General features: G+C 35.6%; 5 protein-coding genes and 2 non-coding genes across 7 annotated transcripts; 4 read left to right on the plus strand and 3 right to left on the minus strand.

Moving 5' to 3' along the window:
• Positions 1-440: 440 nt before the first annotated feature.
• On the plus strand, positions 441-522 carry TRNAS-UGA (transfer RNA serine (anticodon UGA)). The gene has a single exon. It is a non-coding gene; the product is annotated as a tRNA-Ser (tRNA).
• Positions 523-24,132: 23,610 nt separating this feature from the next.
• On the plus strand, positions 24,133-24,466 carry LOC136233108 (uncharacterized). The gene has a single exon (XM_066022674.1). The coding sequence runs from the start codon at positions 24,133-24,135 to the stop codon at positions 24,343-24,345; it is 213 nt and encodes a 70-aa protein (XP_065878746.1). The 3' UTR covers positions 24,346-24,466.
• Positions 24,467-24,644: 178 nt separating this feature from the next.
• Positions 24,645-24,959, minus strand: LOC136233109 (uncharacterized). The gene has a single exon (XM_066022675.1). It carries the CDS (start codon positions 24,927-24,929, stop codon positions 24,723-24,725), a length of 207 nt encoding a protein of 68 aa, XP_065878747.1. The 5' UTR covers positions 24,930-24,959; the 3' UTR covers positions 24,645-24,722.
• A 3,642-nt stretch (positions 24,960-28,601) lies between these two features.
• Positions 28,602-28,675, minus strand: TRNAM-CAU (transfer RNA methionine (anticodon CAU)). The gene has a single exon. It is a non-coding gene; the product is annotated as a tRNA-Met (tRNA).
• A 12,553-nt stretch (positions 28,676-41,228) lies between these two features.
• On the plus strand, positions 41,229-41,730 carry LOC136234183 (uncharacterized). Its single transcript, XM_066023971.1, has one exon. It carries the CDS (start codon positions 41,381-41,383, stop codon positions 41,588-41,590), a length of 210 nt encoding a protein of 69 aa, XP_065880043.1. The 5' UTR covers positions 41,229-41,380; the 3' UTR covers positions 41,591-41,730.
• An 18,418-nt stretch (positions 41,731-60,148) lies between these two features.
• Positions 60,149-60,477, minus strand: LOC136234182 (uncharacterized). Its single transcript, XM_066023970.1, has one exon. The coding sequence runs from the start codon at positions 60,470-60,472 to the stop codon at positions 60,260-60,262; it is 213 nt and encodes a 70-aa protein (XP_065880042.1). The 5' UTR covers positions 60,473-60,477; the 3' UTR covers positions 60,149-60,259.
• A 1,021-nt stretch (positions 60,478-61,498) lies between these two features.
• LOC136234000 (uncharacterized) lies at positions 61,499-62,373 on the plus strand. Its single transcript, XM_066023745.1, has one exon. The coding sequence runs from the start codon at positions 62,085-62,087 to the stop codon at positions 62,292-62,294; it is 210 nt and encodes a 69-aa protein (XP_065879817.1). The 5' UTR covers positions 61,499-62,084; the 3' UTR covers positions 62,295-62,373.
• The last annotated feature ends 9,716 nt before the right edge of the window (positions 62,374-72,089 follow it).

Raw genomic sequence — 72,089 nt, forward strand, 5'->3', positions numbered from 1 at the left:
ATTTCTCTTGGCTGCCAATTTTAGGGGTAAAATTGTATCATTTTAAATGTTAGGGATAAAATTGCAACTGACTGCAAACGTTAGGGGTATTTGTGCACCTTATCCTTAATTTTGTTGATCCTTCTGTTTATTTTTTTTAAATTTTTAACCGCCATAAATATGTAGACAGAAAATAATAGAGTAACTGAACTATTTTGTATATCATTATGGTTGTTATTAAAACTAAGATATATTTGATTAAAAATATAAAAACAATAGATAAAATGATAAAAGATAATAACTTTTTTTAAAAGAAAAAAATAATAACCTTATAATGTAATTTTCATAAGAAAACTAAATATTATGTAAAAAGAACTAATAAATTATTTTCCCTTATTTGTGATTGGCTTTTTAAATATTATTTAGACATTAAGACTTACCGAGGAGAACGTGCACCATATGTCGATATGTCCGAGTGGTTAAGGAGACAGACTTGAAATCTGTTGGGCTACGCCCGCGCAGGTTCGAACCCTGCTGTCGACGTTTTATTGAAAATATTTTTTAGATAAAGGAAAGACGCAATACTAGTAAAGTCACAAGTTCATGGGCTTAGTTTGCACATTGTTATTGCTTTCGTTCATTTCTATTTTTTTTGATAGGAAAATTATACAGAAATTCATATTTTAAAAACTATTTACAATTATGAAAATCGCTTTTATGTACTTTATCATTATATAATTTTAAATTTTAAAATATCAGAATATCATAACTGTATTTCTATTTTTGTCAAATTTTCAGTTATTCAGTTGCAGGAAATAAAAACAGTTTTAAAAAAACCACCAAATATGACATTTAAATAAATTTGTTTATTCATATTTTAAAAACTATTTACAATTATGAAAATCGCTTTTATGTATTTTATCATTATATAATTTTAAATTTTAAAATATCATAATTGTATTTCTATTTTTGTCAAATTTTCAGTTATTCAGTTGCAGGAAATAAAAACAGTTTTAAAAAAACCACCAAATATGACATTTAAATAAATTTGTTTAAGAGTCTGACACAGTTATAAATAATTTGTTAATTATGATCATTGTGTAATTTACCCTTTTTTGATTGGGTTGACCGCCCATGCATGTTTCTTCAGGTGATATTTGATTGGGTCATTTACATAAAAAAATCATAAATAATAATATCTATATATTATATAATATAAAACTCTAACTATAGAGCGGATGTGTCACTTTCTCATTTTTTACTGATAAAAAATATAATATGTAATATATTAATTTTAATTATATTATTATATTTATCTATAAAAAAATTATTTTATCCGTACTATATCTAAGAGTTCTACAGAACTTAAATTAATCCCTAAAATCTCTCTAATTCTCTGCATATCTATATCTAAAAGTTCTACAAAATTTAAATTAATCCTTAAAATCTCTCTAATTCTCTGCATATCTATATATATAATATAAAACAGTAACGATGGAGCTGAGGTGTTACTTCCTCCTTTTTTACTGATAAAAAAATATAATATAAAATATAATATATTAATTTTAATTATATTATTATATTTATCTATAAAAAGATTATTTTATCCGTACTATATCTAAAAGTTCTACAGAACTTAAATTAATCCCTAAAATCTCTCTAATTCTCTGCATATCTATATCTAAAAGTTCTACAAAATTTAAATTAATCCCTAAAATCTCTCTAATTCCCTGCATATCTATATATAATATAAAACAGTAACGATGGAGCTGATGTGTCACTTCATCCTTTTTTACTGATAAAATATATAATATAATATATTAATTTTAATTATATTATTATATTTATATATAAAAAGATTATTTTATCCGTATTATATCTAAGAGTTCTACAGAATTTAAATTAATCCATAAAATCTCTCTAATTCTTTGCATATCTATATATATAATATAAAACAGTAACGATGGAGCTGATGTGTCACTTCCTCATTTTTTACTGATAAAAAATATATAATATAATATATAATATATTAAGTTTAATTATATTATTATATTTATCTATAAAAATATTATTTAAAGTAAATGTGAAAATAAAATAATAATATTTAATTTATATAGCACCTTTATATAATTAATTGTAATTATTAGATTATATTTTTATTAATATTTATATGTTAAGATGAATCCGTGCATCGCACGGGTTAAAAACTAATTATTATTATTGTTTCATCAATTTTGATAGCTTAATTGTTAATATATCAAAAGTATTAATTTTTATTTTATAAATATCAGATTAATTTTTTAAAAAGATTAACTGCTAAAATAGACAGCTGAATCTTTAACTGTCAATATCTTTTAGCATGATATAATTAAAATTAGTATTTGATAAAACTGTATTTAAATTTTAAAATTTGAATTTCCTTGTAAATCTCTCTATTTGATTAGGAGTGGGTATGGTTCAGTTAACCGGTCCATTAACTGAATCTATTGCTTTTAAGGTATTGGAACCGAAACCGCTCTATATGTAATTTTCGATTAAGTTTTTTTTTTTTTTTTGAAACTTTCGATTAAGTTTTTCGGTTAGTGGTTTTTAATCATTATCTCAATGAGTAAATAAAAACACTGATTAACCATAATTTTATCCATTGCATTCAACAAACACACGAAAAAAAAATTTGAGTCGGTCATTTTTCAAAATCATTTTTAGAATTTGCAGGAAACCAACAAAAAAATGTCATCCCTCTTCTTTTTCCTTTCTCTTCCCATTTTTTGGCCAAAGATTTCTATTTTGTTGATATATTTTGAGAAGGACGAAGAAAGTTTGTCTTCCTTCTTTCTCTTCCCATCAGGTTAGGTTTCTGTATTTTTTTATCATTGTTTTTTCTTTTTAGTCTGTGTTTATATATTTTATTGGATCTCTTTATCCGTCTGAATTGTATCTGCTTTCTACTATTTTTTCGTTTATATTTTTTCCGATTTAGCAAGAGCGGAAACAGTTTATCTTATCTGTGAATCAATAAATCTACGATGTTGCAACAAAAGAAATGACTCAGATCTAAATGTTTGAAATGACCTAAATGGTAAAATTTAGATTGCATCTACTTTTCTGCAGATTTCAATTTATGAGAAATATATGTTTCATTGTTGTTTTGTTTTTTTTTTTATATCTTTATGACATTTTTTGCTCTATGTAGTCATTTTAGACTTTTTATATATCTTGTAAGGTTTTATTCATTACCATTGTTTTCTTGTTATACTTATTGTATTTTAATCTAATTTCATTATAAGCATTTCATAAAAAAATATTTTTTTTTATATAAACCTAAATATAGTTAATAAAAAAAACAGTTTTTTTTTTGAAAGAATGCAGAACCTTTATTAAAGAATAGGAGAAGCGTCTAGAATCAGACAGCTTCTTACGAATACAGGACATGATAAATGTATAAAAGAATTAGCATAGGAACGTGCATTCCGTGCCATTAGGTGGGCTGCAACGTTCGCTAACAAACAACAACAACAACAACAACAACAACAACAAAGCCTTAGTCCCGAAATCATTCGGGGTCGGCTAACATGAACCATCATATAAAACCGTGAAATCAAGTCGTGTCAGATAAGATGAACCATCATATAAAACCCCGAAATCATTCGGGGTCGGCTCCCATTCAACACAAATTCTCTCCCTCCACTCCGTTCTATCTACTACCATATTTTCCTCAATTCCCAGTAAACTCATATCACTCTCGATCACCCTCCTCCAAGTTTGCTTAGGTCTTCCCCTACCCCTCACCACTACATCCCTTTGCCACTCTTCGGTTCTCCTAACCGGCGCATCAAGCGCTCTACGTCTCACATGGCCAAACCACCTTAGTCGGTTTTCTCTCATTTTATTCTCAATAGATGTGACCCCTACTTTTATCCTAATTATTTCGTTACTCACCCGATCCTTCTCATATGACCACACATCAATCTCAACATACGCATCTCCGCCACCGACATCTTATGGATGTGGCAGTGTTTCACTGCCCAACAATCCGTACCATATAACAATGCTGGTCTAATTGCCATCCGGTAGAATTTCCCCTTCAATCTATTATGCATGCCGGGGTCACAAAGGAAACCCGTAGCACTCTTCCACTTCGACCAACCAGCTTTAATACTATGAGCAACATCTCCATCTACTTCTCCATCCGTTTGGATAATAGATCCTAAATACCGGAAGCAATCCGAGGCCTGAACTACTCTCCCATCTAGGGTGATTGTCCCTGCCTCCCTACTCCTATGGCCGCTAAACTTACACTCCAAATATTTCGTCTTACTTCGGCTCAACTTAAAGCCTCTAGATTCTAGAGTTTGTCTCCATAGTTCCAACTTCCTCTCCACTCCTTCTTTCGTCTCATCAACCAACACAATATCATCTGCAAACAGAATGCACCATGGTATACCATCTTAAAGTGAACTTGTTAGTTCATCAATAACGATGGCAAAAAGAAATGGGCTTAGTGTGGAACCTTGATGCACTCCAATCGTAATAGGAAACTCTTCAGTCTTCCCAACACTAGTACGTAGACTCGTGCATGCTCCCTCATACATGTCCTTTATGATGTCAATATATTTCCGCGAAATGCCTTTCCTTATCAAAGCCCACCAAAGCACTTCCCTTGGTACCTTATCATATGCTTTCTCCAAGTCAATGAAAACCATATGCAAGTCTTTCTTCTTATTTCGATAGTGCTCCATTAATTGTCTCATTAGATGGATGGCTTCTATAGTTGATCTTCTCGGCATAAAGCCAAACTGGTTTTCCGAGATCTTCACCGTCCTCCTTAGCCTTTGTTCGATCACTCGCTCCCAAAGTTTCATAGTGTGACTCATTAATTTGATTCCCCGATAGTTGGCACAATCTTGGACATCGCCTTTGTTCTTATACAGAGGGATCAAGATACTTTTCCTCCATTCTGATGGCATCTTATTGTTTCTCCAAATTTTGTTGAAGAACGTCGTCAACCATTTGATTCCTCTTTCTCCCAAACATCTCCAAATCTCAATAGGGATGCCATCAGGTCCTACTGCTTTCTTCAACTTCATCTTACTTAATGCCCTTTTGACTTCACCTTTTTGAATTCTCCGTAGGTATTCATGATTTATCATATCGTGATGAATACTTATATCTCCCACATCTTGTCTGCGATCTCCATTAAATAAGTCATCAAAATAGGACCTCCATCGTTCCTTGATATCGTTATCTCCAACTAGGACTTATTGGTCCACATCCTTCACACATTTAACTTTTTCGAGATCTCGCGTCTTCCTATCTCTCATCCGAGCAATTCTATATATGTCTCTTTCCCCTTCTTTCGTATCCAATCTGGTATACAGATCCCGATTCACCTTTGCTCTAGCATCTCGTATGACCTTCTTTACTTCCTTTTTAGCCTCTTTGTATTTTTTATAGTTCTCGTCACTCCTACATTTCCCCAATATTTTATAGGATTCTCGCTTACTCTTTACTGCTTGTCGTACTTCTTCTGTCCACCAAGATGTGTCCTTACCCGGTGGCATGCTACCTTTAGATTCCCCTAGAACTTCCTTCGCTACTTCCCTTATACTATGCTCCATCTTAGTCCATATTGAATCTATATCTAAATCCATATTACAAGTCCAAACATCTTTTTTGGTCATCTCATCCACAAATTTTTGTTGATTCTCTCCTTGCAATTTCCACCACTTAATCTTAGTCTCTACTTGTGGTGTTTGTTTTCTTATACATTTCCTACTTCGAAAATCAAGCACCACTACTCTATGTTGGGTTGTCGTACTCTCACCAGGGATCACCTTACAATCAATATAACTCTTTCTCCAAGCACTCCTTACTAAGAAGAAGTCAATTTGGCTCGCATTACTGCCACTCCGATAAGTCACTAAGTGAGATGTTCTCTTCATAAACCATGTGTTCATGATACTCAAGTCATAGGCTGATGCGAATTCCAAAATATCATTTCCTGCTTCATTCTTATCTCCAAAACCATATCCTCCATGAACACTCTCAAACCCATCTCGCCTAGAACCCACTGTTGGTCCCTTGTAAGGTTGCAAATATAGTTCCAAGGGGGGGGTTAGGAACTATTTTACCTTTTTAAAATAATTTGGGCAGATTTCTTTTCTTTAAGAAAAGTTTATAAAACAGCAGCACTTAACACTCAGCAAGACACTGGCTTAGTCAACTAGTGACTAGGACAGCTTCGTTGCTTAGGTCAGGAAATAGCACTTAGAGTCTATTCCTGAACCTGCTCGTTTGTAGCGCACAACTCAGCTTGACCTCTTTTACTTGGTCAGTTTTAGTTTGTTTTAAGCAAGCAATATAAATAAGGAGTTAAGGTTTAAGAAAACTTCACTCAGCAGATTTATCCAGGTTCGGCTTCTTCTAAGCCTACGTCCTGTCCCCGGAACACTTCCGAGATTTCAAATCCTCTACTGAGCTCTTTAAAGGTAGAGCCTCAAACCTTTTACAATATCAACAATTGAGTATGACAAGAGTACCTTCCTCTATACTTCTACTCAATCCTAATCTCTCCGCTGAGTACTTAAAACCGAGTACTCAGCCTCTCCTTTCTACTTCTAGAAATGATAAAGATTTTTGTCCTAAACAACAATTGCTAGAACACCTTAGATGATTGAAAAACAACCACTCTAGACTTTTACACAGATATGAAAATGTAGTGTAAGAATTTTGCTTTGCTTCTTGCTTGCAGAACTTGTAGAGATTTGGACAGCGTAATGGCTTGATCAAGTTCTGCCCATTGTGAAGCTTGTGATGGCACTATTTATAGAGACGTCTGGTCATTCGGTCATTTCGAATTTCGAAATAACCGTTGGAGGGAAACTGCTATATGTCGTTGTCATCCTGACTTGCACAGAGCTCTCGGCCAATCATAATCGTGTATCTTCTGTCCTCGGTCAGCACAGCAGATGGTCTCTCCTTTTATGGTAAAGTCAACTGGACAGCATACTGTGTCGTCTGAACTTTGCCAAAAGAGGAAACACTTTGTCTGGAAGTTTTCCTTTGCCAGCTGCTGTCTTGTACGCTTTGTCGAGACTACTCAGCAGCTTCATCTTGAAGTTGTTCCCGAAGGTCTTCTAGATCCTTCCGATTGCTGAGTTGCGTTTTGAACAAAAACGGCAGCGTCTTGACATACGCGGGCCGAGTGTACTGAGTTGTTTGACTTGGGCCTTGGCTTCCGTATTGGGCTTGGGCCTTCCAATCTTATGACTTATAACATTTATACTCAACATTGAACAAACACATTAGTAGAATAAATCAACGCATTTAAACTTAGTGTGTTTAGAATATGTATTCTAATTTATACTTAAACAATTTTGTCAAATCAAAATTATGTGGAAAGGTGTTTCAACACCCACGTGTCCATTGAGATCACCCCCCAATACCATTTTTTCATCCCTAGGAACCTGTTGCACCACTTTCTCTAAGTCCTCCCAAAAAGCTTGTCTTATAGAGACATCTAATCCTATTTGTGGCGCATATGCACTAATGACATTCACAACCTCATCCCCTATCACTAGCTTGACACTCATAATTCTATCGCTCTTCGTAGACACCGCTACTACATCATCAGTATACTCCCTATCAATAAGAATACCTACTCCCTTTCTACCCTTATCCTTTCATGAGTACCAAAGCTTATAACCCCAAGGAGCTATCTCTCTAGCCTTGGCTCCAACCCACTTGGTTTCTTGTAGGCACATTATATTTCTTCTCCTCCTCTTCATAACATCTACAATTTCAGCTAATCTTCCTGTCAAAGAACCTATGTTCCATGTCCCAAAGTGTAACCTACTACCCTTACCCCTACCCCTACCCCTACCCCTACCCCTACCATTACCGTGGACTAGCTTATTTACCCGCAACCCTTGCATATTTGACACCACCCCCGGGTCCTGGGGTGGCGCGCCGCTTCGGGGCGACGACCTAACAACCCTTGCACATTTATCACTACACCCGGGTCTAGGAAGTGCAGCGCGTCGCTGAGTGGGGAATGCCCTAACGGTATTTATAGTATGGTTCATGTCATAAGATGTGGCTAAGTTTTACGCTGGCCGCCACAAACCTACCGCAACCCTCCTCCTTTGTCCGAGCTTGGGACCGGCTGTAAAGGCCACCAAGTGACCCTCACAGGCGGAGTTCTACAATGTTCGCTAACCTTGAAACAAAATTAACCGAAAAACTCGGGTGAGACCTAATCAGAAACTTCACATTATTATTAACCTGACCAAACTCTGTTAGATTTTTCCGTTGAGAGGAGATAGAATCCACTACGATCTTAGCATCGGATTCGAAAATAACAGATCTGAAATCAAGAGAGCTGGCCCATTCAATGCTTGCCTTTAATGCGATAGCTTCTGCTACTTTGACAGGTACAATTCCTTGAAAAATCATGCTAAGTCCCTGAATAAAATCACCATTTTATCTCTTAGGATTGCACCAATACTGAAGGCGTCATCTTCAAAGAACATATCGGCATCGACGTTGCACTTGATGTATCCATCAGGCGGTTTGAACCAATGAACGACGGGGAATTGATCTCTGTCCCCTCGCACTGATCCATACGCTGTAATGTGGGGCTGGGCGGTGACATTTTCTCTCCATTGGAAGGCATGCGGCTGATCTGGTAATGTATCAGATCGATTCTCGGCTGTAGGGAAACATAAACCAGCAGCAGTAGGAAGTCGACCTGCAGATGAATTGAAGGCCATATCAGCAACACTTAGCGGTATGGGTGCGCTGCCGTTGCCAATGTTCTAGTGTGGGGCGGGCGAGTTGCTCGGAACCTTCGGATAGGTCCAACGTTGCGGAACGGCGGGACTTGGGTGAGCCGCTGCGGTGCCTTGGCTGTGCGACAGCAAGTTCAGCCCCTGCACAATTCTGCTGCTTACATCAGTACCTCCAAGATGAGCAAACATATCAATAAAAACAGCTCCTCCCCCCTCTTCTCTAACTGCACCCTCCCTCCCTCTTGAACCACCACTCCCATTCATACACTGCCTAGTGAGCGACTCGCTCTCACTACTGTTAGGAACTACAACTAGAGGTGTCAAAATGGCTAAAAAGATTGACCCAACCTATTTAATAAATGGGTTGACCCAATCCAACCCATTTAATAAATGGGTTGTAATAACCTATTTGTATAGAGGTCAAAATGACCCAACCCATTTATTAAATGGGTTATATGGGTTGACCCATTTAACCCATTTAACTAAATCTAATAAAAAATTAAACAAAAAAAAAACGTAGAAACATAAAAACATGAAAATGTAAAAATTACACGGATCGACTCATTTAACCCAATTAACTAAAATATAATATAATATCTGGTTATTCATCCTGTTATATGATATAGTCTCTTAGTGTAATTAAAATTCAATTTAAATTCAACTAAGTACAAAAAGAACTAGCGTAAAAAACCTAGAAATTTGTTCATTTGAATTTCAATTAACATACACGTAAAAAACTATTAGTCCAAATAATGTAATGTTCTATAAAATCAAACAACGTAGTAATCATCCAAATCATCAAGAATTTTTGAAATTCCAGAATTTTTGAATTTTTGGAATTTTTAAAATTTCAGAATTTCCGAAATTTCAGAATATCTAGAATTTCTGAAATTTTTGAAATTTCAGAATTTTTGATATTCCAGATTCTGAAATTTCAGATTTTGGAATTTCAGAATTTTCTAAATTCTAGAATTTTAAATTTTAGAATTTTTGAAATTCCAGAATTTTCATATTCTGGAATTTCAGAATTTTTGAAATTCTAGAATTTCAATTCTTTAGATTCTGAAATTCTAGAATTCTAGAATTTTTCAAAATTCCAAAATTTCTGAAATTTCAGAATTTTTGATATTCCAGATTCTGCAATTTCAGATTTTGGAATTTCAGAATTTTCGAAATTCTAGAATTTTTAAAATTTTAGAATTTTTGAAATTCCAGAATTTTCATATTCTGGAATTTCAGAATTTTTGAAATTCTAGAATTTCAATTCTTCAGATTCTGAAATTCTAGAATTTTTCAAAATTCCAAAATTTCTGGAATTTCAGAATATCTGGAATTTCAGAATTTCAGAATTTCAAAAATTCAGAAATTCCAGATATTCAGAAATTCCAGAATGTTTGAAATTCTAGAATTTCAGAATTTTCATATTCTAGAATTTCAGAAATTTTGAAATTCTAGAATTTCCAGATTTTGGAATTCTTCAGATTCTAGAATTGCAGAATTCTTCAGATTCTGGAATTCTAGAATTCTTTAGATTATGGAATTCCAGAATTCTTCAGATTCTGGAATTCCAGAATTTTTGAAATTCTATAATTTTTGAAATTCCAGAATTTTTGAAATTTTTGAAATATGAAATTTCAAAAATTCCAGAGCTATGAAATTCTAAAAAATTCTAGAATTTCGGAATTTTAAATTCTAGAAACTTATTGAATTTTAGAATTTTTGATCTATGAAACCATGTGTTTTTTTAAATTAACCCTTAATTTTATAAGTTTTCTTTTGAGAATATATATAATTTAATATTTCGTGGAATTAGAGAATATTATTTTTTGTTTTAGACGTTTTGTATGAGAAATAAAAAAAATATATTTATTAATTATTAAATAAATAAATGTTTTGATGAAATTATTTATTTGGTTGTCGTCACAGCCTCACATCCTCACATTTTATAAATAAATAAATATATTATTTCAAAGGAAACTGTATATAATCAATTGAAAAATCTACTAATATTAAAGAATAAGTATGAAAAGAATAATATGAAGAGAATAATTCTAATTTAGTGGAGGAATAATTCAAATTTCATTCAATAATTCAAATCTACTAATATTAAAGAATAGTATTTGTGGTTGTTTTAAGATGAATAAGAAAGTAATGGGTGATTCAAAAAAAAAAAAAAAACTAATGGGTTATTGGGTTGACCCTGCCAAAAACCTATTCAACCCTTTTATTATATGGGTTAAATGGCTCAACCTCTTTATGACCCAGTCCATAAAAGGGTCAACCCTAACCTATTTAAATGATGGGTTAAATGGGTTAATAAATGGGTTATGACTCATTTTGACAGCTCTAACTACAACGTTCCTCCGGGAGCATCTCAGAGTCTCTCTCTGTACTGAATCCTCATTCTGCCCAGACGCAAACCTTCCCTCCATTTTTCTACTTTGCTGAGTACGTCTCCACTCCTCAACCAAGAGAAGAGTTGACTGTATGGCGTCTTTGGTACTACTGGTTTGCTGCTTCCACAGGAGATTGTTCCTTGCTTGCCAAATAGTCCATAGGACTGCTACACACTTCCTAAAATCATCAGGTTGTAGGAATACGGATGGCACCTGTTCTCAGGTTGTAATTTTGCAAAAAGTTGCTGGCAGGAAGTGAATATTAGGCCCCCAGGAGAAGAATGGGAGCAGATAGAGGATTGGGCTTTAAAAAAAACAGTTAATCACAATTTTTTTAATGCAAACCTAAATATTCAAACAAAAGTAATTCATAAAACCTAATTAAAGTTCACATTCAAACATAATTTAATTAAATAAATACCTTTCTTAAGAAAATATCTAAACCACAATTCTACGACAATCCGTACATCTTCATAATCCAATACAAGACAAAATCTAATTATGTTAATTATAATGAAGTATAATTATTTAGCAACTCATTTCAATTTCTTATTTATTTTTTTAATAAATATATTAAATAAAGGATGTTGTTATAACTTAGCCAAGAATTCTCACATTTAGTCTAGAGAAATGACGAAACTGCCCTTTTTTATTTTGGGGAACCGAAATTCTTTTTTTTCCCCTACGGAACGCGGGCATGTGAACATCCTGCCTCACCACGTGGTGAGGCGTGTTACTTATATGCCTCACCACATGGTGATGCATATTAGTCATACGCCTTACCACGTGGTGAGGCATATTAGCCTCCACCACAGGTGGAGCGTGATGTTCATACGCCCCACTGTGGTGGAGGCATATTTTTCTTTTTTTTTTTGTCACAAGGGAATTGAAAAACACAACACAACAGAAAAAGGCTACATCAGGTAGCGATTAAATGGGGGAGGCTGGCTCCCATAGCGTCATCTTGCAGCAGCTTCGCCAGCTCGGGGGGAGCACGGTGGAGAGTGGTGCAACCAATAGGAGCCTCAAAAGCCTTCGACGCAAGAAAGTCGGCACATCTATTTTTCTCCCTGTAGATACGGTTAATTGAAATGTGATCAAACTTTGTCATGAGAATTTGTATAGTCCGAATCAGGGAGCGAGAAGGATGGTGTAATGGGCACAGACTTTTGAGGAAGTTCACCACTTCGGCACAATCAGACTCGACTTCCACATTCCTCGCCCCTAGATCAGCAGCTATGCGAAGCCCTGAGATTAAGCCCCATAACTCCGCTTCGAAGGAGCTTCCCTTCCCAATATTATGCAGAAACCCGCCTATCCATTGGCCATTGAGGTCTCTGATAATACCCTTAGATGCAATCAAATTAGAATGTTCTCGGTGAGAACCATCAGTGTTAAGATTCCAGACATTCTTAGGAGGCTTGACCCAACTGAGCCACTTTTCTTCTCGATGCATAGCAATATGATTAGGCGAGAGATTAGCCCAGCAACGTTTGTTTTCACCCACTCGTCGTCTGATAAAATCGCCTTTGTTGTAAGGGATCACAAAATCAGGTTGGAAGAGAGACTTGTTACGCCATTCCCATAGAATAGAGGTCGTAATAACAAACCAATCCCGCCAATTATCCAAGCCAAAGGAATCGTCAGGTTTAGAGAGCATCTGCTCAAACCAATTCTCCTCCGACGGTGCAAAAAACTCCGACCAGCACCTGACTGGGATCACCTCCTTCCAAGCGTCTTTGCTGTCTTGGCAGTCTCTAAGGGTGGAGGCATATTATTCATATGACCCAACAACGAAAAATTGATTTTTTTAAAATCATTCGATTTTACTATAAACAATCATAAATAAAACATATTTTCGAACGAAATTACATATCACTAGTCTTTTCCCATGTTTTTTCTTTACCAAATTAGTCCGGATTAGATTTTAGAGAGTTTTAGATTTTTGAAAGGATTTGAGAGGATTAGTGAATTTGTTGAAAGGTCAATTTCGTCTCTTTACTCTAAATTCATGTTCAAGTCTATCTATTTCCCACGTTAATTTACTTATTGGATTATACTTTTTTACTTAAAATTAATAGGCCCAACCCAAGCAAACCCAATCCAATAAGACTTTGATAATAGGAGAGAAAGGTGCATGTTTAATCTCTAGGGCCAAATACATGAATATCATAATTAAATACAAAATTACAACTAAATCATATCACTAAATTTAATTCTTAATATGTCATTATTTTCTATATATTATGATTTTATACTATAGTTTAAAATTCTAGACTCCAATTCATAAATTATAAATCCTAAAAAATATATTCTAGACTTCTAATTTATAAATTCCAGTCCTTAAAATATATTAAAAGTACTGATTTTACTAGTTTAACATAATCTAAAATTATAACTTGGTATAATTGTAACCAGTTGTTAAAAGATGAATTTCTGTGTAATTTTCCCTAATCTATAATTGCACACCTAATTTAAACTGTCATTTAGCACCATGTTGTACATATATTTTTACTTATTCTGAAGTTGTTAATTTTAAACTTCAATCACTTTTATTTGCTGACATGGTAAAACATATTTTTTAATCTTTTTTTAATAATAATGAAAGCAAAATCCACAAATAAAAGTATCAGTAGTCCGAAATTCGTAAATTTAAGTGTGTGATAAATCCAAATTTACAAATTTATCGTTAAAATATAAATAGATGATATTAAATAGAAAAGTTACAAATTTAGATGTGAAATTATATATTGGCCTGCTTTTCTTTTTATAAATAGAGTTTGATTTATTAGCTGGTTACTTTTTTTTTTCTAACCGGTTTAATTAGTTTTTTATGTAAATTTGTTTAGTAAAACTTAATTTATTTTTAATAACTGTTTGTGTAAAAATGACAAATAAAAATATATTACTATCATTATTCTTTTTTAATAATTTATATTTTTTTTGAAACAAATAATTTATATTTTTAATCACATTCTAAACAAATGTCATATACACATATTATAACTTACGTCTTTATAATACATAAAAATATATTTCATCAATAAATTTATTCTTAGTGTTTTAATAATAGAAGTGAGATCTTCATTTATTTATGATCTTAAAAGCTGGATCAAGAACTTTAAACTTGGATTGGTAATAGTATCTTGGATATTATATAATACATCTTCTAATATATACTAGTTAATTTATAATTTAACATTTTACTAAACAAAAATATAATATTTTTATGTTCTTCCCAAAGTTTTCAAGAATATTTATTAGTTTAATTGCTAATTTAAGTCTATATAATTTTGAATAGAAATATAATTTTTAAGTAAATTTAGATTGATTAATTGACTTTTATCACTAAAATGTAGCTAGATGAATATATTTATCATGTTATTAGTTCATTTTTTTTTTGTGAGGGAACAAAACAACATTTATTTAAATTATAGTAATCACGGATAAAAATGTCTTTTAAAATAGATGTAGCAATAAGCTACTTGAAAAAACTCTTAAAACTTTTTGTTTTTTAAATTAGAGGTTTGAATCAAAAAAAATTATTTGAAACATCTTTTCATAAACCACCGTTATTGGAGATCTGACTAGTCAAAACTTTTAAAAATGGTTCAAATCTCTAATTTTACCTCAAAACTCTCTTTTACTAAACAGAATCATCAAAGTAAAAATACACAAGCTTCAAGTTATTTGCTAATTAAATACTAGCAAGCAAACCAAATTGTTAATTTTCCACAGTATTAACAATGCTCTCAAAACATAGAACTTGTGTTTTGAACTTTTACTATGGGGGTGTTTGGTAGCTGCTTTTCGACCTCATGTTTGCCTTTTCACTTTGAAAAGGAGAGTTTTAGGTGTTTGGTTAGACACATCATGTTTGCCTTTTGTAGTCGAAAAGTAACTTTTTATAAAAACAGGGACTCCATGCTTTTTGGAACAACAGCCTTTTCAAACAGCAAACAGCAAACCGTAACAGCAAACAGCAACAGCAAACAGTAGATAAAACAAACGGACCCTATATACATATATAATACATCCGACCAATTAAAAGAGTGATAGATATCAATTTAGAACATCCCTAGTGTTAAATTACAAACTTTGTAATTTATAAGGTGCCACATATAATAAGTTAGAGAGTATAAGTAACATTCCATTAGAGTAGGTGTTATTTCAAAAAAAAAAAAATTAGACTAAAACAATTATTTTAATTAATAAGTAGGGACCAAAATCTTAATTATACATAAAGTAAAAATCAATTGTTTGTGCGCCTGACGCCCCTCACACCTCCCATGAAACCCAATCTCCTCTTTTTAGTCCCATTTTGCTTTTCGTGAAACCCAATCTCCTCTTTTAGTCCCATTTTGCTTTTTTTTATCTGTTAAGTAAGGCTTGTAACTTTATTTTTTAGTTACAAACTAAAAAAAGTAACAATAGGTATAATGTTAGGTTGAAACTACAGCAATGAAAGTTACAAGCAAATCAACTGCATTAGATGCTTGATGTAAATATATATATATATATATATATATATATATATATATATATATATATATATATATATATATATATAAAAGTGAATTATTAATTGGACAAGTGTATTACATTGATTCTTAAAAGTAAAAAAGTTTGTACTACAAGTATTTAGAGTGTAAGATCAATTTTAACTTATAAGACAAATCGGTCTAATGTGACCCATATAGGAAATTTAGCTCAATTTATATAATGCAGTCGATTATCAATATATTTTCATTTGCTTAATATATAATTATACACTTAATTTTATTATTTTTTTACTGTCAAACTTGTATCTAGACCAATCACATCTAAATTTCATAATTATGATGTTGCTTGGAATATGCTTAGGTCGAAGTTTTATTTTAAGTTGTCATGTCAGCTTTTAACTGGCTAAGAGTGTAAGAAAGTTTCAAAATCATAAAAAGCATCTTAAGACATCTGATCTTTTATTGTTTGGTGTATTAAGTTTTCGATCTTTCATCAGATAAATTGAGACCTGATTTTTCATTGTTTGGTGCATTAAGCCATCAATCTTTTATTTAGAAACGTTGAGCTCTGGATCTTTCATATATGAGTGTATTAGGCCTTTCCGTAAATCAATTCATGTGTATTAAGGACCTGTTTGATTCAACTGTTAGCTAATAGATGTTGCTGTTGTAGATTTTGTGGAAATAAGAATGATAATTTTGTCAATAACAAGTAAAGTAACTACAAATGCTGCAGTGTTCAGAGAAAGTGCTAAACGCTACGGTTATATAAATCTAACCAAATAGGCCCTTAATACATCCATATGTGAATTGATTTACGGAAGAGCCTAATACACCCATATATAAAAGATCAAAAGCTTAATGTGTCTAAATGAAAGATCAAGAGTTTAATGCACCAAACAATAAAAGATCAGGGTCTACATGATGCTTTTTTCCTTTCAAAATATTGATAAGCTTAGGTATATGGTATGTATAGTATATATTAAGGTATATCATTATGTATTAAAACTATTTTCATTGTGAGTTTTTACCATGAAAAATTACAGTGGCTACTTTTATTTTACTTTATTTGATGTAGATTGAAGTCGACTGAGAGTTTTAGTCTTAAACTCATAAAAAATACAAATCTTTTTTAGCTAAACTAGAAGGTTGAATAAACCCAAGGATAGAAATCCAAAACTCCAATGGAGGCTATAGTTTTAATTCATCAAAAGTTATGTCCATTACAAAAAGAAAGAAATTTATACCTCCTCTCATTCAAGGGAAAAGACTAAAGACCCTTCACTAGGGTTTCCAACATAACATAAATAATAGGGGCGAAATAGGGGAAGAAAGTATTAATGGTAGTTTAGTAAATAAGGGGTGGTGGCAAAACAGTTAATAGGGTGTGGCAGAAATGGTTCCTAGCATTAAGAACTTGGGGACGAAGTCATTCTCGACACAAACACGCTCCGCATGGCCTTTCTCACGCTCCGCGTGAGTGAGCTTCTGATCTTAGGGACACTGGCTGGTAATCTTCACGCTCTGCGTTCTGTAGGACACGCTCCGCGTTCCGTAGGGCATGCTCCGCTTCTTTGACCTCCTGAAACTCGTTCGCTTCGAGAGCCCAACCCACGCTCTGCGCACAAGGCAACACGCTCCGCATAGGTGACCTCCTGGACTTTTCTCCAGAGTTGGACCCCTTTACGCCCCGCGTACTGGAAAACACGCTCCACGTGTTTTGTTGGTTGCGGCTGTTCTCTTCTTCCTTGGGTGGCTCTCCACGATCCTCATCTCTTGGCTTCGGGTCATTGTCGTTTGAGGGATGCCCTCATCATTCTCCCATTCTTTGAAAGAGTTGGACTCCACCTCGGGCGCCTTGGTTGGCAACGATCCCTCCGGTTTCCACAAGCTCAAATCCTGCACGTTAAAAGAAGGTGACATTTTCCCAATCCAATTAGGAAGGGTTATTTGGTAGGCGTTGGCATTGATCTTCTTAACCACTCTATAGGGGCCATACTTCCTCGGTCTCAACTTGATACTCGGTGCATGCATAAGTCATTCCTTCCCCAAATACACTATCACCTCATCCCCAACCTCAAACTGAACATCCCTCCGGTGCTCATCAACCTTGGCCTTGATCTTGTTGTTCTTCTCCTCGATGATATGCCGAACTTCTTGGTGCATCTTATGATAATCATTTGCCAAATTATAGGTTGTTATACTCCTTTTCTCTCCCTATGGAACCTCTCCCAAATCAAGTGAATGGTCGGGTGCCTTGGTGTACACGACCTCGTAAGGAGCCTTCCTGGTAGTGGAACTTACGACGGAGTTGTAAGCAAACTCGGCTTGGGCAATCACATAATCCCACATCTTTGGCTTGTCCTGACACTTTCTCCTCAATAGGTTTCCCAATGTCTGGTTAACCATTTCGGTTTGCCCATCCGTTTGTGGGTGAGCCGTGGTACTAAACTTTAAAGTGGTTCTAAGAATAGCCCACAGAGTTCGCCAAAAGTGGCTAACGAACTTCGTGTCCCGATCCAACACTATGTTCTTCGGAACCCCATGTAATCTCACCACCTCGCGGAAGAAAATCTTAGCAATGGCGGTGGCATCATTGGTCTTTCGACACGGGATGAAATGGGCCATTTTTGAAAATCTTTCCACCACCACGAATATGAAATCCATACCACGTTGAGTCCTCAGTAGCACCAATACGAAGTCCATCGAAAGGTCTTCCCAAATGGTCTCCGGAATGGGGAGGTGCATACATAATCCAGGATTAGTAGCGTGTCCCTTGGAAGTTTGGCAATTCTCACATCGCTCCACGATATACGCCACATCTTTTCTCAATTTTGGCCAAAAATAACGGGAGCTAACCGCTTCAAAGGTCTTGTCCCTACCAAAATGACATCCTAAAACTCCTCCATGTAGTTCCCGAATCACTCGTTCTCATATGGACGTACCCGGAAGACACAACTGGCTACCCCTCATGAGAAACCCGTCAACCAACTGATACCCGCCTCCCTCGGTGCCACTTCTACATTTCTCCCACTCACTTCCAAAGTCCGGATCATCATAGTACTCCCTCTTGATGTGCTCAAAATCCACTAACTCCAAGGCTACTATTTTGAGGAGTACTACCCTTCGGCTCAAAGCATCCGCCACTTTATTTTGTTGACTCACTTTATGGAGAAGCTTATAGGGTAACTTGTCCATAAAGGCGGACCATCTAGTATGCATAGAGCTCAAGAGTTGCTTTTGACTTCCCAAGTACTTGAGGGCTTGGTGGTCGGTGTACAACATGAACTCCTTTCCAATGAGATAGTGCTCCCACGTCTTGAGAGCCCGCACAACCGTATAAAATTCCTTATCATAAGTGGCCCACTTTTTTCGTGACTCACATAACTTCTCACTGAAGTAAGCAATGGGTCGCCTCTCTTGCATCAACACTCCCCCAACTCCTACTGCACTTGCATCACATTCAACCTCGAAGAGCTTGTCAAAATCTGGGAATGCTAAGACCGGAGCGGTGCTTAGCTTTTCTTTAATCAATGCAAAACTGCCCTCTTGTTCATCTTCCCACTTGAAGCCTCTCCCCTTCTTCAAACACTCGGTCATGGGAGCGACAATGGCGTTGAAATTTCGGATGAATCGCCTATAAAAAGTGGCTAACCCATGAAAACTTCTAATGTCCCCAACGGCTTTCGGAGTCGGCCACTCCCGAATAGCTCTAACCTTTTCTTCATCAACCCAGATTCCGTTTCCACTTACCACATATTCGAGAAACACTAAACTCTCCATCACAAAATCACACTTCTTCGTGTTAGCAAAGAGTTAATTCTCCCGAAGTAATACAAGTACGGCTCTCAAGTGCTCCACGTGCTCCTCCAACGTCTTACGATGGATGAGGATGTCATCAAAGTAGACCACTACGAACTTCCCAATCACCGGTCGAAGGACTAGGTTCATCAATCTCATAAAAGTACTCGGTGCATTGGTCATCCCAAACGGCATCACTAGCCACTCATACAACCCGTCACGCGTCTTAAACATCGTCTTCCACTCATCTCCCACCTTAATTCTGATTTGGTGGTACCCACTCCTTAAATCAATCTTCGAAAAGACCTTGAACCCACACAATTGATCAAACATATCATCAAGTTGGGGAATTGGGAACTTGTACCGTATGGTGATCTTGTTGATGGCTCGACTATCCACACACATTCTCCACGACCCGTCTTTCTTAAGCGTCAATAAAGCCGGAACTGCACATGGGCTCATACTCTCTCTCACATATCCCATCTTGATTAGCTCCTCCACCTTCTCCTTCATAACCTCACTCTCTTTGGGACTCATTCGGTAATGAGGGAGGCTAGGTAAGCTAGCTCCCGGTACGAGATCAATATGGTGTTGAATGTCCCTTAGAGGTGGTAACCAATACGATAGTTCTTCCGGAAACACATCTCGAAACTCGTTTAACAACCTCTCCACATCTTTCGGAACCTCTCCTTTTTCACTTTCTACTCCATCCGATGGCATACTAGATTTTACCATCACTACATAGACCATTTGACTTTCCTCACACTCGTTAAGGAACACCTTATGAGTTGGGCAAACAATCAAGGTAGACTTTCCTTTGGCCTTAGCTTCTCCCACAAGAGGTGTGGGCACATATCGAACTGCATCCTTCAAAAACCGATAGGTGTTCTTCCTTCCAGTATGAGTAGCATCCCTATCAAATTACCAAGGACGCCCCAATAATAGGTGGCAAGCATCCATCTCCATAATGTCACAATAGACCTCATCCCGGTACTCCAATCTCAAGGGGTACCCAACACCTTTGGGTGACCTTCATCTCTCCCACATTATTGATCCACCCCACACTATACGGGCTAGAGTGAGCCTCAATAGTCAACCCGAACCTCTTGGTCATGGTGTCACTAATGATGTTTTCTTGGCTGCCACTGTCAATTATCACATTACACTTCACCCCTTGTACTAGACATCGGGTTCAAAATAGTTGGTGTCGTTGATCCGCTTCTACTTTACTTGAGACCAAGAGCCTCCTCACTACGTGTATAACCCGGCCACCATCATACTCTCTATCCTTCTCATCATCGATCAGATCACAACATACATCCCCCTCATCCTCATACTCATCTTTGTCATCGTACCGCTCAACCATATTGGCACTCCTCCGCTTGGGGCATTCATTGGAACGATTACCCGGCTCATTGCATTGGAAACATTTAAATGGAGCCGGTCTTGCATAGGGGTTGTTGCCCCTAGGAGGTTGTGCCGCCTTAAAAAGCCTTGCATCCCCACTAGGCGCTTTACCCGCATTAGGCGCCTTGGAATCACTCGAGCTAGGAATCCCCTTGCCCTTGTCAACTCCCTTGGGAGCCCCTCTCCCTCCATACACATTCTCAACTCCGACCCTCCTATATCCATCATGCCCCATCAAACTCAATTGAGACTCGGCCTTCAATGCAAGATTTCGAGCGTCTTGGACCCGAATCACCATTTGTGTTCCAATCCGGTCTTGAATGTTGTATCTTAGTCCTTCAAGATACCTTGAAGTCTTTTGGCTTTCGGTTTCTGATAAGTTAGCACTTGCCGAAAGCCGCAAGAACTTCGAGGTGTACACGTGCACACTCCTCAATCCTTGAGAGAAATTCCTATATGAGCTATAGATGTATTGCTTGTAGTCGGGTGGTAGAAACCGCTCCCTCAACATTGACTTCATTCTAAGTTAAGATCTAATCGGCTCCCTTTCTCCTCTTCTTCTCCCCCCCTTCACGTTATCCCACCAAATCGAAGCTCCTCCCTTCAATCGATAGGCAACTAAACAGACCTTTCGATCCTCCGGTATACCCGCATAATCAAAGAATCTCTCTCTGCTTCAAGTAACCAATCGAGAAACCCTTCTATGTCGAGTTCTCCCCCAAATGACGGCAGGTCCACTTTTAATTTGAAGGCATCATCCCTCTCAAAATTTTCGTCATACCCCATTCTCTCATTCGACTCTCCTCTATACCCGCCCCTTTCATTACCTCGACCCCCATACGGGTCATTCAAACCGAAGTTTTCCCTTCCGTAACCACCTACAACATCATTATGCACAATATCCAAATTCCCAGCACACACATACGCGGGACCAACAATATCATTCACATTCATAGCATTTCTAGCCCTATCATTCATAACATTATCATCCATATGTATCCCCATATTCTTAGCAATCCTAGGCATCTCAAAATCATCGAACAAATCGCCATCACTATCACTATCGGCGTTTCGAATGATAACGGGATTAGTGCGTCTTACCTCATGAACTCGAGGGTCCATTAGTTGTGGTGCATAGTTTCTTCTTAGTGGTGGTGTTGGTTGTCGATCGGGTTGAGGACGGTGTGTCTCTTCTTGCCGCCGGTGAGGTTCTCCGGCTAGGAGACCTTGAGTATTTCGGCCCTGAAGTTTTAGCCCTTCAATGGCGAGAAGGATCTCCCGGGTACTCGTTTCATGCTTCTCTTCCAACACCCATAGAGAGTCCGTTAACTACTTCACGGTGCCTTCTAGCACTTTAAATCGTTTCTCGTGGGATCCAGTGGCTTCGTTTGAGATACGTGGTTGAACCATTTCCGAGAAGAAGTCTTCGGAAAGGAAAACGACTCGGCTCTGATACCAACTGATGTAGATTGAAGTCGACTGAGAGTTTTAGTCTTAAACTCACAAAGAATACAAATCTTCTCTAGCTAAACTAGAAGGTTGAATAAACCCAAGGATAGAAATCCAAAGCTCCAATGGAGGCTATAGTTTTAATTCATCAAAAGTTATGTCCATTACAAAAAGAAAGGAATTTATACCTCCTCTCATTCAAGGGAAAAGACTAAAAACCCTTCACTAGGATTTCCAACATAACATAAATAATAGGGGAAAAATAGGGGAAGAAAGTATTAATGGCAGTTTAGTGAATAAGGGGTGGTGGCAAAATAGTAAATAGGGTGTGGCAGAAATGGTTCCCAGCATCAAGAACTTGGGGAGGAAGTCATTCTCGACCCAGACACGCTCAGCGTGAGTGAGCTTCTGATCTTGGGGACGCTGGCTGGTAATCTTCACGCTCCGCGTTCTGTAGGGCACCCTCCGTGTCTTTGACCTCCTGGAACTCGTTCGCTTCGAGAGCCCAACCCACGCTCCGCGCACAAGGCAACAAACTCTGCGTAGGTGACCTCCTGGACTTTTCTCCGGAGTTAGACCCCTTCACGTCCCGTGTACTGGAAAACACGCTCCGTGTGTTCTGTTGGCTGTCGTTGTTCTCTTCCTCCTTGGGTGGCTCTCCAAGGTCATCATCTCTTGGCTTCGGGGTCGTTGTAGTTTGAGGGATGCCCTCATCATTATTTTGATAGTTTTTGTATTATTAAGTTTAAGGTTTGTTAGATACATTTTAAATGAACCATCTCTTAACTAAAGTTTTATGTATATATTAGAATTTGAATTTTAAATCTTTAACTTAACCGATTTGATACTTTTAACTCCTCAAACCAACCAATTTAATTGATTGATTGGTTAGTTATACATAAATTGATAAAATTGATGTTGTCTTGAACATATGGTTAAATCCTATCTAGGGAGGAAATTAGGTCATTTTTGGAAATTGAGGTTGAGATAAATGTCATGTCATTGTTTATTTCTTTTTATTTTGGTTGTTGTTACAATGTCATTGTTTATTGATAGTTAGTGAGTGATATTCCGAAGAGGAAGCCACAAAGCAAAAAAAGGTTGATGCTTGTTGAATTGGATTAGCAGTGCACTGTTGCCCTCTAATTGGTTACATGTATTAAACTGGTAATTAATTAGTGCATCAAATCAAACCCCTTTAAGTGGAGTGATGATGGAGCAAACCAAATCCCTAAACCAGAATCTCCTTCTCCTAAGTAATTAGGACCTGCTTTTTTTATACCACTAAACTAAAACCAACAGTTTTTTTTAGCACCTGTAATCTCAATATTATATCAATATTATCCATATTGCTTGAAATCTCATTCGCTGGTGAAAAAAAATTAAAATGGCTCGGAACTAAATTAGTTATTGACATAACAATTGATGTAAGATTCAATTAATTCATTCATTTCATTTCATTTCATTCCATTCGCACATTACTAGTTAGAACTGGGTTCGGTACTCCTAAATCAGTTGGATTTGAGATTTACTCATACATAATTCACAAAAAAAAAAAAAAAAAAAAAGTTTAATCTTGTTTTTTATTGCGACTAAGTGAGCAATTAAGTATTTATAAGGAAGCTTCCTTCGTGTTGAAGAAGAGCATGAGCATGTGATGTGATGAGATGTCAAGACAGAAAGAGAAAGAGAATAGCTTGATACTGTAAGCTTCCACTTTTCCTAGTCATCAATCTTTGTCTCTTATTCTCAATAAACCCACCTTTATAATCCCCTCCTCATTGAGAAGTAGGAAATTAAGAAAAGAAGATGTCTGATTGGGGGCCAGTTTTCATAGCAGTGGTGCTATTCATACTATTAACGCCAGGTCTTCTCATTCAGATTCCAGGTCGCAATCGATTCATCGAGTTTGGCAACTTTCAGACTAGTGGAGTTTCGATTCTGGTTCATGCTGTTCTTTACTTTGCTCTCATTTGCATCTTCTTGTTAGCCATTGGAGTCCATATGTACATCGGTTCATAGCCATTCCATCTATGTTTGATAAACTCATATGGTTTTGGAGCGTGCAATTCTTTAATTTCTAAATTGGTTGCTTTTGTTTCTTCTAAATGAATCATACTTTACAAATTGGATTGTTTAACACTATGCCTTTTTTGAATAGCATCATATGGGATGGGACAGGACTCTGCAATTTTTATTGCTAAATGCATAATATTTTGTGTATAATTTCAATTTATTCGGAATGATCAGTTGTGATGGTTAGTTGTAAGAAAATGAGAAGTTGTTTTTGGGTCTACCAGTAATCATAAATATGTATGAACTGAAGCAGAAGGGAAAAAGAAAAACAAGTTATCTGAAAATGGAACATGAAAGTGAGTCCTATACTATACTATACTATACTATACATAGAGATGTATATGAAGAACAACGAAAAACAAAATGAGAAGCAAACCGTAGATAACCAAGTGAACGAATATGGAAGCTATGCTGGTCTTCATGTTCATGAAACCAAGAGGGCCTTCCTTACCAGGCATTTGAAACACCATTCCCGGCGATAGAAAAGCAAACAACGCAGCTGCTATCAGCGGACCTGCCCAATCATTCATTCTCTCTTCTTTTTCTTTTAGAATGATGGATCAATAACCAAAAACTAAAGGCTTTTTATGATTATTCCAACTTTTAAAAACGAATCCTCATATAGTGCGCTCCAACAACACACATGGCGGGCCCTGGGCATAGGCCGGGAGCCCAGGTCTAAATAGGGTCTAAATTTTTTAATTTTATGATATATATGTAAAATCCTCTGTATAACACTTTCAGTAAAAGTAGATCAAATAATATAATATTTTAAATCTAAAATAAATCTAAATTTTATATTTTAGATTTTTAAGTATAAATTTTTTATTAAAGATTTATTATTTTTTATTTCGTTCATAGTCAATAAAATATCAGGACCGATCCTACCAACACATGATAAAATGACACTATACTTTCTCACTTAAGTATGATGGTTGCTTCAACCTCGCTTTTGTTTCAATAATTGAAAATTACGTTTTCCTTGTTATTTCAAAAAGCTTAATCCAACTATTTCAATAGGGGCGTATATAGGGAGGGGCCCAAGCCCCTCCCGTCGTCGGAACTACCATGAATAGGGGTAATTTCGGTCATTCCTGTCTCCACAAAATTTAAAGATTAGGATGTTAAATTGATAATTTGATTAAACTTTAAATATTTGATAAGCTGGACATTTGACATAGAAATTTGATTGAGTATTTGATAAATTGACCTGAACAGGGGTGGTTCCAGCCTACTGTCTCTAATAAATATTAATGGCGTGCTAGTTTAGCACATCCAAAATGGCCTAAGAAGTGTTAAGGTCTTTCCTAAATCCAAATTTCTAATTTTTTTACCGATTAAGTCCCCTCAAATCCAAAATTCCTTTTTCTGTCTTATTAGGCTCGCTCACATCCAAATTTCTAATATTTTTTTTTATCCTGTTAAGCTTTCTCACATCCTAAATCCAAATTTTTTTAATTGAACACAATTTTTTTACATGTTAAAAATCTAGCTTAATTTTGAAAAAGTTTACATTGATACTTAAAAATTAGTTATTGACCATTCAGATTATAACACGTATATATACAAAAAAAAAATTTAAGCAAGTTCAATTTAGCAATTTTTTTTTACACACACGTGCAAAACCGGCCCCTCCACGACGAATCCTATATTCGCCACTGCAAAGTATGAGATCTCAATCACTTTAAATTAGTAATTTTTATGTAACATAACAACACAAGGGATGTGGTCGAAAAGTAAGGAATCTTCCACCTTTAACCAGAACTTCACTTTAGACAGAGCAATTTTAAATTTCGGGTCAGTCGTGGCACCCATTTGAGGTGTATGGACATTGTTTATAGATGTCACCGCGGTGCTTAGGCCATTTGTCCCATCCATTTGAAGTGCCTACTAATTAGCCAATGATAATTACTTTGGATATGAACATTGTTTAAAAGATGCCGCCGTGATGGTACGGACCCTCTAAAATTAGCTCGTGGTTTGAGAAAAAAAAAGTGCTCTTTTTTAATTGGCTATAACATGTTAAAATTCTAGGTATTACACAAATAAAATGCGGAAAACACATAATGACTAGGTTTAATGTTTATTCTATAAATTTAATGTGCATGTTAAATTTAAAGTTAAAGATATTTATACGTAAAATTTAAAAAGATCGAAAATGTGAATTTTATCTGCATGATGAGAGTCGAATATATACCCAAATAAAGATTGTAAAGTAAAAAGCGAATAGGATTCCTGCAAAGCTAAAACATGGAATATTTTATCATTTTATTTACTTTACCTAAACTTTATAAGTGCGGGTTAGTAACGGAAATTATGGAAGGATAAGGCTGAGAGAGCATCATTTTCTTATAGATAGCAATGGAATTAAATTTTATGAAAAGCACACCATTTGATTGGGGTTTTTTTTTTTTTTGATGAACACCATTTGATTGGTTAAACGCACCATCACCGTTTATTCTAGACTAAAAAAATATATTATTTCTTCAAAAAAAAAAAAATATATATTATTAAGTCCTTTGTTTTTTATTTTTTATTTCGTTGACCCCTTCATCTTTTATTTTTTATTTAAATATATTAAATTTCTAATTATTTATTTTTAGTTTAATTAAAATTTTGATGACAAAATATGTAATTTTGACATACTATTAGTTATTATTATTTATTACATCTGTATTCGAAATTTGTATCTTTTTACTGTTTAATAGTAAATTTTAATTATATAATTTAGTTATAAGAAAACTATAAAAATCTTAATTCAAACTATATAAAATATAATTTTTAATAATTTTAAATACATATAAAGTTAGGTTAGGTGTCTTTTATATTTACTTTAATACTGTTTTTTTAATAGAATTGTATATTTATAATTTATTAATTTAATTATTAAGAATTTAATTATTTCAAAAAAAATTTATTAAAAATCTAAAGAAACCAGAATTAAAAGATTAAAAGATTAGCTATTAATCTGGATTTGAAAAAGCTGCTCGTTGAATCTGACAATATGGAAGCTATCAGAATGATCTTTGATTTGAATTCTACTTGTCTAAGTAGCAAAAACTTAATCAAAGGGATAAGAAGGTTTTGTTCTTCTTTCGAGTCCATCAATTTCTGTCACATTTTCAGGCAACAAAACAGGGTGGCAGACCGTCTTGCAGAAGAAGGTCACATGAGGAGTCTGGGAGTTTCTACCTTCTCTTTTACTCCTAACTTCCTTTCTTCTCTTCTGAGTAATGATATGATTGGAGTCGGTTTTCCTAAACTGATCCCAAGCTAAATCTTTGTTTCTATGGTGTTTTGTTTTTCCTTTCCTATCCTACCCATAAAAAAAAATAAAATAAAAGATTAAACACTTAATATATCCAACTAAAAATAAGAAAAAAGAAAGAAAGAAAATGAGCTTAATAATATCTTTTCTGCCTTTATTCTTATCATCTCAAGGTGCCGCTGCAAATGACTAGTCAAAGTATCAAATGATATTGGTGGGTCCATCTCTTGTTTTATTAATGTCATAGCACATTGGTAAATAATTTAATAACATAAACTACTAAAACAGGCTTAAAATTTTTTTTGAAAGTAACAATTTAGTTCAACGTTCCAAATAGTATTAATATAAGTTTAACGTTTACGACATGATATTAATTCAGTTTTAATATTTATAATATAGCATCAATTTAGGGCTCACGTATAAAATAGCACCAATATAGACTTAACGTTTATAAAATAATACGAATTTAAATTTGAGAAGGAGTTCGTAGCCCTCCAACCATAACTAATCAACCCGCCTCTTTACTTGTCCATTTCCCATTCCATCTCTGGGATCCAATGCTTCTTCACCGGGCCCGCCCAATCCCATTCCAATGCCTAGCCCAAAAGCATGGAATCACCATCATTTTCCATATAACCCGATAGTAACACCAAGGATCCCAATCCAAGTATTTCCTCTCTCCTGGCAAAGAAAGGAGGGGAGAACCCCGGTATCTATCTACTGGTCACCCAAATGAAAGCTCCTGCCCTCAAATGCTTCCCAACGAGAGAAGCTAAGAGAGCGCCGTTAAGGCTGGTTGTCCAATCAACGTAAATGGGAGTCAGTGACCTAATGGAGGTACTGAGCCCAAAGCTGGATCTAATGTCTTCTGTTCCAGGATCAAATGAATTACTAGTTAACGGGGACAACTCGGATTTTTTTTGTAAAAAAAATGTTGCGGAGACGGGATTTGAACCCATGACTTCAAGGTTATGAGCCTTGCGAGCTACCAAACTGCTCTACCCCGCGTGATGGCGCGAAGAACTCGGAACTAATCTAGTGGACAAACAAGGCTTGAATGTGCCCCCTACCATATCTGTACAAATAGAATAGCGCATTTATACAGAATGGTAAAGGGACCCCTCGAGGATCGATGATCATAAAAATGACTAGAAAAATGGAGGAAAATTTTTAATCGTCGACGGATGCTCCTATTACACTCGTAGTCTCTGAAGGATGAGAACCAACTATGTAGCATCTACATCGAGAATTTAAGTATTGTATACGTCATTAGACCGATCTTTTGTAGGAGCTACCCGTAATAACGAACTTGCAAAATGAATCTCTTTATCATAAAGAGATTCGTTGTTCCTGACCCTGCTTCACCTTAATTGTTATTTGAACAAGTCAAAGTTATGTCTTGGTCCGAGTGGGGATAGCATTTCTCTTCTGCATGTCCATGGAGTTTTGAAAAATCCAAGCATCTCAGAGATAGCCTACCCTTAATTTGCCTTTCCCTTTCTAGCTTCAACTCCTTGAAAGACGGGTGCCAAGAAGATAGGATCCAATAGACACGAAGACAGACTTTCCTGCTTTCCGAATAGACAGGAATTAAGGAGTCAAAAACCAACTCTGCTAGGCCAGGGAAAAGGAGTTGCCCACTTTCCGAAGTAACGAGTAGTCGAAGTCAAGTAAGGTGAGTTCCCTCGGTTCGGTAAAGAATCTTCTTCCCTTGTCTCAGAAGCATCCCAGCTCCTCGTAATCTATCCGCGGATAAGAGATTGAGTGATTCAGATGGGAGATGTCTCCTACGTTACCTTTGCCTGTTCAGCTGGTTGAAGGTAGATCAGGGTAGGTTGGAAGGGCAGAGCTTTCCATAAGTTTTTCTATCTAAAATAATAGACTTAACGTTTATAAAATAATACGAATTTAAATTTAACGCTTACAAAATATATCCAATTTAAACTAAACGTTACAATTAAATTAATCATATTATATTCTTTTCCAATTAACTTTATATGTTTTTTTTATTTAGTTATATTTTCTTATTTATTACAATTAATTAGTTTTTTACCCATTAAAACCTTATATTTGTTTTTCATCAACCATTCCATAACTCCTAAATTTCATGGCTCATGTAATATATGCAAACTAAAAGTAATTGAATATCCACAATATTTCAAACACTGATATGTATCAAAATATTGTGGATATTCAATTACTTTTAGTTTGCATATATTACATGAACAATAAAATTTAGTAGTCATGAAATCATTTTTGAAAAACAAATATAAGATTTTAATGGGTAAAAATACTAATTAATTGTATTATAATAAATAAGAATATAGAACTAAATAAAAAGATAACATGTAAAGTTAATAGGGAAAGAATATAATATAATTAATTTAATTATGACGTTTAGCTTAAATTGTATATATTTTGTAAAACGTTAAGCTTAAATTCGTATTATTTTGTAAACGTTAAGCCTATATTGGTGCTATTTTGTACGTGAGGCCTAAATTGATGCTATATTGTAAATGTTACGCCTAAATTAATATTATGTTGTAAACGTTAAACCTATATTGGTACTATTTTGAACATTAAGTCTAAATTAGTACTTCCCTAAAAACCTTAGACCTATTTTAGTACTTTATCCCTAATTTAACAGTTTAGTTGCTCTGTTTTAAAAAAACTTCAATGTTTTATATACGTAGATTTTGAATGAAATATATCTTTTAATTTCCATATGCGATAAAAAGAAAACACATTATTAGATTCATCATCTTTTAGATTTTTAAATATATTAAATTCCTGATCATTTATTTTAGTCTAATTAAATTCTTAATGCCTAAATTAATAAGTTATAAATATCTAATTCTATTAAAAATACGTTTGAAATTATTAAAAAAAATATTTTGTTTGCAGTTTGAATTAAGGTTTTTACAGTTTTCTTATAGTTAAATTACACATCTAAAACTGCTCTAAAATAATGAAAAATACAATTTTTTTGATCATCAAAAGCTTAATGAGACAAAAAATAAATAATCATGGACTTAATACATTTAAAAGATCAAAAAGCTTAATGAACCAAAAATTGAAAGATCAGCAATCTAATAATGTTTTTTTTTACTAAAAAAAACATATCATATTACTTTATTATTTTCTATTTACATATCTATTCTATTCTGAATATAATCAGTTAAAAAAATTTTAAAAAATTAAATCGAATGATCAAAAGATTAACAATAAAAAATAAATTATTTAGCCATGGGTTGATTTTTGAATAAATTACACTTATGATTGTTGAATTTTGCATTACTTTAATTAAAGATTAACAACGTGTTAAATAATAAAAAATTACTAATAAATTATTTAGCCATGGGTTGATTTTTGAATAAATTACACTTATGATTGTTGAATTTTGCATTACTCTAATTACAGATTATACGCTTTAAAATATGACATTATGGTTTATGAACTTTGAACTTTACTAATATAATGTTTCATCTTATCGTTGACCAAGTCAAAATGACCGATGTTGATTTCGAAATAGAAAAATGAAAGAATTAAATTGGTTTGGAATGACATTTCTCATAAAACCGCAATTTTTTATTCTTCAAATCACCATTTTTATATTTTCTCTCCCTAAATAACTACTTTTACTTTTTTTTAAGGTAAAGATTGTATTAAGAATCAGCGAGTAAAGCATTACAAAAGAAGCAGGTGGGACAAAAAAAACCATTCACCCCTGCAGTAATTTTCATCTCTATTATTAGAGACATTAGAGACAGTTCTAGCCAAAACATAAGTTGAACCGTTTCTCGATCTCTTCACAAAACGAATAGAATTAATAACAAGTTTGCTAGGCATGTAAATAGAGTAAACTATATACCTGATGTACAACTTTTACCACATTTCACAATTTGGTGTACAACTTTCATTTTTTCATACAAAACTCCACAAACTTATAGTGACCTCCCGCTAAAGTGTACAACATATAAAAATGACTGGTCAACGCTGTTACCCACATGGTCAACGTGGCATCTCATCAATTTTATCTCTTTAAAAATTAAATGGGGCCCCACATATTATTAAATTACTTTTATACCCTAATTAATAAATAAAAATTCTCTAATTCTCTCATATTTTTTCATATTTTCTCTCTCTAAATTTATTTATTTTAATTCATTCTCTCTCGTAAACTTTATTCTCTCCAATTACTCTAAAATCTCTCTTTCTCTCATGCTCGTCATCTTTTCAAGTTCAAATAAAAATTCAGGAGAGATATGCAGAATACACACATCATACAATGTGTTGCAACCCTATGTGTATCCTACATATTTCCTCAACTAGTTATGAAAAGAATGTGTTCATACATGAGTTGATTAGCACAAACAAAATAAAAATTTATCTCAATAGAAATACAAAATTCAGTGGAAAAGAATTTACTTTGACCTAGTGATCTTGAGCTTTAATTTATTTTTTCACGTTTCGCATAGTGTTATCTTCTGTTATCTTCGTTTTCTTAAGCAGAACCTGAAAAGATGATGAGCATGAGAGAGAGAGATTTGAGAGAGAGAAAAAGAGAGAGAGCAACTAGAGAGAACAATTAAAAAAAATAAATTTTAGAGAGAAAAAATAAGACAGAGAATTGGGGAATTTTTTTTATATTGAAGGTATAAAAGTAAATTAATAATATATGGGGCCACATTTAATTTTTAAGGAGTGAAAATTAATGAGGTGTTACATTGATGAAGTGGTTAACAAGATTGATCGATCATTTTTACCTGTTGTACATTTTAGTGAGATGTCACATAAGAGTGTGGAGTTTTGTGTGCAAAAATGAAAGTTATATACCAAAGAGTGAAATATGGTAAATGTTGTATATCATGTATATAATTTACCCCATATAAATATAATCGATGACTATGACATGAAAATGTGATAAATCCTCTAGTGTGTGAGCTATGGACTAAATAACAATCTGAGAATCTGACTCTATTTGAACATTGTTTCAAAATTTATCATTGATCAAACTCAATGCTTCCGTGATAGACAATGCTTCTACCAGAACAACATCAATGTCCCTTCAATTAAACCATTGGTAGCAGCTACAAATTCACCGAAAGAGCCCTTAAGGGCACGCCCGAACCCAGCTATACATATCCCTTCGAAAATCGCGGTGTCGATGTTGATTTTTAAGCAATAGGGAGCCAGTGGAGACTAATGAAGATCCAATGCCTCAACATGAGAAAGATGAGGCTTTACAAGAAATTTGAGCAGCTTTCTAATTAGTAAGAAAATGAACAGTATTATGAAGTAAGATAGAAGCTGTAGAAATTTTTTAGTTCCATATAATATCATTCCTATTAACCCAAACAATCCAACAAATCATAGCAGCACATTCAATCATAGAACGAGGCTTGGAGGAGATAAATACCTAAAAGTTGATAAAATTAGAGAATTGGAAACTAATGTCACTGATGGGAGAGAGGTGACAAATCCCTCGAGCTATACCACGACAAACAAGAGCATGAAAGGTATCCTCAATACTATTCGAATAAATTGGACAAACATCTGAGATCGGAACCCGATGATACTTCAAATTTTCCATTGATGGGAGGCAGCCGGCTAGAGACCTCCATAACAAATTCTTGACCTTTGAAGGAACATGAAGATTCTAAATTGAGTTGCAAACTGATTGCAATTGACCATTGTAAACATCAATTTCAGACATAAAGCTTTCGTAACCACTCTTAACAGTGTAAGCACCCTTTCTATCCCTGGACCAGTACCAAGAATCATCCAGTAATCTTAGATTGAGAGGATTTTTTCGGATAAGCAACTAATCCCCCGGCGTAAAAATTTCAACAATTAGATTCATATCCCAAAAAACCCTACCAACTTCGAATAAATTTGCAACATTTTCGAGCTCCAAATCATCCAGCCTAGTACTTTCCACACACAGATTGTGATCATTAGGGAGCCATAGTTCACTCCAAATGTTGATATATTTTCCATCCCCCACCATATGATGAGCACTCGACTAACAAAGGTTGGGGCAGTAAGTAAGCTTCACCAAATATAACTAGGATTATCACCAATTTCTACCTCCAAGAAAGTGTTATCTAGGTAATAGCAAACCTTATACACACGAGCAACTAAATAATATGGATTAGAAATTAATCTTAACCTTGTTTACTAAAACAGAAATATTAAAATGATGGAGTTTTCTAAAGCCCATCCCTCCAAACTTCTTAGGGATACAAAGCCTATCCCACGATTGCCAATAAAGTCTACACTTTCCACTCCCAGCGGAACCCCACCATAAACAATTCACCATTTTCTCTATATCAAAACACAACATCTCAAGTAAAAGAAACAAGCTCATGTGTAAGACGACAATGCCTGAATAAGCGATTTGAGCATTACTTCTTTGTCAGCTCGAGATAAGTACCTAGTTTTCCAACTTTACAGACAAGACCGAACCATCCCTTTAATGTAACAGAAACAATCAGTTTTATTCCTCCTAATTATTGAAGGTAGGCCTAGATATTTATCAGGTAAAGCAACTGTGGTATTGCCTAAAGTAGAGGTATCCAAATTGCTGATATAAGTTGGACAATGATTACTAAATGGGGTAGAGGATTTGTCAAAATTGATCTTCTGACATGGCGACCTTTCATAAATCAGCAAGCAGTGCTTAATAGCAGAAGCCTCAAAGTGAGAAGCTCTAAAGAAGAAGTAACTTTCATCTGCAAAGAATAGATTTGAAATTGAAGGGGCATGCCTCACAAACACTACAACCATGAATGATACCCCTTTCTTCCAAATTGGAAAGAGCTAATGAGAGGCCTCCAGCATAAATAATAAACAGATAAGGCAAAATTGGATCTCCCTAGCGCAGACCATATTGAGGAACAATAGGGCCGACAGAATGACAACCACTAATCACATTGTACCTGTTGGCTTTACACACACATACAACATAATCAGAACCCACATATCATAGAAACCTAATTTAAGCATCATTTTCTTAAGAAAATCCTATTCAATTCTACCATAAGCTTTCAACATATCAAGTTTTAAAGAATCAATACTAGTTTTTCTCTTGGACTTTTGGTGCAAATAGTGATTTACCTTAAAGACCAACATGACATTGTCGGAAATCAACATACCTGGGATGAAAGCACTTTGAGATGGAGAAATAAATAGATGCGGGATGTTCTTCAATCTGTTTGCTAAAACTTTCAAGATAATTTTATATATCACATTAATGAATGCAGTTCAACGCATATCAGAAACAAAATTCAGGTTTTTATTTTTTTGGAATGAGAAATAAATTGGTTTCATGGATATTCTCGGGCAAAGAACCTGAATTCAACCACTTTAGGCAAGAGTAGAAACATGTGATCCTACCACATCCAAATAGTTATGGTAGAAACCAAGATTAAAACCGTCAGGTTTATGGCTCTTGTTAAGGTGCATAGAGAAGACAAGAGTCTTAATCTCCTCAGTAGTAAAAACACAGGTAAGATCATTATTGATTCCAGAATTCGATTTAGGATTCACATTTTCAAGAAATTCAGCAACATCACATCCATCAAAAGTAAATAAATCCTGAAAATAATTTTGATTTAGTAGTACCTAAACTTGTATACCAATCACACCAACCTCCTGAATCGTTTTTGAGCTGCTCGATATTATTTTTCCTCTCCCTGTTAGTTGCTGATGTATGTAAGGAATGAGAGTTATAGTCACCTCCTTGGAGCCATAACTTCGTAGGCCGTTGACTTTATTACATATCTTATTGCAACATAAGCAAATCTAGGTAACTTCTCGCCTCCAAAATCAATTGATGAGAAACTTGATCTGTTCGCCTTTTAAGCCGACATATGTCTTCTTTAGTACTTAAAATTTTGATTTAAATTGATTAGGAAGTTCCTCTCCCCAATCGAAAATCACTTCCCCACACTTATTTTGCCATTCAACAATGTAATTGTTATCACAATACCACCAAGCATCAATCACCTTATATTGACACCCTTCTTCACTGAGCCAAGAGTTCTCAAATTGAAATCATCTTTTCCAAGCAAAACCGAGAGAATTAATTGAAAGAAAAAAGCAGAGTGACCCGAGCAATGAGCATCCTCATTAATAACTTTAGCCATATTAAATAGGTTCAACCAAGACGATGAAGCTAAAGCACGGTCAAGCTTTTCTTCTACACAATTTGTGGAGCCACGACTTTTCTCCCAGGTAAAACAGTGTCCATGTATAGCAATTTTAAAAATCCCACAAGAAGTCACATTATTAGAGAAGCCAGCAACAAGAGCTAGGAGGGTGAATTCATCCGTCCTTTTTTTCTGAATGTAAGAGCATATCGTTGAAATCTCTATAATAACCCAATGAGCAGAAGAACCTCCATACAAATGTTTAATCATATCCCACGATTTAGTATGATGGGACCTCTCAGGGAAACCATAGGAACTGGTCAATCAATACTCCAATAAACCTTGAATAGTAACTTTAATATCAATAAAATTTCTACAGAAGCCAAGAAGACTAGTAGAGCTATTATTCTTCCATAAGAAAGCTAAACCACCACCATAGTTAACAGAGTGAACAAAAAAAGTCAGAATAAGACAATATGTGTTTTATTAATTCAACCTTATGTCTACTACATTTCACCTCCATAAGAAAAATAATTTTCGTTCTAAATTTAAACACAAAAGCAGACAACATACAAATTTTGCGGATTGCCAATACCCCGGTAATTGATGAGAAACTGATATGTCCGCTTTTCCAGTTCTAGGATTAGTTTTCTGCAATCTTCTTTCATATGCCCCTCACTTTTGTGGAAGTGACAATACTTCCCATTGCTTTCGACCCTTCTTGAGCTTCGGAGGATATTCGATTCACATCTTATTATCCTCTACCCAAAAGAGCATCTCCTTCTGTGGAGCGTTAAAGGATAGCTGTGGTTTATCCTTTTGCTCCCGACGATTGTTAGTGCTTCAGCCCCCTCCTATCTTTGTCTCGGGAGGGCTTGTCAACTCTAGAGGTTGAATCATTTATTAGTAATGGGTTCAACTGTGCTTGTCCCACCATGTGTAGCTTTGGGCCATCTTCATAAGATCCTATAAGTCTTTTGGCCTTGTTGTGATGATGCTTTACTGAAGGGATCTACTTTGGAAATTACTTGTCATAATGTCAATGGCTCTTCCAACCTAAATTCCTTAATTTGAATGGCCAACGCTTGGAATTTTTTGATGAACTAGGCCAATGTCTCTTCTTCAGCCTGGATGGTACGATTGAGATCTTGCATCGTTTTCCCTTCAGGTATTCGTGTGATGAAATGATATATGAATGACTCGGCCATCTAATTGAAATTGTAGATCGATTCGGGCAGGAGTTGCTCGTACTAGAAGGCTATAGATTCCTTTAGGATTGTAAGGAAGAGACGACACAACACTGCATCTGTGGCGGTGGTTGCCTCCATAATCCTTTAAAAATTCTTTACATTCGTAACTGGATCTCATGTTCCTCCATACTGGCCAAAAGTTGGGATTTGGAAACCCCGAGGCATTGGTTGTTGTTGAATCTAAGGTGTTAATGTATCTGACAAGCCCACATATCCATCTCGTGAGTTTTTTTCTTTAGTGCATCCTTTCTAAAGAGTTCCAATACATTATCCTTGCTAAGTGGTGTGGCTTCATTTGGTTTTGGCTTATCTATCTCTGGACGGTTGTGCCGGTTGCTTGAGGGCTTAGAAGGGGTATGATTTCTGCTACAAGCCCGGGATGGATCCTTCTCCTTTGGTTTTTCATGTCGGTGGGGAGGACTCCTTGACCGAGAATATCTCCTTATAAGTGATACACTGCGGGAATGTGCCTTTGGGGTTTTAGTGGACTCCTGACTGGATTCTGCTGCCTGAACGGGCCTATTTTGGAGATCCTCTTTTTCCCTTTTTAGTTGCTTTTGGAGAACGACCATCTCTCGCTCGTGGGTTGCTTCAATATCATCCATATTCTTCTGCATGGCAACCATATTCTGGCTAAATATCCGGGATATGTCTTCCACTAGCAGTTGGTATTGAGGATCCAATTGGGGCTGCTGTTGAACTTCTTGCTTGCTATTTCAATTGATTTTTTTTATTGAATTCAATTGGATGTATTGAGGATCCATGACTAAATATTCTGAACGATCGTGGAGGATACGAAGTCCACGTTCACCGCACCAATGATAGCCAGTTACCTGATATTGCTTACGTGCCAAAAACACTGGATCAATCCGACGTCGTATTGAACCTGTAAAACATGACGTAAGTCAGACGTGGCTGGAGTCCGACGAACCCGCTCCGATGTCTAAGTCAGTTTATGGTTGGATTAGATTGAAGGGAATGAACTAGTTGAGAGGTAGTAGTTAACGTACCGAACCTTGTGATCATACCTATCTATTTATAGTGTTTGATTAGATTAAGGTTGCTACCTCTTTAAGAATCCTTATAGAGTTTAGAATTCCTAATCCTTTAAGGAGTCTGGATCCTGGGAGGAATCCTTTATCTTGTAGAACTTCAGAAGATTTTCTTGTGATTGGGGGGCTAAAACCTCATTTGCTGAATTTGGGCCTTGTTAGATGTCTGTGTGCTGTTCATCGTTGAACTTAGGCCACAGTCGTTTAGACTTGGACCGCTAGTTCCACACGTGGCATTTTAACTCCAAGGAAAGTGGAAATGACGTTATCCATCTGATGTCATTTTGCATGATATAATTATTGATTAGATTATTTGAGTGGTTTGGAATCCTTTGGATTCTTCAAATAGATCGGATCTTATTAGTAAGTTGTGTCATGTCCGTTTGCATATAGTGTTTAACTTGTGCCATGTCCTGTTTTTCGTGCCAAGAACATATCATATTTGGGTTTAAGTTTTTGACACAAATATATTTTCATGCCATATTCATATCTGAATTTTTTTTTGAAACCAATATCTGATTTTTTTTGTAGTAGTCCGAAAATTTGACACGATAAGTTTACAGAAATCGATAGATCTCTAATCTATCTAATAGGTCATATATAAAACTAAAACTCAAATATATTCTATTATGAAATGGTAAAATACATCAACGACTCTTAAATTTTATATAATAGCATACAAATATTCGAACTTTACCAAAGTTCATATAAAGCAAATTTATTTAATATTAACAAAATAATAACAATTTTGATTTTATTTAATTGTTATATTCATATAAGTTATCATTAAATTTTTTTTTTTTGAAAAATCATTAATTACCTATTTTAAAATGATAATTTCGTTAGTATTTTTAGCAAATTAATTTTTATTGAACTTCATGGAGCGTTTGTTATTCTATTGGGATAGAAATAAGGATAAAGATTGAGATATGGATAAATGGTTGGGATAAGGATAAAAATATGATAATCGAGAATTATTATTCAATGTTTGGTACGTGAGATATGGATAAAATAATTCATTTTACTATTTTAACCTTATTTAAACTACATAACATTAATTTGAGGGATAAGATGAAATTTTCCATCATATTAAAATTGCAGGAGTTTATTCCACTTCCTTATACCACTCCCCTCTTGGGTATAAGATTTGAGGAATAAGACTCGTATCCCTCTCTTATCTTCCTAGCCTATCTCGAAAACAAATATGAGATAACTCATCTCAGTTTTTTTATTCATATCCCGTGTCTTTATCCCTTCTAACAAACACCCAATTAATGTTAATAGTAAAGAGCCATAATTTTTCTTAAAAACAAAGTAGAGCCATAATTACCATATTACCATGTATTAAGTGAGATCAATTAATCCCATTAAAATATAATATGCTTACAAAAAATAAATAAATATTCCTCTAAAAATAAATAAATATAAATTAATATCTATAACATTATATAGTATTTTAATTCTATTTTTATAAATTTTAGAGTAAATTCCCAAAAAAAAAACACTGTGGTTTCACTTATTGACAAAAAAAAATGATCTGTACCTTTTCTTTTGACAAAATGGAGATTGTGTTTAATACCGTTAACCAAAATGCGGAAAAAACAGCTAACCCCGTCAAGTGGGCTGACGTGGCAGAGGGTATTTTTGTCCAAATTGTTTTTCTTGGATAAATTCCAAAAAAAAAACCCATGTGGTTTCACTTATTGACACTGTTCGAAACGAAGGCCGCCATGACCGCCTAGATGCTCAAAATCGAGAATTCACTCCGATTTTTTTACAATTAGTCCCTTTAGACGTTTTATTGATTCCTAGGCGATTTTAAGCTGCTTGGGCTCCGCCTAGGCCGCTCGGCACCGCCTAAACAACAATGAACAAAGCATTTTTAATTGTGATTTTTTTTGCTTTATTATAATTCACTTTTAAGTTGTTTCAATGATATTGTTGTTTAAATGTTGATATTTGCACAATTTTAAAGATATATGTTACAAATATATATGTTTTCTATATTAAATAATTTTATATTGTTATTTTTAGATAGTATAATACATATTTTAATTGTATTTATATAATAATTTGTTGATTAATAAATGAAAAATACAAAAATACAAATCCGATTAATCTCCGACTAATCCCCGATTAATCTTTGAGGGTCCTGTCCGCCCGACTAGCGCTTAGCGTTTTTTACAACCTTGCTTATTGACAAAAAAGGATCTGTGCTTTTTCTTTTGACAAAATGGAGATTGTGTTTAAGACCGTTAACCAAAACACGGAAAAACAGCTAACTCCGTCAACTGGGCTGACATGACAGAGGATATTTTTGTCCATTTTTTTCTTTCATATAAAAGGTCCCCCTTCAACTTGAACCTGAGTCTGGATACTTTGCACATCCTCTGAACCTTCTTCCGATGTTCTTCTTCGTCCATGTCGTTCGTATTGGAATTCTGAAGCCGCAAAAACATTTAACTTCATGCCCTTGATCCACGGAGTGCTTGGAGTTATATGAATTAGAGCTCGAACTCATGATCTTGGTTTGTAATGCAGTAGAATGAATGATTTTAAGGATTTGAGTTCTAGGGTTTTCCAATCTATGAAGAAATTGAGGAAAAACCCCAAATTGAATTGATGATTGATTTTTGATGGGAAGGGATGCCTTTTATATGAAAGAAAAAAATGGATAAAAATACCCTCTGCCATGTTAGCCCAATTGACGGGGTTAGTTATTTTTCTGCATTTTAGTTAACGGTCTTAAACATAATCTCAATTTTGTCAAAAGAAAAAGCACAGATCTTTTTTTTTCAATAAGTGAAACTACATGAGTTTTTTTTTGGAATTTATCCAAGAAAAAAATAGGACAAAAATACCCTCTGCCACATCAACCCAATTAACGGAGTTAGCTATTTTTCCGCGTTTTGATTAACGATCTTAAACACAATCTCCAATTTATCAAAAGATAAAGTACAAATTTGTTTTTTTTATCAATAAGTGAAACCACTTTGGGTTTTTTTTTAGAATTTACCCTAAATTTTATAATATTTTTTTATCCAGTAATTGAGTGGAACGCTGAAATAGGCGTCGTTTAAAAAGAAATTGGTGGATTCCCGTGCACCGACTCTAGACAGTAGAAGCGCAAAAATCTGGGTCCCTGTCTGTCAATCCTTACCTTACCAAGAAGCGTCATCTTGACGCCTTGAGCATCTCTTTTTATCACCATTTCCCATTCCTTTTTCCATTACTGTTTCTTTCTTTCCCTAACCTAAAATGGCAGACTGGGGCCCTGTGTTAATCGGTGTGGTTCTATTTATACTGCTAACGCCGGGACTCCTTTTCCAAATACCGGGAAACAACCGGACTTTTGAGTTCGGAAGTATGAAGACGAATGGGAAGGCTATAGCTATTCATACTCTGATTTTCTTCACTCTTTACGCTATTCTCATCTTAGCCGTTCATGTTCACATCTATACTGGCTGATTTCGAATTCCGGTTAGTTGAAGATCAAGATCTGTGAGTCCTTTCTTTTTCAATTAGAGATGTAATTATTTTAATGTTTGGATGCTAAAATACGTACATCTTTCATTATCTGGAATTAAGAGCTGGCTTTGGATTTGACAGATTTGTTGTGGTTTGTGTTGCCTGCTTTTTCTGTCCATTACCCACTTGGAAATGGATGCATTTTGAGGTTAATTGTGCTAATGATAAAAAGGGTTTGGGTTTAGCCAAGTTAATAACAAACAATCATACTATCATGGCATGAATTAACTAACACTTTGTTTAAACAAATGTGGTTGGTGTGAGCTCCTTGTGAGAGGTCAGAGGTACGAACCTTGCCTCCATATGAATTTACTACTTTGGTGACCTTCACGATGTAAAGGGTCCTGAGATTAGTTTGAATGTGCTACTGGGTTAAAGGCAATGTTATCAGGCTCGGACCGGTCCCATTGGTTCAACCGGTAACTGGTGAAGAGTCTAGTCCGACCTGTGCCGGTCTGTTTATAAATGGTTTTTTTCTAATTAAATATAATTTTAGTAAAAGTAGACCGGTTCAATGGGTCTTATTTCGGTGTGACATTCGTGTCGTCCACGTCGTGGTACACTGTTAACCCGATGGTATTTCGACTGCGTCTCTGTGTGAGAGAGTGTTTCCTCTAGTGATTATAAAAATTATTTGTTTATAAACCAGTTAAAATTCACATTTCTTTGATAATACTTCATTTTTTCCTATCTTTTTCCAAACTATTCAAATAGTTCGGTTTGAGTATCATTTTTCGTTCAAGGTGCTCTATTGCACAGAAACCCAATTTGGGGCCAATTTTTTTATTTTTTGTATAATTTAAGGTCCCTGATCTCTTACTTTGTGGTTCATTAAGCCATTTGTTTTTTGTTTAGATTTATTGAACTTTTATCTATTATTTTTGGTCACATTAAACCCTTGATGACTTAAAAGAAATACATTAAGCTCTTTATCTTTTATTTAGATACATTCTAAATTTGTATTTTTTCACTGTTTGAAACTAGTTTTGATTGTGAAAAAACCTTAATTCAAACTATAAAAAAAAAATATATTTTTTATAATTTCAAATACAGATGAAATTAACGTCGCTAATGAAGATTGGTCTGAGTGGTAAAACTTGAATCTCAGCTTGTCAAGGCGTAATAAACCAAAAACTGAAAGATAAGGGGCCTAACTATGTTTTTTTGCTTTTTATTAACTTCGTATTTGATTATTCAGCCCACCAAATAAATTGGATGTGATGAGGTATTAGACCTTTCAATTATGCCTTTTAAAGTAAAAAAAAAAAATGAAAATTCTAAGTGTTTCATACGGGGCTACCAAAATGTTTAAGACGGTTCTGGGTATAGAATACATGAACATATTTTAAGTTATTTTAAATTCTATTTATCTGTTATAGACAAAAAATAGCAAATCAAAAGTTGTTTATAATTTGTTTTGGACATATATAATTTATAAAAATAATTTTAGATTAATTATACATATTTAATATATATATATAATTATTTTTTATGTATGATGTCATTTGGTCCGATTAATTCAAGCTATCTGATCCTATCAAGTGACCTATGATCCAATCATAAATCCGGTTTGAAGTTCGGTCCAGTTCTGATAACATTGGTTATAAGTATACCTAGAACGAAAGCTAATACTATGTTTGGATGCAGTCCAGTTCTGCTAACATTAGTTATAAGTATATCTAGAACGAAAGCTAATACTTTGTTTGGATGCACAGTTATTAACTTAATATAAGTTAAATAAGAGCAGTGAAGAATGGTAAAGTTTAATAATATTTCTATAAAGTAAATGAAGTTAAAGTTATATTAAAATCCTTGTAAAGAAAAACAAGTAGAGAATTACTTTTACATGTAAAGAAGGTATTTATGTGGATTAGCATAAAAACACTTCAATTCGGTATGTAATAAAATTTATTCTTTTAAACCCCTCAATTTTATCATAAAAAAACCAAACATATTCTTGCAGGAGCTCCTAATCGCTAGTATCAGAGCCATTAAGATAGAAATATGATTGCTTAAATTAAAGAGTATAGAGGTAATATCATAATCATGAAATTACTTTCAACTTCTAATTCTATTCTTATCCAACTTTTTTCTTCTCTTTCCATTCTATCTTCCTTTAGACAAACTAAGACCTCAATCACGAGAAGTATCAGATTTTTTTTTATCTCCATCAAACGGCCACATGTTAAAAAATATGTCCAAACTTCAAAGATGAACCAATGTTCTCTGAAAGCTACTATTACAGAACAATATGTCATCTTGGAGATTCCTACCATTTTTCATTTCCAAATGGAGGCAAGAAGAATACTCTCATTTCCATCTTGGAGCAGTACGCATTATTCTGACTCTTCATGGTAGGAATCGTCTTCCAGTTACAACAAGAGTGAGCCTGTTGGGCACCAAATTTCTCAAGTTTGAATATGATGTCATCAGCACAGTTTTAAATACATTAAATGGTGGTAGTATTATTTTAACTTTTTTTTTCCAAACTTCAATCTTTCACTACATGACCCTAATCTTCCTTCCACATTTAAGACCCAAGTGCAATTAATTGGCGCTGAACAACTCTCTACATCTGTTGCAGCAACAGTTCATCACTGATTTATCCACTTCAAAATCATACGCTTGACATGCCAACACAGGGTACTTCATCTGAAGCCTTGTTCTTGATTGCGGAAGAAGATGACAATCCAACAATTGTACAAATCCCTCAACATATCTCCAGGGGTGAGCTTACCCAGTTGATGCCACTTGAAAGGCTTATCGCATATGAGAAATTACACCAGATTTCTCAGCCTATCCAAACCACTGCTTCCTCTTTTCAAAATAGAGAGGATGGACTGGTAAAGACTGTTTTCCAGCCCGCAAAACACTCTTTTCAGCAAACTATGATGATCTCTTTAGCTTCTTTTCTTAGAGAAAAGAAAATTTCCATCCATAGTTTTGAGTCTGATGGTTTACACACTTATGTTTTACACATAGATGATCATTTCATATGGGATGTCCCTAGTGGTGGGATGTGCGATCCATCATGTACATGTTTAGAAGACCTTGATTTTCATAATGATTCTTGCGATGATTACTCTCGCAGGAAAATGACAAAACCTTCCAAGCAAGGAGTATGCCGCTCGTCTTCAACCAGACCTCCATCTAAGCCTGATGATGATGATGATGCTCCCTGAATCGGCATCCATCCCATGAAAGATACTATTCTAGAACCTCAATATAAGACCACTCCATCTTACCTGAAGCCTCTTGAAATCTACAAAAAGGAGCTTGAAATCCATGCAAAACTGAAAAGGCGATGTCATCCTTCTCCGTCTGTTCATCCTCTAGTACAATCACCTCTGGTACAACCCTGCGTGATAACACTAGTTTTACCCCAGAAGATTTCCCTCCTCTAACAAACAAGTCAACACTCAATCCAAAATAGTATCTTTTCCTTATGTACCTTCTAATATTGTTACTCAAATTGGCCACCTTGAGGAAACTAAGCCTTTTGAGTCTGTGCTAAATTGGCAAACTGACAATGCCATACCTCAAAATAATTACCTCCAAAATATTGATCATGAGCTTGACCATATAATGTCCCACAAGGTTGATTCTTTGACAGAATTTACGCTAAAAACGCAAAAGGATCTAACCCAACAGATCTAAAAGGTTGACAACAATCATCGCACTTTGATTTCTGAACGAAGATTTGGCCGGGAATTCAACTAAAAGGAAGATGAAATCAAGAGGCTGAAGGATCAATTAGCTTAAGTGGAAACAGACTTGGCAAAAGTTCAATCTCGATCGTCGACTTCTCCTCCAGAATTTGTTGACCCCTTTGCTAGATTTCCTCATCACTTTTCACCCTTTCCACCTTCAATGCAAGCATACACTCCTTTTCATTTAATCTATGAATAACTTCAAGCTCCACCCATAAAAGTTTTATCTTCTTCTAGCTCAATTGAAGAAGATTCTCCCAAACCAAAACACCATAGGCCCTCCAAGGACAAACAACCTATGTTTTCCAATATGACCTCCATAATTAACCACTTCACTACTACCCCAGAATATTCTTCTGATTCTTGAGGAGGAATATCTGAGGATTTTCCTTCAAAACCTAATGCGGACATTGTTTAAATTGCCCAGATACTCATGACTGATGAACAACAATCTTCTGCACCAACCTCTAGTGTGACAGAGCCCACAGTTGAAGGACCAGCTGATGAGGATTTCATGTTGGGATAAGTACAAAAAAAATGCCTGTGGTATACCGGTTTTGCGAACTCGAACCTGTGGTATTTTTTTTTGCAAACATAGGTCTGTGTTACAAACCGTTAGCAAATAGAGGCTAAATTAACTAACGGTGTTAAATTTCAAAAAGAAAAGAGTTAATTTGGTCCTTATATTTATTTATTTTATAAATTAACCCCCTAATTATCTAATTATCACAAATAAATCCCAAAATCAAAAATAAAAATAAAAATACCATCTTCTCATCTCTTTTTCATTTCTTCTTCTTCTTCTTCTTCTTCTTCTTCTTCTTCTTCCACTAATAAGAATAAATTACGACTGCTTCTTTTAAAAAAAATATAAATGCTTAATTCCCAAAATTTAGAAGCAGCCACCATTTTCATCTACATATAAGAAAATCAATTTAGAAGTTGCCACCATTTTCATCTGCATATAAGCAAATCTAAAAAAAAATTCTATATAACTGCTTAATTCCCAAAATTTAGAAGCATCCATCATTTTCATCTACATATAAGCAAATCTCTTCCCCAAAACACAGCCCGCCTGCCTTTGCTCATCCATGCTATTCTTCAACGTCATTAATCCTCCTACCATTCTCCCATTATCAATTCTTATGCCTCCTCCACCTGTTGAACTCTCACCTGACTCGCTTTTCATTTCATCAATTACCGTTTCACCCCAAAATTCTACATGTTTCACAATTGAATCGTCTGTTAACTCGCCTGGAAATACCGGGTCAAGATTAAAATCTTCCTCATTAAAATTCCACCCACTGATTCTTCTAATCTTCACAATTTCATCCTCCCCTGATTCTCCTTCCATGTCATCTTCTTCTTCTACATTCAATGTTTTGCCTTGTTTGAATCGGTCTTCAACCGAAGGCAATCCCTGCAACTCGTTCTTTACCAGCAAATCAACGCCTTTGCAGTTCTTCAAAAATGGATGTTTTAGTAATTTCTCAGCGGGAGGTCTCTTTGATGGATCTTGATCTAGAGAAGAAGAAGAAGAAGACGAAGAAGAAGAAGAAGAGAGAGAGAGAAAGAAGAAGGAAAATAAAAAATGAAAGAGAGATGGAAAAGATGATATTTTTGATTTTGAGGTTTAATTTTGATAATTAGATAATTATGGGGGTTAATTTATAAAATAAATAAATATAAGGATAAAATTAACTCTTTTCTCTTTGAATTTTAACACCGTTAGACAATTTAGCCCCTGTTTGCTAACGGTTTGTAATACAGACCTCCGTTTGCAAAAAAAAAAAAAAAAACCACAGGTTCGAGTTCGCAAAACCGGTATACCACAGACATTTTTTTTGTACTTATCTCTTTCATGTTTTATGAAGAACCTAGAACCACTAAGCCAACATCTGGTCCTTAGTTCACATTTGATCATCTCCCTCCCCATTGATGGAGAGACCGTCTCTATGAAATAGCAACATAGATAGATTTGCAAATGACTAAGCAAGATATTAACATGAAGGAGGTGTTCAATGAATTTGTCTCTAGATTTACAAGCAGTCTTCGAGAATGGTACCAAAGTGTTGGACCATACAACATGGTCGCTTTTCTCAATCTTCCAATGGCTAGTTATTCTTTTGGAGAGATTCATCAGTGATCCTAAAAAATATCACATCTAGATGAAACAAGAATTCTTTGATATGAAATGCTGCTCTTTGATGAAAAAGGATCTTGATTTTCATTATCAAAGAATGATGAGGAGATATTACATGCTAAATGGGTATAACGATCCGAATCTTCGGTATACTTACATTGCATCTCTACCAACTGAACTCCAGCTAGAGTTACAACGTCTGATCACAGCCACAAGCAGAATTTTTTTCTGAAATCAGCATTGGGGGAATTCACCAATTCACTCTTCTTGCTCTAAAGTAATTATGCGAACAACAACGTCTCTTCAGTAATATCATTTCCCAAAGAAATCTCGCTCAGAAATTCTTAATAAATCTTACCTGCATATCAAGTGCAAGGATAGAAAATGTGACTGTCGTCATTCAAAGAAGAAACATCACAAGAAGTTCTCTAAATTCTATAATTTATATCAAGGGTCCAGACTGGATGCATGATTCAAGTTTTTCAAGAAAAATACCAACATGAATAAACGGACTGATCGGTGCTACATTTGTGGTCAAAAGGGGCATTACGCTCGTAAATGTCCAAATCAGCCACAAAAGGCTCAAAAATTGGTCCAACAACTTTTCTACAGTCTTGCAGATGCAGATGTTAAATCCTTGTACTCAGAGCAAGATGAGGCAATACCAGGAAGTATCATTGCCCTTAAAGATTATACAGATTCTTCTTCTTCAGAAGATCATGCTGATGATTTGCTTCCTATCTATTCCCTACAATCATGTTCATCAAATAGTCTTACTCCCACTTACCCTCTGGTTAATATTCACGTTTTGCCATCCAAATATGACCAACCCATTTCTGTTATAGGTCTTATGGATACAGGGGCTCAAAAGCCAATGGTTAATCCATTAATTTTTCCAAATACCTAATGGGAAACCCACTATGAGTATTTGAATGCTGCAGATGGAAAAATATTTTCCACTACACGCAGATCCAAAAAACCCATTAGGATTTAGTTTTTTCCTAACTGTATCATTTGGGCCAAAGTCCTTGGGCCAGCCCTTCCAAACAAAGACATCTTAGTTGGTTTTTCTGTCTATCAGAAAGCTAAAGGGTTATAAATTCTCCCTGAAGGAATTCGTTTCAAACGACAATTAAAATTGTACACCTGTACCCCTAAGCTATACTCTTTAGCTAAAGTCTCACCAGATTTTCAACAGATCAAAAAGCTTCTCTTGAAGTCTTGTGCTGATTCCCACTCACAATCCTCTCATCCTTCACCACTCTGGAAAAATGAAAATTTCTTCATCAGACCGCCTTTCAAGCTTAATGAAGATGTCAATCCTACTAAGGCAACACATCTGAGCATGACACCTTCTGACCTTCTCCTAACAAAGGAAGAATGTGCTCAACTGTTGCAACAAGGCTTGATAAAGCCAACCACATCCCCTCGGGCTTTTCAAGCATTTTACGTCGAAAACCGATCAGAAATAGTTCGTGCAAAGAAAATGCCCGTGATTGACTACAAGCACCTCAATGTATTTTCTAAGAGATGACAAATTCCCTCTTCCAAGGATTAATTCCTTATTTACCCATCTCAATGAAGCCCACATTTTTTCAAAATTTGATCTCAAAGCAGGTTTCTAGCAACTTGGGATCCATCCAGAAGATCCTTCAAGACGTCATTTCGCATTCCTACAGCCCAATACCAATGGAGAGTTATGCCCTTTGGGCTAAAAATAGCCCCATCTCTGTTTCAAAAGATCATGATCACGATTTTTGAGCCCATCCTTCATTGTGCTCTCATCTACATTGATGACATCTTACTCTTCTCTAAGGACGTCCAAGCCCATGATAGTCGTTTGGCCCAATTTTAGCACATTGTAGATAAGCATGTCATTATGCTTTCTAAAAAGAAAAACGCAATTGGAAAAAACTCAGTGGAGTTTTTAGGCATGAGATTCCATGATAGCTACCACCATGGACCCCACATTTCTCCAAAATTATTATGATTCCCTGATGAAAATCTTTCTGTAAAGCAAATCCAGCAATTCTTGGGAATCATCAATTACATCCAGGAATTTATCCCTCATGTCTCTGAGCACACTGTCCAATTATAAAAAATGTTGAAAAAGGATGCACCAACATGGAGTCATATCCAAACCAAAGTTGTTCATCAACTTAAAGTTGTGGCTCAAAATCCTCCAGCATTAAAGATACCTGACATTGAAAAGCGTGTTTTACAAATAGATTGTAGTGATGAAAACTAGGGTGCAGTGCCTATTGAAGAAGTTAATGGAACTTTTCATTACTGTGGACACGCTAGTGGACAATTAAAAGTTGTAGAAAGACATTATCACACCACGATCAAAGAAATCCTTGCGGTAAAAAATGGAATAAAGAAATTTGAATTTCATCTCATCGGTCATCATTTTACTATCATAATGGATAATTCATCTTTTCCAAAAATCATTGAATCAAAAAATAATTCTCTCCCTAGCCAACAATTATTGAAAGCTAAAGTCTGGTTTGCAAAATATGATTTTCATGTGGAGCATATAAAAGGCAACCAGAACCTCATCGCAGACTTACTTTCCAAACCACAACCTTCACTTATTACCTCCATCACTTCCTTACCTATCATTTTCATGACATCTTCTACTCCTAAGAATCCTATAGTTCTCCATCCTTTTCCTCCTAGAACTAATTTCAAGAGCCTCTTTGAAATCCAGTTATGCCAAAACCCACCTATTTGTTCGCTTCAAAAATTTTCTCACTACAAGAAACCTCCCTAAACCTGAAGAATTTTACCAGGATTGCCCTTTCGTTATCCTTTTTCGTCTGAAACCATCATAAGATCTCCTCTCCTCCGAACTATAGTGCATTTGGTGTTTGACATTTCTCTATCATATTTCCATTGAAATACCAGTCTTAGAAATGTTTCATCATCTCAATGAAGAGCAGCAATGTGACTCGCTGTTATGGACTTTACTATATCGGTATGCCCCCCTTTCTAGGTGGAGAAAAGAATTCCTCAAAATAATTGAGAGATTCAAGCTATGGGATAGTGCAACTTCTCATTTATCAACTAGTACAGTCTTTATAGTTCATCGGCCATACTTCCAGGATATGCAATGGAAATTTTTGACTCAAAATGAAGCTTATGAATGGAATACTTTTCTCACACCAATCCAAGAAACCAAATGCAATGAAAAAGCGACACTTAATTTTTTTTCTTTGTTGTCATAATGGTTACGATCTTAATACTCATCCAGTTTTTAGTACTACTCTATACCATGCTATGTCAGTTAATATTCACTTACTGTCTGCTTGCACTCCATTCATGACGAAACAACAACAACAACCGGGGACTAGCGCAAGCATCTTCTTCCAGATCAGGACCACCTCAAGCACTCAAGTGCCACCTCAAGCAGCTCATATTCTACCTCAAGAAACTCAAGTGCCACCTCATTAGTTCCAAGATTCCCAAGAACCATATCCGAACCCACCTGAAAGAAGAGGACCATGGTATGAATCTCTGTATGGGGACATTGATTCAGATGGTCAAGATTGGAGGAACTTGAATCTCCCGCCTAGTCACTATGTATGAAAATATCCAGATCATCCAAGAGACATAAGTACCAATTGTTCAAAAGTTATGGTTTAAATTAAAAGTTTATGCTTTTCTTATCTTGTAATGTAATAATAGTATAGTGTGGTGTGTAAAAAAGGTAAGATTCCATTCTTATCTTTCAATAAGATGATGGTGTGATGTATAAGAAAGATAATATATTATTCTTATCTTCATTTGCGTTTTTGTCATTTTTCTAAGGTTTTTCCTATATAAGGAAGCCTTAGCTCACTTTGTAAGATCATCCTTTGCTCCCATTGTAAAATACCATTTCTGTAATGAAAGTTATGGCTTTCTAAACTCTTCTCTCTTTCCAAAGTACTTTCTTAATTTGATTTAGTCATATCATATCTTAAATAATGATCCTAGTTTCCGCTCTCCTTGCAATAAAAGAACCATGTTGTGGCTATTAAGAGTATAAGAGGCCTTCGTTTTGGTATGTATTGCAGGAGCTCCCAGTCACTGGTATCAGAGCCATTAAAATAGAAGTATGATTGATTAAATTAAGTAGTAGAGAGGGAAGATCATCTAATCATGGAATTATATTCAACTTCCAATCCTATCCCCATCCAACTTTCTTCTTTTCTTTCTATCCCATCTTCCTTTAGAAAAACCAATACCTCATAGATTGAGCATCTTCTGGAACATCTTCACATTGAAATGAAGGCCTCTTATACTCTTAATGGCCATGACATGGTTCTTTTATTGCTAGGAGACTAGAAACTAGAATCATTATTTAAGATATGACATGACTAAATCAAATTAAAAAAGTACTTTGGAAAGAGAGAAAGATTTAGAAAGCCATAACTTTTATTACACAAATGGTATTTTACAATGGAAGCAAATGATGATCTTACAAAGTGAGCTAAGCCTTCCTTATATAGGAAAAACCTTAGGAAAAGGACAAAAACAAAAATGAAGATAAGAATAATATCTTATCTTTTTTTACACATCACACCATTATCTTATTAAAAGATAAGAATGGAATCTTACATTTCTTACACACCTCACTATACTATTATTACATTATAAGATATGAAAAGCAAAAAACTTTTTATTTAAACCATAACTTTTGAACAAAGGGCACTTATGTCTCTTGGGTGATTTGGATATTTTCATATGTGGTGACTAGGAGAATGATTGAAGTTCCTTCAATCTTCATCATCTGAATCAATTTCGCCATACAGAGATTCGTACCATGGTCCTCTTCTTTCAGATGGGTTCGAATATGGTTCTTGGGAATCTTAGAAGTAATGAGGTGTCACTTGAGTTTCTTGAGGTGGCCCTTGAGTGCTTGAGGTAGTCCTTGAGTTGCTTGAGGTGATCCTGATCTGGAAGAAGATGCTTGTGCTCGTCCCGATTGTTGTTGTGTAGTCATGAATGGAGTGCGAGCAGCCAGTAAGTGAATATTAACTGGCTTAGAAGGGTATAGAGTAGTACTAAAAACTGGATGAGCATTGAGATCATAACCATTCATACAACAAAGATAATTTTTAAGTGCCATTTTTTCATTGCCTTTGGTTCCATGGATTGAAGTCAGAAAAGTATTCAATTCATAAGCTTCATTTTGAGTCAAAAAATTCCATTGCATACCCTGGAAGTATGGACGATGAATTATAAGACTGCACTTGTTGATAAGTGAGAAGTTGCACTATCCCAGAGCTTGAATCTCTCAATTATTTTTTGGAATTCTTTTCGGGACCACGAAACGGGGGTATACCATTCTAGTAAAGTCTATAACAGAGAGTCACACATTGCGGCTCTTTGTTGAAATGATGAAGCATTTCTAAGGCTGGTATTTCAATGGCAATATGATAGAGAACTGTCAAACACCAAATGCACCATAGTTCGGAGGAGAGGAGATCTTGTGATGGTTTCAGAGGAAAAAGACAAGGAAAGGGCAATCCTGGTAAAATTCTTCAGGTTTAGGGAGGTTTTTTTTTGTAGTGAGAAAGTTTTTGAAGTGAACAAATATGTGAGTTTTCGCATAACAATAAATTTCAAAGAGGCTCTTGAAATTAGTTCTAGGAGGAAAAGGGTGGATAACTATAGGATTTTTAGGAGTAGAGGATGCCATGGAGATGATAGGTAAGGAAGTGATTGAGGTAATAAGTGAAGGTTGTGGTATGGAAAGTAAGTCCGAGATGATGTTCTGGTTGCCTTTTATATGCTCCATATGAAAATCATATTTTGCAAACTAGTCTTTAAGTCCCAATAATTGCTGGCTAGGGAGAGACTTATTTTTGAATTTAAGGATTTTTGGAAAAAATGAATTATCCATTCTGATAGTGAAATGATGACCGATGAGATGAAATTCAAATTTCTTTATTCCATTTTTTACCGCAAGGATTTCTTTGATCGTGATGTGATAATGTCTTTCTGCAACTTTTAATTGTCCACTAGTGTGTCCATAGTAATGAAAAGTTCCATTAACTTCTTCCATAAGCACTGCACCCCAGTGTTCATCACTAGAATCTGTTTGTAAAACATGCTTTCCAATGTCAGGTATCTTTAATGCTAGAGGATTTTGAGCCACAACTTTAAGTTGATGAACAACTTTGGTTTGGATATGACTCCATGTTGGGGCATCCTTTTTCAACATTTTTTTATAATTGGCTGGTGTGCTCAGAGACATGAGGGATAAATTCCTGGATGTAATTGATGATTCCCAAGAATTGCTGGATTTGCTTTACATAAAGATTTTCATCAGGGAATCTTAATAATTCTTGAGAATGTGGGGTCCAGGGTGGTAGCTATCAAGGAATCTTATGCCTAAAAACTGTTGAAACTCCTTTCCATATAATTTTGATTTGACAAAATTGTTTAAGTGTAATTAAAAACATATTCTAAACACACTAAGTTTAAATGCTTTGATTTATTCTACTAATGTGTTTGTTCAATGTTGAGTTAAATTGATTATAAGACATAAGGATTAAAAGGCCCAAGCCCAATACGAAAGTCAAAGCCCAAGTCAAACAACTCAAGACAACTCGGCCCGCGTTTGTCAAAACGATGTCGCTGTGTACAAAACGCAACTCAGCAAGAGAAGGATCTACAAGACCTTCAGGGAACAACTTCAGAATGAAGCTGCTGAGTTGATTCGACAAAGAGTACAAGACAGCAGCTGGCTAAGGAAAACTTTCAGACAAAGTATTTCCACTTTGGGTAAAGTTCAGACGACACAGTATGCTGTCCAGTTGACTTTACCATAAATAGTGCGACACTCTGCCGAGCTGACCAAAAGCTGACCGAGGACAGAAGATACACAAATCTGATTGGCCGAGAGCTCTGAGCAGGTCAGGATGACAACGACAGGAAGCCGTTTCCCTCCAACGGTTATTTCGAAATTCGAAATGACCGATGCCTCAAGACGTCTCTATAAATAGTGCCATCAGAAGCTTCATTCTATACAGAACTTGATCAAGCCATTACGCTGACCAAATTTCTACGCAAGTTCTGCAAGCAAGAAGCAAAGCAAATCTTACACTACATTTCATATATTTGTGTAAAAGTCTAGAGTGATTATTCAATCATCTAAGGTGTCTTAGCAATCATTGTTTAGGACAAACACTTATCATTTCTAGAGATTAGAAAGGAGAGGCTGAGTACTCGGTTATAGTACTCAGCGAGAGATTAGGATTGAGTAGAGGTATAGAGGAAGGTACTCTTGTTATACTCAGTTGCTAAGATTGTAAAAGGTTTGAGGCTCTACCTTTAAAGAGCTCAGTAGAGGATTCGAAATCTCGAAACGTGTTCCGGGGACAGGACGTAGGCTTAGAAGAAGCCGAACCTGGATAAATCTGCTGAGTAACGTATTTCTTACCTTAAACTCCTTATATATATTGCTTGCTTAAATAACCAAAAACTGACCAAGTAAAGAGGTCAAGCTGAGTTGTGCGCATCGAACATCTGAGCTCAGGAATAGACTTTAAGTGCTATCTCCTGACTCAAGTCAAAAAACTGACCTAGTCACTAGTTGACTAAGCCAGTATCTTACTGATTACTCAGCGCCGCTGTTAAAACCTTTTCTCTTGAGAAAAGAAGTCTGCCCTAAATCTTTAAAAAGTTTAAATAGTTCCTAACCCCCCCTTGGAACTATACTTGTAACGTTATAAGGGACCAATAAAAACTCCACTGAGTTTTGTCCAATTGCATTTTTCTTTTCAGAAAGCATAATGACATAGTTATCTACAATGTGCTGGAATTGGGCCAAAAGACTATCATGGGCTTGGACGTCCTTAGAGAAGAGTAAGATGTCATCAATGTAGATGAGAGCATTATGAAGGATGGGCTCAAAAATCTTGATCATGATCTTGTGAAACAGAGATGGGGCTGTTTTTAGCCCAAAGGGCATAACTCTCCATGGGTATTGGGCTGTAGGAATGTGAAATGCCGTCTTGAACGATCTTCTGAATGGACCCCAAGTTGCTAGAAACCTGCTTTAAGATCAAATTTTGAAAAAATGTGGGCTTCATTGAGATGGACAAATAAGGAATTAATCATTGGAAGAGGGAATTTGTCATCTCTTAGAAGTACATTGAGGTGCTTGTAGTCAATCACGAGCCTTTTCTTTGCACGAACTATTTCTGATCGTTTTTCTACGTAAAATGCTTGACAAGCCCAATGGGATGTGCTTAGCTTTATCAAGCCTTGTTGCAACAGTTGAGCACATTCTTCCTTTGCTAGGAGAAGGTCAGAAGGTGTCATGCTCAGATGTGTTGCCTTTGTAGGATTGACTTCTTCATTAAGCTTGAAAGGCAGTCTGATGAAGAAATTTTCATTTTTCCAGAGTGCTGAAGGATGAGAGAATTGTGAGTGGGAATCAGCACAAGACTTCAAGAGAAGCTTTTTGATTCGTTGAAAATCTGGTGAGACTTGAACTAGAGAGTATAGCTTAGGGATACAGGTGTTCAATTTTAATTGTCGTTTAAAACGAATTCCTTCAGGGAGAATCTATAACCCTTTAGCTTTCTGATAGACATTAAAACCGACTAAGATGTCTTTGTTTAGAAGGGCTGACCCGAGGACTTTTACCCAAATGATACAGTTAGGAAAAAACTGAATTCTAATGGTTTTTTTAGCTTTGTATCGTGGAAAACACTTTCCCATTTGCAGCTTTGAAATACTCATAGTTGGTTTCCCATGAGGTATTAGGCAAAATTGATGGATTAACCATTGTCTTTTGAGCCCCGGTATCCATAAGACTTATAACAGAAATGGGTCGGTCATATTTGGATGGCAAAAGGTGAATATTAACCAAAGGGCAAGGTTGAGTAAGACTCTCTGATGAGCATGATTGTAGGGAATAGATAAGATGCAAATCATCAGAAACTGGAAAATCATCATCAGAATCTATATAATCTTCAAGGGAAAAGATAGTTTCTGGTGTTTCCTCATCTTGCTTTGAGTACAAATATTCAACATCTACATCTTCATGGCTGTAGGAAAGTTGTTGGACCAATTTTTGAGCCTTTTGTGGCTAATTTGGACATTTACGAGCGTAATGCCCATTTTGACCACAAATGTTGCACTGATCAGTTCGTTTATTCTTGTTGGTCTTTTTCTTGAAAAACTTGAATCGTTTCTGATGTCTAGACCCTTGATGTGTATTAGGGAATTTAGAGAACTTCTTATAATGTTTCTTCTTTGAAGGACATTAGTCACATTTGCTATCCTTGCACTTGATATGCAAGTAAGATTTATTAAAGAATTTTTGAGCGAGATTTCTTTGGCAAATGATATTGCTGAAGAGGCGTTGTTGTTCACACAATTTCTCTAGAGCAAGAAGAGTGAATTGGTGAATTTTCCCAATGCTGATTTCAGAAAAGTTTTTGCTTGTGGCTGTGATGAGACATTGTAACTCTAGCTGGAGTTCAGTTGGTAGAGATGCAATGTAGGTATATTGAAGATTCAGATCATTATACCCATTTAGCATGTAATATTTCTTCACCATTCTTTGATAATGAAAATGAAGATCTTTTTTCTTCAAAGAGCAGCATTTCATATCAAAAAAATCTTGTTTCATTTGGATGTGATATTTTTTATGATCATCGATGAACTGCTGATGAATCTCTCCAAGAGCATAACCAGCAATTGGAAGATTGAGAAAAACATCCATTTTGTTTGGTCCAAGACTTTGGGTACCATTCTCGAAGAGTGCTTGTAAATCTAGAGACAAATTCAGTGAGCACCTCCTTCATGGTAATATCTTGCTTAGTCATTTGCAAATCTATCTATACTGCCATTTCATGGAGATGGTCTCTCCATCGATGAGGAGGGAGATGATCAACTGTGAACTAAGGACCAAATGTTGGTTTAATAGTTCTAGATTCTTCATAAAACATGAAATCTCCATTAGCTCGTTCTTCAACTGCAGGCTCTGTCACACAAGGGTTGGTGTAGAAGATTGTTGTTCATCAGCCATGAGTATCTGGGTAATATCAACAATATCAGGATTAGGTTCTAAAGGAAAATCCTCATATATTCATCCTAAAGAGTCAGAAGAATATTCTAGGGTAGTAGTGAAGTGGTTAATGGTGGAGGCCATATTGGAAAACATTGGTCGTTTGTCCTTGGAGGGTCTGTGGTGTTTTGGTTTGGGAGAATCTTCTTCAATTGAGCCAAAAGAAGATAAAACTTTTGTGGGTGGATTAATGGAAAAGGAGTGTATGTTTGCATTGGAGGTGGTAAAGGTTAAAAGTGATGAGGAGATCTAGAAAAGGGATCAACAAATTCTGGAGGAGAAGTCGCGATCGAGATTGAACTTTTGCCAAGTCTACTTCCACTTGAGCTAATTGATCCTTTAGCTGCCTGATTTCAGCTTCCTTTTGGTTGAATTCCTGGCCAAATCTTTATTGAGAAATCATAGTGCGAAGATTGTTGTCAACCTTTTGGATTTGTTGGGTTAGATCCTTTTGCGTTTTTAGCGTAAATTCTGTCAAAGAATTAACCTTGTGGGACATTTGATTTTGGGAGGAAACCATATGGTCAAGCTTGTGATCAATCTTTTGTAGGTAATTATTTTGAGGTATGACATTGTTAGTTTGCAAATTTAGCATAAACTCAAAAGGCTTAGGTTCCTCAAGGTGGCCAGTTTGAGTAACAGTATTAGAAGGTACATAAGGAAAGGATACTATTTTGGATTGAGCGTTGACTTGTTTGTCAGAGGAGGGAAATCTTCTAGGGTAAAACTGGTGTTCATCATGCAGGGTTGTACCAGAGGTGGTTGTACTAGAGGATGAACAGACGGTGAAAGGATGACACCGCATTTTCAGTTTTGCAATGATTTCAAGCTCCTTTTTGTAGATTGCAAGAGGCTTCAGGTAAGCTGGAGTGGTCTTATATTGAGGTTCTGGAATAGTATCTTTCTTAGGATGGATGCCGATCTAGGGAGCATCGTCATCATCAAGTTTAGATGGAGCTCTGGTTGAAGACGATCGACATACTCCTTTCTTAGAAGGTTTTGTCTTTTTCCTGCGAGAGTAATCATCGCAAGAATCATCATGAGAATCAAGGTCTTCTAAACATGTACATGATGGATCGCACATCCGACTACCAAGGACATCCGAGATGAAATGATCATCTATGTGTGAAACATATGCGTGTCGACCATCAGGGTCAAAAGTATGGATGGAAATTTTCTTTTCTCTAGGAAAGAATCAGGAGAGATCATCATGGCTTGGTGAAAAGAGTGTCTTGGGGGCTGGCAAACAGTCTTTATGAGTCCATCCTCTCTATTTTGAAAAGAGGAAGAAGTGGTTTGGACAGGCTGAGAAATCTGGTGTAATTTCTCAAATGCGGTAAGCCATTCAAGAGCCACCAATTGAGTAAGCTCATCCCTGGAGATCTCTCGAGGGATTTCTCCAATTGTTGGATTGTCATCTTTTTCCGTAATCAAGAACAAGGCTTCAGATGAAGTACCCTGTGTTGGCATGTCAAGCACATGATTTTGAAGTCGATAAATCAGTTGATGATGAGCTATTGCTGCAACAGCTGTAGAGATTTGTTCAGCACCAATTAATTACACTTGGTTCTTAAATGTGGAAGAAAGATTAGGGTCATATAATGAAAGGTTGAAGTTTGGAAAAAAAGTTAAAACAATATTGTCGACATTTAATGTTTTTAAAATTGTGCCGATGTTCAAACTTGAGAAATCTAGTGTACATTCCAATAGGCTCACTTTTGCTGTAACCGGAAGACCTTTCCTACCATGAAGAGTCAGAGTAATGCGTATTCCAAGATGGAAATGAGAGTATCCTTCTTGCCTCTATTTGGAAATGAAAGAAGTAGGAATCTACAACTTGACATATTGTTCTGTATTGGTAGCTTTCAGAAAACATTGATCCATCTTTGAAGTTTGGACATATTCTTTAGTATGTGGTCGTTTGGTGGAGATCAAAGACCCGATACTTCTCGTGATGGAAGAATCACACGTCTATATATATTGTAAGGATTGATAAAAGGCAAATTAGTTGAGTGAATTTGAACATCTTCTGGAACATAATAGATGTTGTATGTGATTCTCTACAAGTGTGCCCATTTAAGTCTCTAATTATTGGTCTACGATGGTGAGAATTGTCCATTCGTGATATGATTCGTGACATGATTATACGTTTATAATCTGAATAACATCATCCATTTTGATACTATTCTCATTTTTATATAGTACTTCTAACGTTTTGACGTCTCTAGCTGCTTCCAACTAATAAATATATTACTTTAGATTATTAATAATATATATATAGGGATTTAAAATTATTGATAAAAGTCAAAATTGTGCGTAAAATCATTGGGAAAACATTACAAAACCGTTTAATAATTCAAACTCTAAGGCAAAGGGAAGCTTTGAATCTGTACATTTAGATTTTTGGGCAGATTAAAGTAAAGGTTTGATGATTGAGAGTATTATTAATACCAAGTCATTTTATACATGGAACTCCCTCAATGAATTTGGCTCTTTATCCTTTAACTTTGTGTTCTACTAATTAGACACCTTTAGTTTTGTTAATAATATGTGAATTGAAGAATAGAAGGAAATAAGATCTTCATTTTGTGGTGATTATATAAGAGAAAGAAGGAAACATAAACAGCAATAAATAAAAGAAAGGGTAAAATACAGAAGAAAAAGAAAGAAGAAAGAAGGAGAAATCAATTGAAGTGTATATGAATACCAATAGCAATGATCAAGATGGTGTAAATGCAAAAATAAACAACAGCATGAACAAGAATAGCGATTCCACTTGTGTTCATATTCCCAAATTCTACAACTCTTATCCTTGATGGTAGCTGAAATAACAGCCCTGGCGACAACAATATGAACAGCACCACTGCAACCACTACTGGTCCCCAATCGGCACTCATCTTTCTTTCCCTAATTAATTAATTTGATGGAGATGTTTCGAATATATAGCTGATATGAGAAGAAGAAGAAGACATAGATATATGTAGTCTAATTTCTTGGTGATTAAGGAGATGGGGATGATGCCAAACTTGTAGTGAAAAAGCAAGAGCTTAAGAATGGAGGAAAGGTATGTCTTTCAAGTGGGTTTTCTTTATGGAACCAAAGAAATTTTCTACTTTTCTTATAATAATTGTGCACTCTTGGAATTCTTTTTTCCTTGCTTCTTCTTTATTAAAGTAAATAGAACATGTGTAAAGCTCCTCTTATTGCAAAATGCTTACTGTTTTTTTTGTTGTCTAATGGGTTCATCGTCTTAATTAATTATTAACCTTAAAAAGCAACAAGCCTATCAATACAAACTTGACTGCTCTTATGCTTCATGTTTTCATCTTAGCAAACATCCTATCATTATTACTCCAAATTTTTTGGAAAAATGAAATATACACATCTGAAGGATTGAAGATCAACTTTATTGAAGAAATCTAACCAAAGGTTAGAAAGATTTTACAGAGAACACTTTGGCCCCTGCACATATAATCTTATTAATGTTTACCAAACCCTAGAATGTACACTTACATTCATACCACTACATATATATATCAGGCATAGATATTTCAATTTAGAAGCAAATGTGTTGATTTCTTCCGGGCACAGTGGATTATATCCACTGTCTGTACCAATATCTGTAGGACGGAGGAAAGGGGGCAGTTTGATCATGAGAAACGATTACCCAAAGAATAGTGAATACATGACAATACCATAACAGCCTAAAGGCCTTAGGTCCAATGAAACAATGATACCTGGCAACATGTTTGCTATATGGCAGAGTCACCACCTGATGCCATTACAGTTCGAAGGGTATAGAGCCAACCAAATACTGACACGTGTCCAATAAGTCATTATGGCACATTATCAGGATTATGACAATTACCCCTTGCAAGTACTATAAATAAACAAGACGAGTAATTCACAAGAGGTAGGTAAATATCACATTTACTAATAATCCTATTGTCTTCAACCACTATTCAATCTTTGTTAACTTAAGCATCGGAGCACGTCCGCTAGACATCAATCCCTCTTTAGCGAGCTGTTATTCCCAATTTAGATCATCAAAGGAGGTTCTAAAAGGCAACACATATTACAAAACATCAATAATAGATATTAACTAAACTCATCTAATTAATGTATGTGATTTAATTGACCAGTTAACGGCCCACTAAGGCCCAGATTGAATGGAGCAATCTTAGATATGATAACATGAAAAGTCCATCCTGGTCAAGATATATTTAAGCCCGTTTATTTTTTTTTTGATTTAAGCTTTGTAATGAGAAATTATATTGGTTTGGAAGTATTTTAGAATTTCTGTCAATCCAATCCAAGTAGAAAAATAGTGAGTAAAGAAAGTATAAATGGCATGGAGAATTTGTGCCGGCCGACTATAAAGAAGTGGCGTGTAGGTAGTCATAAAAGAAGCGTCAAATCCAAAGTCGGGCTTTAACCTATCCTTTGACCTTATATGGAGTAGTTCGTTTATAGACTCAAATTGATTAGTTGTATTGTATAGGAAAGGAAATGGCAGATTGGGGGCCGGTGGTGATAGCTGTGATTCTGTTCGTGGTGCTGTCGCCGGGGGTACTTTTCCAGCTACCGGGGAAAAGCAGAGTGGTGGAATTCGTGAATATGCAAACAAGTGGTGTATCTGTACTTGTTCACACCATCATCTTCTTCGGCCTCATCACTATTTTCCTCATTGCCGTCGGCGTACACATCACCACTGGATAATCCCCTTCCCCTTCTATTTATTATGGTCTTCCACTTGCTCATGTATATCACGAGTTTCTTTTTCCTATATATAAATCTTTAAGGCCTTTCTTCCCTCTTCATTCTTCATTTTTCGTTTTCATCCACTTCTTTTACTCGTTATCATTTCATGGATTTCGGTTTCTTAAAGCTTCATCACTACATCTTAATCATTGGGCGGAGGAACAACTAAATATATAGTTAGAGTTACATGACAGAAAAAATCATCACTAAAAATATAATACAATTCCACTCTTTAAAAGTTTTTAATGAGTGAGATTTTTCCTTTACAGAAACCTGTTTTACTAAAAGTATAAATGAACGGAGATGCATTCTATAGTTATTTTATTTTTTTACAAAGTACCATTACTTAATGTGTTTTCGCCATTGGATGATGGAGCATAAAATTAATCAAATGGTGAAAACACACAAAGGCCCTGTTTGGTAAAGAGCGTTTTGGGATAAAAAGAGCGGTTTTGACCAACTTTAGAGGTTTGACCGTTGAAACCGCTAATTGGAGTGTTTGGTGGAGAGAAGTTTGGGAGAGAGTTTTGGGATGAAAACGCTAATATAGAAAAAGCTCTTAAAAGGAGCTTTTTCAATTAGCGTTTTGCAATATTAAAATTAATGGACTTCTTTAACCCTAATAGATAGACTCCCTCTTCTCCTGCGTCAAAATTAATACCCTTATTCGTCTTTTTGCACAAACCGCTATTATCAATCAGCTAATTTTTACCAAACAGATCTACACAAACAGTTAATCAAATCAGCTAGTCAAATCAGCTAATGTAATCAGCTAACAGCTAATGTAATCAGCTAACAGCTAACAACTAATTCCCAAACAGGGCCAAAGTAAGACTTACTTTGTAAAAAACAAAGTAAGCATAACCTTTACCATGAGGGGAATAATTCCGCTCATTATTAACTTACAATAAGTGGACATTTATCCTTACTATAAACTATTAATAATGATTAAAAAATACGTTCATTAAAAATATTTATAATAATTAAAAATACACTCATTAGAAATATTTACATAGAGTATAAAACCTCACATTAGAAATAATGATTAAAAAACCACTCGCTAAAAATATTTATAATAATTAAAAATTAGTATTAGTAATGCAACATACTCTAGTTGCATCTTTAAATCTCAACATTAAAAAAATTTATATTAATCATTAAAAGGTAGCAAATATATACATTTAAATTCCAACTATTAAGAAGGTAAACCAAACCCTTTTGGTGCTTATCCCTAAAGTGTCAAACCCAATTAACCTTTTACAATATCATCCTATAAGCCTGTGTAATGTGATTTACAAGACAGTCACAAAAATTATTGCTAAAAAAATCCAGCTTATTCTGCCACACCTACTCATTGCAGCTTCATCCTAGGCAGACAGAGTATTGATAATATTGTAATTGCTCAGGAGGTTATTCACTCTATGCGAATTAAGAAAGGAAAAAAAGGATTCATCGCTATAAAAATTGACATGGAAAAAACATATGATCGTCTAAGCCGAGACTTCATTTCAGACATGTTTGTGGCTGTTGGATTTCCGCCATCTTGGGCCGATATTATTAACCAATGCGTCCGAACTAGTTCAATGCAGGTTCTGATTAATGGAGAAATGTCTGAACAATTCTTACCTTCTAGAGGAATTAGACTGGGGGACCCAATCTCCCCGTATCTATTCATCTTGTGCATGGCTGGCCTCGATCACATGATCAAAGACGCTATTGATAATAAATATCTAAATCTGATTCGTATCTCTCGACTGGGGCTGGAGATCAGTCATCTCTTCTTTGCCTATGATCTCTTAATCTTCCTTGAAGCAGATACAGAGCAACTCCAAGCCTTTATGGATGTAATGAATCAGTTCTGCAGCCTATCAGGTCACAAGATTAACCTCTAGAAACGTCTCTAATAGTATGACTCACAAGCTTAGCTTATCATATGGTATTCCTCTTACAAAATGTCTGGAGAAGTACCTGGGGGTTCCCCTCCTTCATGGTAGAGTTGATAAAATGTCATATGCAGAAACTTCAGATTTTATCAGTCTAAACTCAGCTCTTGGAAAGCAAATTCGCTATCTTTGGCAGGCCGAATCACCCTTGTTCAATCTGTCACCTCTGCTGCCCCGAACCATATAATGCAAACTAACCTTTTGCCTTCGACATTACTAAAAAATGGATAAAATGAATCGCCAATTTGTCTAGGGAGAACAGGAGAATGATCAAAAAATTCATTTACTGCCAGGGGAGACTATGTCAACCAAAACAAATGGGAGGGGCATGGTTCCGAAACGCTTCTGATAGTAATATATTTTTTCTTATGAAGCTAATCTGGAGGATTTAGAAATAACCCCAAGCATTCTGGGTTAAAGTCATCGCTTCAAAATACAATAATGACATTATCTTCAATATAGAGAAACGAAAAACACACAATAGATCACACCTTTAGAGAAGTATCCATTCGCTGTTTGACGTGTTTCTAAATGGTTTGGCATGAAGCATCGGGAATGGGGATTCTGTCTCTTTTGGAAGGACGTCTGTAGGGGCAGAGACAGGGAGGGGCCCGGGGGGAAAAACACAAGTACTTTTCATGACATGTCCATATGATCTAACAACTTAACATTATAACCAGTAGCATAAATCTAGGGAAAAGCATGAAGGCCTAATCAACAGTCAGATAGTAGAACTAAAATTCACATATAGAATTCAACATCATAAATTCATAATTAAGAAATTTCCATTTAATTTCGCTTAAAACGTAAAGATGCATCAGTTAAATTAAGTATAGGAGCAGCCATTCACCAAAATTTTCATAGAAACTAAAAATATACCTATAAACAGATTGTTGAGTAACGTGTTCTTTAGATGGAGCACATTTCGGACATCTCACCTTTTTTACGATTTGTAAATCCTTCCTTATCATGGAGTATAATCTTGGTAGGAATTAGAACTTCTTTCTAAAATTCTTTACGGCCCAACCAATGTAATCATTAAAAAGATCAGGACATAATTTTGCTCTATTAGAATGACAACACCGATTAAATAAATAAATAAGTCTAGAATTTTGTGGATTTTTTGAGCAATTATTGATGCTGATTTTTTGGACTTCCACCGACCAAATTTGTATGGTTAATATTGTTCCACCAATCCATATATTATTGTGGTAAATATGAGTTGAAGCACCGATATAATAGTATTATAAATAGGGAAGCCAAGCATTTTATGTAATCTAAGAGAGAGTGAGCCCAATTTTAAACAAATATGATATGTGTTAGTGTGAGCAGAAAATTGAGAGTGTGAGCATAGCATGCAAAATAAAATAGTGATGTGTGTGGTATGAGTGATAGTGGGAAAATAAGAAATTTTGTAGACTTTTAGTTTTGATATAATAAAACTAAGTTTATTCAATTAGTCCTCCTTATATTCAACAAGTGGTATTAGAGCGGGCGGTCAGGGACCGGTACATGGTCGAGTGCAAGCAAACAGTCAGGGACCGAGAGTCGAGTGCTTCGAAAGTTTGCGATCCGAGATCGTGGTGATTCGAGGTATTTTAACGCGCAGTCCGAGACTGTGGAAATTATTTGTCGGTGACCAAATCTACTTGGTTGATTAAAGAAGATAACCAAGTCGTCATGGTAGACATGTCTACCTCGGTAAGCACTATGGAAAAACTCAATTATAATAATTATAGTACTTGGAGTACTCGTATGCAATTTTATTTGCTCGACCAAGATTTATGGAAAACTGTTGGAGGAAACGAAACAACGCCTTCGACGGAACAAAATGACCTTAAAAAGTGGAAGGTCAAATGTGGTAAAGCTATATATGCTTTATCAATTTCGGTGGAGGATGATTTGCTGCAACGCAGCAAGGATGCTAAAACCCCCCAAAGAAGCATGGGACACTCTTGCCAGAGTATTTGCAAGAACGAACGATGCCGAGCTCCACCAACTCGAGAACGAGTTATTGTCGGTCTCACAAAATGACATGACGGTGAGTCAATACTTTACTAAAGTTAAAACTTTATGTAAATAAATTTCAAAATTGGATCCTGAAAATAAAATTACTGAAACACGAATGAGAAGAATAATAGTCCATGGGTTGCATCCCGAATTTAACGCACTTGTCACGACAACCTGTAGATGGGCTAAAGAGCCAAGTTTAAATGAATTAGAAAATACCTTGGCTAATCAAGAGGCTCTAGACAAGCAAATGTCTAAAGTCCCAGTCAATGATGAAGATAAAGCTCTTTTTATTAATAAAAAGAGCAATGATCCAAAAATCACGAGATCGAGAAATGGCGAAAGATTCAAACAAGGATGGTAGAAAAGGCAACAAGGAGGGATTTGGCAACAAGGGGGAGTTGGCAATAAGGGGGAGCTCACCACAACCACAAGCAAGCACACGAGAAGACACATCGGCACAAGAACGACCAATGCTATAATTGTGGCAAAAGAGGCCACTATGCTCGAGACTGCAGATATAAGAAAGCAGAAGGAAACGCTGCAACATCCACATATGCTCAAGATGAAAGAGAAGAAGATTGGGACTTCGAGGCTTCGTGTGCAATTACAGAGCCAGTGACATGTGATACAATCATGCTCTCCAAAGAAGAAGCACATGTTGAGCTAGCACTTACCGTTGTAAGTAATAAATTTATCAATTATCATAATGATTGGATAGTGGACTCTGGATGCTCTAATCATATGACATGAGATAAGGAAAAATTATCAAGCATGACAGAGTATAAAGGGGAGTGAGTTGTTGTCACCGCGAACAACTCAAAACTACCAATCACACATGTTGGGAAGACAATGGTCGTGCTTCGATACAACTATAAGGAAGTGCAATTAGAGAATGTATTTCATGTACTTGGGATGACAAAGAACTTGATATCAGCGTCACAGTTGACATCTTCAGGCAACTACGTGGTATTTGTTCCAAACGACGTGAAGGTGTATCAAAGTCTGAGGCCAACAAGCACACCGCTTATGGAGGGAAGAAAACTTGAGTCTATCTACGTCATGTCAGCACAAATAGCCTATGTAGACAAAGCCAGAAAGAATGAGACAGCCGATCTGTGGCATGCACGTTTAGGACACGCGAGTTATCATAAGTTGAAAGTGATGATGAAGAAGTCGATACTCAATGGACTTCCATAACTTGATGTTTGAGATGACATAGTATGTGCCGGATGCCAGTTCGGGAAAGCACACTAGTTGCCGTATGAAGATTCTCAGTATCGAGCAAAGGAGCCGCTCGAGTTGGTGCACTCTGATGTATTTGGTCATGTGAAGTAGCCATCAGTTAGTGGTCATCAATATATGATAACTTTTATTGATGATTTCTCAAGGTACGTGTGGGTGTACTTTATGAAAAACAAATCAGAAGCATTTAGCAAGTTCCAAGAGTTCAAAGAAAAGGTCGAGAAGGAACTTGACCGGAAGATTCAATGCCTTCGCACTGACAATGGAGGAGAGTATACTTCACATGAATTCTCAAGATACTTGTAAGACTGCAAGATTCGATGACAGTTGACTTGTCCTAATACTCCACAACAAAATGGGGTAGCAGAAAGGAAAAATAGACACCTTGCGGAGATATGCAGAAGTATGTTACATGCGAAGAATGTTCCACCCCGGTTTTGGGCAGAATGTAGGAAGACAGCTGCAGATCTTATCAAGAAACTACCACAAGCACCACTTGGATTCATTTCACCTTTGAGAAACTATGGAAGATCAAACCCACTGTAAGTCACTTTCGAGTGTTTGGCTACGTACGTTATGTTTTCGTTCCTGATCATTTACACAATAAGTTTGATAAGAAAGCTATAACATGCATCTTCGTGGGTTATGACAATCAAAGAAAGGGGTGGAAATGTTGTGACCCAACAACAGGGAGGTGTTATACTTCAAGAAATATGGTGTTTGACAAAGCTTCATCCTGGTGGTCCCCTCATGAAGTTGTACTACCCGATTCAAAAGAAATCGAGGAGAAGTTACAAGAAAAACTTGAAAGGGACGAGGCGGTTGAAGAAGTCATTCAAGAAGTGGAATCGGTAGAAGAAAACGTCAGGAGCAAGTCACCTGAAAAGGTTCAATCTCCATAGCGTACAGGAGTACATTAAACACCTGAAGAAGAATGACCAAGTCAACTCTAGGAGATTGTTGATGATGATAAAACAACCGAAGAACAACAATCACCGGTACGAAGGTCAACACAAAAATGGAGACGAAATCCTAAGTATGCAAATGCGGCAGTGGTCGAAGAAGAAGTAGAGGAGCCTACAACGTATGAAGAAGCATCCTTAAGAAAGAAGTGGAGAAAGGCTATACAGGAAGAAATAGATGCCTTGAAGCAGAACGAGACTTGGGATTTAGTTCCCAAACCCAAAGATGTGAAACCTATTTCTTGCAAATGGGTTTATAAAGTAAAGAAGAGGCCTGGCGGATCAATTGAGAGATACAAAGCTCGATTTGTGGCTCGAGGATTCTCACAGAAGTATGGTCTGGACTATGACGCGACATTTAGTCCAGTTGCGAAGATCACCATAGTACGTGTTCTACTAGCACTTGCAGCCACTAAAGATTGGAAGTTGTAGCAGATGGATGTGAAGAATGCTTTCTTACATGGCGAATTGGATCTAGAAATTTATATGGATCAACCTCAGGGGTTCGAGAGCACGGCTCAACCAAACTATGTATACAAGCTGGAGAAGGCGTTGTATGGATTAAAGCAAGCACCAAGAGCATGGTACGGGAAGATAGTAGAGTTCCTGATTCAAAGTGGCTACATGATGGCACCAGCTGATTCCAGCTTGTTTGTGAAAGCCCAAGGTGAGAATTTGGCTATAGTATTAGTTTATGTAGAAGATCTTATCATCACAGGTGATGTTGCTGCTGAGATAAATCAAGTTAGAGCCAACTTATCGGTACGTTTCCAAATGAAATCCTTGGGAGATTTAAATCATTTTATCGATCTTGAAGTTGAACGCACGAAGGAATGACTTTTCTTGTGTCAACATAAGTATTCTAAAGATCTTTTGGAGAAGTTTGGGATGCTCGGATGAAAGCCTATTACAACTCCACTAGAAGTACACGTAAAATTATGTTCCGCTGAAGGAAATGACTTAGAAGATGCTACGATGTACAGACAACTAGTTGGAAGCCTGATCTATCTCACTCTGATGAGGCCAGACATATCATATGCAGTAAGTATGGTTAGTCGGTTTATGCAAAATCCGAAGAAGCCTCATTTAGAAGTTATTCGATGAATTCTTTGATATGTTCGAGGTATGATGGATTGTGATGCTGATTACGCTGGAGATCATGACACAAGACGTTCGACTACAGGTTACGTGTTTAGTCTCGGATCAGAACCTATATCTTGGTGTAACAAAAGATAACCTACGGTTTCCTTATCTAGTACCGAAGTAGAGTACAGGGCAGCAGCCACCGCAGCTCAAGAATGTACTTGGCTGATACAACTTATGAAAGATGTTCATCAGCCAGTAGATTACTCGGTACAGTTATACTGCGATAATCAGTCAGTGATTCACTTGACTGAAAATCCAATGTTTCACGCAATAACCAAACATGTGGAGGTGCATTATCACTTCATACGAGAGAAGGTCTTACGTGGAGACATCAAAATGCAGTACGTAAAGACCGACGATGAGGTTGCTGACATCTTTACGAAAGGACTAAATGGTCCAAAATTCGAAAACTTCAGAAAGCAACTTGGAATGACAAATAAGTATGAGATATTAAGTCAGTGCTGAGGGGGGCATTAGAATGACAACACCGACTAAATAAATAAATAAATAAGTCTAGAATTTTGTGGATTTTTTGAGCAATTATTGATGCTCATTTTTTGGTCTTCCACCGACCAAATTTGTATGGTTAATATTGTTCCACCAATCCATACATTATTGTGGTGAATATGAGTTGAAGCACCGATATAATAGTATTATAAATAGGGAAGCCAAGCATTGTATGTGAGCTAAGAGAGAGTGAGCCCAATTTTAAACAAATATTATATGTGTTAGTGTGAGCAGAAAATTGAGAGTGTGAGTATAGCATAAAAAATAGGGTAAATTCCAAAAAAACCCCATGTGGATTCACCGATTTCCAAATAAACCCTTGTGGTTTGTTTTTACAAAAAAAAAGAGCGTGGTTTACGTCGTTACCCCGAAAAATGGAAAATGGGTTAACAGTGTTAAAAATGCTGACGTGACAAAGGGTAAAGTTGGAAAAACGATTTTTTTATTTTTTTATTTATTTTTTTATTTTTTTCCTTCTTCTTCTTCTTCCTCCTCCTCCTCCTCTTCTTCTTCTTCTTCTTCCCCTCTCTCTCTCTTCTCTTTTTCTTCCTCTCTCTCTTCCCTTCTTCTTCTTTTTTGTTTCGATTTCAGATTTCCAAAATCGGAAATCTGAAAATTCCAGATTTCTAGAAATTTCCAGAAATCTGGAAATTCCCAGATTTCCGATTCTGGAAATCTGGAATTTCCAGATTTCTGGGTTCCAGAAATCTGGAAATTCCCAGATTTCTGATTAAAAAAAAGAAGAAAAAGAGGAAGGAGAAGAAAGAGAGGAAGAAGAAGAAGAAGAAGAAGAAGAAGAAGAAGAAGAAAGGAAGGAAGGAAGGAAGGAAGGAAGGAAAGAAGAAGAAAAAGAAGAAGGAAAGAAAAAAAGAAAAAAGAGAAAATTAAAAAAATTCGGAATTTCCAATTTTACCCCTCATTTTTAACACTGTTAACCCATTTTCCGTTTTTCGGGTAACGGCGTAAACCACGCTCCTTTTTTTTGGTAAAAATAAACCACAGGGGTTTATTTGGAAATCGGTGAAACCACAGAGGTTTTTTTGGAATTTACCCTAAAAAATAATATATTGATGTGTGTGGTGTGAGTGATAGTGGGAAAATAAGAAATTTTGTAGACTTTTAGTTTTGATATAATAAAACTAAGTTTATTCAATTAGTCCTCCTTATATTCAACACGCGCATCCTAAACCAAGGTCATAAAGACATTGAATCTAAACCCATAAGAAAATAGAAAAAACAAATTAATAAGAAAGAAGAAGGGATACTGCGAACAGGGAGGAAACCCCTAAAATCTACTGAAGAGTGAATAGAAAAATTGGATCAATCCCAATTTCCAGAAGATGAGAGTGAGAAGATGGGAGCAAAATCTAGATCGAACTGGAATGAGGCATTTTTTGGCTGAAAGTGTCAATTTTATGCATGATCTAGGGGGAAATGAAATAATCGGAGGGAATGAAATAGGGATAAGCTGCAAAAATAACCTAACAGACAGTGAAAAATGTTCCAATTTTACTAGCTAATATTGACAGACAAGAGCAATTTTAACCATAACATTGACAAGTCGGATCAATTTCAGATATGATTGTAAAATACGTATATTTTGTTCCTTATTCTATACCAATTGCATATCAGTTGGATTTTATATTTTCTGTGATTTAATAATAGAATTGGAGGTTAATATTTTCTAATTCAGTGAAATATTTTGAATTTGTTTTGTCCAACTCGTAAAATAGACAGTATATTTTTTAATTTATTTTTCAAATCTAATCATATTTTATGATCTGTCACTAATGAGTGATAAAATGACTCACATGTGAAGGGTAGATGACAAGATTCATGACCGAGAAGACAGTTTGATGAATCACTCACTAACGAATTTGGTCATTCACTGTTAGATTTATGCTTATTTGAATCTCCACTTAGAGATTCTAATAAGTCTA

This window comes from Euphorbia lathyris, chromosome 6 (assembly GCF_963576675.1).
Source record: "Euphorbia lathyris chromosome 6, ddEupLath1.1, whole genome shotgun sequence".
Taxonomy (NCBI): domain Eukaryota; kingdom Viridiplantae; phylum Streptophyta; class Magnoliopsida; order Malpighiales; family Euphorbiaceae; genus Euphorbia; species Euphorbia lathyris.

Excerpts from the sequence above, each read along its gene's own strand:
- LOC136233108 (XM_066022674.1), top strand. The coding sequence starts at position 24,133 with ATGTCTGATTGGGGGCCAGTTTTCATAGCAGTGGTGCTATTCATACTA.
- LOC136234183 (XM_066023971.1), top strand. The coding sequence starts at position 41,381 with ATGGCAGACTGGGGCCCTGTGTTAATCGGTGTGGTTCTATTTATACTG.
- LOC136234000 (XM_066023745.1), top strand. The coding sequence starts at position 62,085 with ATGGCAGATTGGGGGCCGGTGGTGATAGCTGTGATTCTGTTCGTGGTG.
- LOC136233109 (XM_066022675.1), bottom strand. The coding sequence starts at position 24,929 with ATGAATGATTGGGCAGGTCCGCTGATAGCAGCTGCGTTGTTTGCTTTT.
- LOC136234182 (XM_066023970.1), bottom strand. The coding sequence starts at position 60,472 with ATGAGTGCCGATTGGGGACCAGTAGTGGTTGCAGTGGTGCTGTTCATA.